This window comes from Rattus norvegicus, chromosome 8 (assembly GCF_021556685.1).
Source record: "Rattus norvegicus strain SHRSP/BbbUtx chromosome 8, alternate assembly SHRSP_T2T, whole genome shotgun sequence".
NCBI lineage: Eukaryota > Metazoa > Chordata > Mammalia > Rodentia > Muridae > Rattus > Rattus norvegicus.
The window spans coordinates 5,411,319-5,483,407 of record NC_141541.1 but is presented as its reverse complement, the minus strand read 5'-3'; positions in this window follow the sequence as shown (position 1 = coordinate 5,483,407).

The window sequence follows — 72,089 nt, the reverse complement described above, 5'->3', positions numbered from 1 at the left end:
CAAATTTTGATAAATCTTTAAAAGTACACATCGTACAAGAGCAGGCTACTGGGAACTAACTGAATTCACAGAGAAACAGTGTTTCAGTTCGTTAAAACGTTGCTCTATCTTGAATAACAAGCTTATTACATGCGAATCCTATTGGGAACCTACTGAATTCACCATGATACTTAGATTCCGTTCCACAAAATGTTGCTCTATATTGAAAAGCAGACTCATACAAGCATGTCCCATTGGGAACTCACTGAATTCGCCTAGAAATTTTGATTCCATTCGTGAAAATTTTTCTATATCCCGAACAGTCCACTCATTACTACTGCGGCCTACTGGGAACTAACCGAATTCACCATGTTACTCAGATTCGGCTCACCAAATTTTGATAAATCTTTAAAAGTACACATCGTACAAGAGCAGGCTACTGGGAACTAACTGAATTCACAGAGAAACAGTGTTTCAGTTCGTTAAAACGTTGCTCTATCTTGAATAACAAGCTTATTACATGCGAATCCTATTGGGAACCTACTGAATTCACCATGATACTTAGATTCCGTTCCACAAAATGTTGCTCTATATTGAAAAGCAGACTCATACAAGCATGTCCCATTGGGAACTCACTGAATTCGCCTAGAAATTTTGATTCCATTCGTGAAAATTTTTCTATATCCCGAACAGTCCACTCATTACTACTGCGGCCTACTGGGAACTAACCGAATTCACCATGTTACTCAGATTCGGCTCACCAAATTTTGATAAATCTTTAAAAGTACACATCGTACAAGAGCAGGCTACTGGGAACTAACTGAATTCACAGAGAAACAGTGTTTCAGTTCGTTAAAACGTTGCTCTATCTTGAATAACAAGCTTATTACATGCGAATCCTATTGGGAACCTACTGAATTCACCATGATACTTAGATTCCGTTCCACAAAATGTTGCTCTATATTGAAAAGCAGACTCATACAAGCATGTCCCATTGGGAACTCACTGAATTCGCCTAGAAATTTTGATTCCATTCGTGAAAATTTTTCTCTATCCCGAACAGTCCACTCATTACTACTGCGGCCTACTGGGAACTAACCGAATTCACCATGTTACTCAGATTCGGCTCACCAAATTTTGATAAATCTTTAAAAGTACACATCGTACAAGAGCAGGCTACTGGGAACTAACTGAATTCACAGAGAAACAGTGTTTCAGTTCGTTAAAACGTTGCTCTATCTTGAATAACAAGCTTATTACATGCGAATCCTATTGGGAACCTACTGAATTCACCATGATACTTAGATTCCGTTCCACAAAATGTTGCTCTATATTGAAAAGCAGACTCATACAAGCATGTCCCATTGGGAACTCACTGAATTCGCCTAGAAATTTTGATTCCATTCGTGAAAATTTTTCTATATCCCGAACAGTCCACTCATTACTACTGCGGCCTACTGGGAACTAACCGAATTCACCATGTTACTCAGATTCGGCTCACCAAATTTTGATAAATCTTTAAAAGTACACATCGTACAAGAGCAGGCTACTGGGAACTAACTGAATTCACAGAGAAACAGTGTTTCAGTTCGTTAAAACGTTGCTCTATCTTGAATAACAAGCTTATTACATGCGAATCCTATTGGGAACCTACTGAATTCACCATGATACTTAGATTCCGTTCCACAAAATGTTGCTCTATATTGAAAAGCAGACTCATACAAGCATGTCCCATTGGGAACTCACTGAATTCGCCTAGAAATTTTGATTCCATTCGTGAAAATTTTTCTATATCCCGAACAGTCCACTCATTACTACTGCGGCCTACTGGGAACTAACCGAATTCACCATGTTACTCAGATTCGGCTCACCAAATTTTGATAAATCTTTAAAAGTACACATCGTACAAGAGCAGGCTACTGGGAACTAACTGAATTCACAGAGAAACAGTGTTTCAGTTCGTTAAAACGTTGCTCTATCTTGAATAACAAGCTTATTACATGCGAATCCTATTGGGAACCTACTGAATTCACCATGATACTTAGATTCCGTTCCACAAAATGTTGCTCTATATTGAAAAGCAGACTCATACAAGCATGTCCCATTGGGAACTCACTGAATTCGCCTAGAAATTTTGATTCCATTCGTGAAAATTTTTCTCTATCCCGAACAGTCCACTCATTACTACTGCGGCCTACTGGGAACTAACCGAATTCACCATGTTACTCAGATTCGGCTCACCAAATTTTGATAAATCTTTAAAAGTACACATCGTACAAGAGCAGGCTACTGGGAACTAACTGAATTCACAGAGAAACAGTGTTTCAGTTCGTTAAAACGTTGCTCTATCTTGAATAACAAGCTTATTACATGCGAATCCTATTGGGAACCTACTGAATTCACCATGATACTTAGATTCCGTTCCACAAAATGTTGCTCTATATTGAAAAGCAGACTCATACAAGCATGTCCCATTGGGAACTCACTGAATTCGCCTAGAAATTTTGATTCCATTCGTGAAAATTTTTCTCTATCCCGAACAGTCCACTCATTACTACTGCGGCCTACTGGGAACTAACCGAATTCACCATGTTACTCAGATTCGGCTCACCAAATTTTGATAAATCTTTAAAAGTACACATCGTACAAGAGCAGGCTACTGGGAACTAACTGAATTCACAGAGAAACAGTGTTTCAGTTCGTTAAAACGTTGCTCTATCTTGAATAACTGGCTTATTACATGCGAATCCTATTGGGAACCTACTGAATTCACCATGATACTTAGATTCCGTTCCACAAAATGTTGCTCTATATTGAAAAGCAGACTCATACAAGCATGTCCCATTGGGAACTCACTGAATTCGCCTAGAAATTTTGATTCCATTCGTGAAAATTTTTCTCTATCCCGAACAGTCCACTCATTACTACTGCGGCCTACTGGGAACTAACCGAATTCACCATGTTACTCAGATTCGGCTCACCAAATTTTGATAAATCTTTAAAAGTACACATCGTACAAGAGCAGGCTAATGGGAACTAACTGAATTCACAGAGAAACAGTGTTTCAGTTCGTTAAAACGTTGCTCTATCTTGAATAACAAGCTTATTACATGCGAATCCTATTGGGAACCTACTGAATTCACCATGATACTTAGATTCCGTTCCACAAAATGTTGCTCTATATTGAAAAGCAGACTCATACAAGCATGTCCCATTGGGAACTCACTGAATTCGCCTAGAAATTTTGATTCCATTCGTGAAAATTTTTCTATATCCCGAACAGTCCACTCATTACTACTGCGGCCTACTGGGAACTAACCGAATTCACCATGTTACTCAGATTCGGCTCACCAAATTTTGATAAATCTTTAAAAGTACACATCGTACAAGAGCAGGCTACTGGGAACTAACTGAATTCACGGAGAAACAGTGTTTCAGTTCGTTAAAACGTTGCTCTATCTTGAATAACAAGCTTATTACATGCGAATCCTATTGGGAACCTACTGAATTCACCATGATACTTAGATTCCGTTCCACAAAATGTTGCTCTATATTGAAAAGCAGACTCATACAAGCATGTCCCATTGGGAACTCACTGAATTCGCCTAGAAATTTTGATTCCATTCGTGAAAATTTTTCTATATCCCGAACAGTCCACTCATTACTACTGCGGCCTACTGGGAACTAACCGAATTCACCATGTTACTCAGATTCGGCTCACCAAATTTTGATAAATCTTTAAAAGTACACATCGTACAAGAGCAGGCTACTGGGAACTAACTGAATTCACAGAGAAACAGTGTTTCAGTTCGTTAAAACGTTGCTCTATCTTGAATAACAAGCTTACTACATGCGAATCCTATTGGGAACCTACTGAATTCACCATGATACTTAGATTCCGTTCCACAAAATGTTGCTCTATATTGAAAAGCAGACTCATACAAGCATGTCCCATTGGGAACTCACTGAATTCGCCTAGAAATTTTGATTCCATTCGTGAAAATTTTTCTATATCCCGAACAGTCCACTCATTACTACTGCGGCCTACTGGGAACTAACCGAATTCACCATGTTACTCAGATTCGGCTCACCAAATTTTGATAAATCTTTAAAAGTACACATCGTACAAGAGCAGGCTACTGGGAACTAACTGAATTCACAGAGAAACAGTGTTTCAGTTCGTTAAAACGTTGCTCTATCTTGAATAACTGGCTTATTACATGCGAATCCTATTGGGAACCTACTGAATTCACCATGATACTTAGATTCCGTTCCACAAAATGTTGCTCTATATTGAAAAGCAGACTCATACAAGCATGTCCCATTGGGAACTCACTGAATTCGCCTAGAAATTTTGATTCCATTCGTGAAAATTTTTCTATATCCCGAACAGTCCACTCATTACTACTGCGGCCTACTGGGAACTAACCGAATTCACCATGTTACTCAGATTCGGCTCACCAAATTTTGATAAATCTTTAAAAGTACACATCGTACAAGAGCAGGCTACTGGGAACTAACTGAATTCACAGAGAAACAGTGTTTCAGTTCGTTAAAACGTTGCTCTATCTTGAATAACAAGCTTATTACATGCGAATCCTATTGGGAACCTACTGAATTCACCATGATACTTAGATTCCGTTCCACAAAATGTTGCTCTATATTGAAAAGCAGACTCATACAAGCATGTCCCATTGGGAACTCACTGAATTCGCCTAGAAATTTTGATTCCATTCGTGAAAATTTTTCTCTATCCCGAACAGTCCACTCATTACTACTGCGGTCTACTGGGAACTAACCGAATTCACCATGTTACTCAGATTCGGCTCACCAAATTTTGATAAATCTTTAAAAGTACACATCGTACAAGAGCAGGCTACTGGGAACTAACTGAATTCACGGAGAAACAGTGTTTCAGTTCGTTAAAACGTTGCTCTATCTTGAATAACAAGCTTATTACATGCGAATCCTATTGGGAACCTACTGAATTCACCATGATACTTAGATTCCGTTCCACAAAATGTTGCTCTATATTGAAAAGCAGACTCATACAAGCATGTCCCATTGGGAACTCACTGAATTCGCCTAGAAATTTTGATTCCATTCGTGAAAATTTTTCTATATCCCGAACAGTCCACTCATTACTACTGCGGCCTACTGGGAACTAACCGAATTCACCATGTTACTCAGATTCGGCTCACCAAATTTTGATAAATCTTTAAAAGTACACATCGTACAAGAGCAGGCTACTGGGAACTAACTGAATTCACAGAGAAACAGTGTTTCAGTTCGTTAAAACGTTGCTCTATCTTGAATAACAAGCTTATTACATGCGAATCCTATTGGGAACCTACTGAATTCACCATGATACTTAGATTCCGTTCCACAAAATGTTGCTCTATATTGAAAAGCAGACTCATACAAGCATGTCCCATTGGGAACTCACTGAATTCGCCTAGAAATTTTGATTCCATTCGTGAAAATTTTTCTCTATCCCGAACAGTCCACTCATTACTACTGCGGCCTACTGGGAACTAACCGAATTCACCATGTTACTCAGATTCGGCTCACCAAATTTTGATAAATCTTTAAAAGTACACATCGTACAAGAGCAGGCTACTGGGAACTAACTGAATTCACAGAGAAACAGTGTTTCAGTTCGTTAAAACGTTGCTCTATCTTGAATAACAAGCTTATTACATGCGAATCCTATTGGGAACCTACTGAATTCACCATGATACTTAGATTCCGTTCCACAAAATGTTGCTCTATATTGAAAAGCAGACTCATACAAGCATGTCCCATTGGGAACTCACTGAATTCGCCTAGAAATTTTGATTCCATTCGTGAAAATTTTTCTCTATCCCGAACAGTCCACTCATTACTACCGCGGCCTACTGGGAACTAACCGAATTCACCATGTTACTCAGATTCGGCTCACCAAATTTTGATAAATCTTTAAAAGTACACATCGTACAAGAGCAGGCTACTGGGAACTAACTGAATTCACAGAGAAACAGTGTTTCAGTTCGTTAAAACGTTGCTCTATCTTGAATAACAAGCTTATTACATGCGAATCCTATTGGGAACCTACTGAATTCACCATGATACTTAGATTCCGTTCCACAAAATGTTGCTCTATATTGAAAAGCAGACTCATACAAGCATGTCCCATTGGGAACTCACTGAATTCGCCTAGAAATTTTGATTCCATTCGTGAAAATTTTTCTCTATCCCGAACAGTCCACTCATTACTACTGCGGCCTACTGGGAACTAACCGAATTCACCATGTTACTCAGATTCGGCTCACCAAATTTTGATAAATCTTTAAAAGTACACATCGTACAAGAGCAGGCTACTGGGAACTAACTGAATTCACAGAGAAACAGTGTTTCAGTTCGTTAAAACGTTGCTCTATCTTGAATAACTGGCTTATTACATGCGAATCCTATTGGGAACCTACTGAATTCACCATGATACTTAGATTCCGTTCCACAAAATGTTGCTCTATATTGAAAAGCAGACTCATACAAGCATGTCCCATTGGGAACTCACTGAATTCGCCTAGAAATTTTGATTCCATTCGTGAAAATTTTTCTCTATCCCGAACAGTCCACTCATTACTACTGCGGCCTACTGGGAACTAACCGAATTCACCATGTTACTCAGATTCGGCTCACCAAATTTTGATAAATCTTTAAAAGTACACATCGTACAAGAGCAGGCTACTGGGAACTAACTGAATTCACAGAGAAACAGTGTTTCAGTTCGTTAAAACGTTGCTCTATCTTGAATAACTGGCTTATTACATGCGAATCCTATTGGGAACCTACTGAATTCACCATGATACTTAGATTCCGTTCCACAAAATGTTGCTCTATATTGAAAAGCAGACTCATACAAGCATGTCCCATTGGGAACTCACTGAATTCGCCTAGAAATTTTGATTCCATTCGTGAAAATTTTTCTCTATCCCGAACAGTCCACTCATTACTACTGCGGCCTACTGGGAACTAACCGAATTCACCATGTTACTCAGATTCGGCTCACCAAATTTTGATAAATCTTTAAAAGTACACATCGTACAAGAGCAGGCTACTGGGAACTAACTGAATTCACAGAGAAACAGTGTTTCAGTTCGTTAAAACGTTGCTCTATCTTGAATAACAAGCTTATTACATGCGAATCCTATTGGGAACCTACTGAATTCACCATGATACTTAGATTCCGTTCCACAAAATGTTGATCTATATTGAAAAGCAGACTCATACAAGCATGTCCCATTGGGAACTCACTGAATTCGCCTAGAAATTTTGATTCCATTCGTGAAAATTTTTCTATATCCCGAACAGTCCACTCATTACTACTGCGGCCTACTGGGAACTAACCGAATTCACCATGTTACTCAGATTCGGCTCACCAAATTTTGATAAATCTTTAAAAGTACACATCGTACAAGAGCAGGCTACTGGGAACTAACTGAATTCACAGAGAAACAGTGTTTCAGTTCGTTAAAACGTTGCTCTATCTTGAATAACAAGCTTATTACATGCGAATCCTATTGGGAACCTACTGAATTCACCATGATACTTAGATTCCGTTCCACAAAATGTTGCTCTATATTGAAAAGCAGACTCATACAAGCATGTCCCATTGGGAACTCACTGAATTCGCCTAGAAATTTTGATTCCATTCGTGAAAATTTTTCTATATCCCGAACAGTCCACTCATTACTACTGCGGCCTACTGGGAACTAACCGAATTCACCATGTTACTCAGATTCGGCTCACCAAATTTTGATAAATCTTTAAAAGTACACATCGTACAAGAGCAGGCTACTGGGAACTAACTGAATTCACAGAGAAACAGTGTTTCAGTTCGTTAAAACGTTGCTCTATCTTGAATAACAAGCTTATTACATGCGAATCCTATTGGGAACCTACTGAATTCACCATGATACTTAGATTCCGTTCCACAAAATGTTGCTCTATATTGAAAAGCAGACTCATACAAGCATGTCCCATTGGGAACTCACTGAATTCGCCTAGAAATTTTGATTCCATTCGTGAAAATTTTTCTATATCCCGAACAGTCCACTCATTACTACTGCGGCCTACTGGGAACTAACCGAATTCACCATGTTACTCAGATTCGGCTCACCAAATTTTGATAAATCTTTAAAAGTACACATCGTACAAGAGCAGGCTACTGGGAACTAACTGAATTCACAGAGAAACAGTGTTTCAGTTCGTTAAAACGTTGCTCTATCTTGAATAACAAGCTTATTACATGCGAATCCTATTGGGAACCTACTGAATTCACCATGATACTTAGATTCCGTTCCACAAAATGTTGCTCTATATTGAAAAGCAGACTCATACAAGCATGTCCCATTGGGAACTCACTGAATTCGCCTAGAAATTTTGATTCCATTCGTGAAAATTTTTCTCTATCCCGAACAGTCCACTCATTACTACTGCGGCCTACTGGGAACTAACCGAATTCACCATGTTACTCAGATTCGGCTCACCAAATTTTGATAAATCTTTAAAAGTACACATCGTACAAGAGCAGGCTACTGGGAACTAACTGAATTCACAGAGAAACAGTGTTTCAGTTCGTTAAAACGTTGCTCTATCTTGAATAACAAGCTTATTACATGCGAATCCTATTGGGAACCTACTGAATTCACCATGATACTTAGATTCCGTTCCACAAAATGTTGCTCTATATTGAAAAGCAGACTCATACAAGCATGTCCCATTGGGAACTCACTGAATTCGCCTAGAAATTTTGATTCCATTCGTGAAAATTTTTCTATATCCCGAACAGTCCACTCATTACTACCGCGGCCTACTGGGAACTAACCGAATTCACCATGTTACTCAGATTCGGCTCACCAAATTTTGATAAATCTTTAAAAGTACACATCGTACAAGAGCAGGCTACTGGGAACTAACTGAATTCACAGAGAAACAGTGTTTCAGTTCGTTAAAACGTTGCTCTATCTTGAATAACAAGCTTATTACTTGCGAATCCTATAGGGAACCTACTGAATTCACCATGATACTTAGATTCCGTTCCACAAAATGTTGCTCTATATTGAAAAGCAGACTCATACAAGCATGTCCCATTGGGAACTCACTGAATTCGCCTAGAAATTTTGATTCCATTCGTGAAAATTTTTCTATATCCCGAACAGTCCACTCATTACTACTGCGGCCTACTGGGAACTAACCGAATTCACCATGTTACTCATATTCGGCTCACCAAATTTTGATAAATCTTTAAAAGTACACATCGTACAAGAGCAGGCTACTGGGAACTAACTGAATTCACAGAGAAACAGTGTTTCAGTTCGTTAAAACGTTGCTCTATCTTGAATAACAAGCTTATTACATGCGAATCCTATTGGGAACCTACTGAATTCACCATGATACTTAGATTCCGTTCCACAAAATGTTGCTCTATATTGAAAAGCAGACTCATACAAGCATGTCCCATTGGGAACTCACTGAATTCGCCTAGAAATTTTGATTCCATTCGTGAAAATTTTTCTATATCCCGAACAGTCCACTCATTACTACTGCGGCCTACTGGGAACTAACCGAATTCACCATGTTACTCAGATTCGGCTCACCAAATTTTGATAAATCTTTAAAAGTACACATCGTACAAGAGCAGGCTACTGGGAGATAACTGAATTCACAGAGAAACAGTGTTTCAGTTCGTTAAACGTTGCTCTATCTTGAATAACTGGCTTATTACATGCGAATCCTATTGGGAACCTACTGAATTCACCATGATACTTAGATTCCGTTCCACAAAATGTTGCTCTATATTGAAAAGCAGACTCATACAAGCATGTCCCATTGGGAACTCACTGAATTCGCCTAGAAATTTTGATTCCATTCGTGAAAATTTTTCTATATCCCGAACAGTCCACTCATTACTACTGCGGCCTACTGGGAACTAACCGAATTCACCATGTTACTCAGATTCGGCTCACCAAATTTTGATAAATCTTTAAAAGTACACATCGTACAAGAGCAGGCTACTGGGAGCTAACTGAATTCACAGAGAAACAGTGTTTCAGTTCGTTAAAACGTTGCTCTATCTTGAATAACAAGCTTATTACATGCGAATCCTATTGGGAACCTACTGAATTCACCATGATACTTAGATTCCATTCCACAAAATGTTGCTCTATATTGAAAAGCAGACTCATACAAGCATGTCCCATTGGGAACTCACTGAATTCGCCTAGAAATTTTGATTCCATTCGTGAAAATTTTTCTATATCCCGAACAGTCCACTCATTACTACTGCGGCCTACTGGGAACTAACCGAATTCACCATGTTACTCAGATTCGGCTCACCAAATTTTGATAAATCTTTAAAAGTACACATCGTACAAGAGCAGGCTACTGGGAACTAACTGAATTCACAGAGAAACAGTGTTTCAGTTCGTTAAAACGTTGCTCTATCTTGAATAACAAGCTTATTACATGCGAATCCTATTGGGAACCTACTGAATTCACCATGATACTTAGATTCCGTTCCACAAAATGTTGCTCTATATTGAAAAGCAGACTCATACAAGCATGTCCCATTGGGAACTCACTGAATTCGCCTAGAAATTTTGATTCCATTCGTGAAAATTTTTCTCTATCCCGAACAGTCCACTCATTACTACTGCGGCCTACTGGGAACTAACCGAATTCACCATGTTACTCAGATTCGGCTCACCAAATTTTGATAAATCTTTAAAAGTACACATCGTACAAGAGCAGGCTACTGGGAACTAACTGAATTCACAGAGAAACAGTGTTTCAGTTCGTTAAAACGTTGCTCTATCTTGAATAACAAGCTTATTACATGCGAATCCTATTGGGAACCTACTGAATTCACCATGATACTTAGATTCCGTTCCACAAAATGTTGCTCTATATTGAAAAGCAGACTCATACAAGCATGTCCCATTGGGAACTCACTGAATTCTCCTAGAAATTTTGATTCCATTCGTGAAAATTTTTCTATATCCCGAACAGTCCACTCATTACTACTGCGGCCTACTGGGAACTAACCGAATTCACCATGTTACTCAGATTCGGCTCACCAAATTTTGATAAATCTTTAAAAGTACACATCGTACAAGAGCAGGCTACTGGGAACTAACTGAATTCACAGAGAAACAGTGTTTCAGTTCGTTAAAACGTTGCTCTATCTTGAATAACAAGCTTATTACATGCGAATCCTATTGGGAACCTACTGAATTCACCATGATACTTAGATTCCGTTCCACAAAATGTTGCTCTATATTGAAAAGCAGACTCATACAAGCATGTCCCATTGGGAACTCACTGAATTCGCCTAGAAATTTTGATTCCATTCGTGAAAATTTTTCTCTATCCCGAACAGTCCACTCATTACTACTGCGGCCTACTGGGAACTAACCGAATTCACCATGTTACTCAGATTCGGCTCACCAAATTTTGATAAATCTTTAAAAGTACACATCGTACAAGAGCAGGCTACTGGGAACTAACTGAATTCACAGAGAAACAGTGTTTCAGTTCGTTAAAACGTTGCTCTATCTTGAATAACAAGCTTATTACATGCGAATCCTATTGGGAACCTACTGAATTCACCATGATACTTAGATTCCGTTCCACAAAATGTTGCTCTATATTGAAAAGCAGACTCATACAAGCATGTCCCATTGGGAACTCACTGAATTCGCCTAGAAATTTTGATTCCATTCGTGAAAATTTTTCTATATCCCGAACAGTCCACTCATTACTACTGCGGCCTACTGGGAACTAACCGAATTCACCATGTTACTCAGATTCGGCTCACCAAATTTTGATAAATCTTTAAAAGTACACATCGTACAAGAGCAGGCTACTGGGAACTAACTGAATTCACAGAGAAACAGTGTTTCAGTTCGTTAAAACGTTGCTCTATCTTGAATAACAAGCTTATTACATGCGAATCCTATTGGGAACCTACTGAATTCACCATGATACTTAGATTCCGTTCCACAAAATGTTGCTCTATATTGAAAAGCAGACTCATACAAGCATGTCCCATTGGGAACTCACTGAATTCGCCTAGAAATTTTGATTCCATTCGTGAAAATTTTTCTCTATCCCGAACAGTCCACTCATTACTACTGCGGCCTACTGGGAACTAACCGAATTCACCATGTTACTCAGATTCGGCTCACCAAATTTTGATAAATCTTTAAAAGTACACATCGTACAAGAGCAGGCTACTGGGAACTAACTGAATTCACAGAGAAACAGTGTTTCAGTTCGTTAAAACGTTGCTCTATCTTGAATAACAAGCTTATTACATGCGAATCCTATTGGGAACCTACTGAATTCACCATGATACTTAGATTCCGTTCCACAAAATGTTGCTCTATATTGAAAAGCAGACTCATACAAGCATGTCCCATTGGGAACTCACTGAATTCGCCTAGAAATTTTGATTCCATTCGTGAAAATTTTTCTCTATCCCGAACAGTCCACTCATTACTAGTGCGGCCTACTGGGAACTAACCGAATTCACCATGTTACTCAGATTCGGCTCACCAAATTTTGATAAATCTTTAAAAGTACACATCGTACAAGAGCAGGCTACTGGGAACTAACTGAATTCACAGAGAAACAGTGTTACAGTTCGTTAAAACGTTGCTCTATCTTGAATAACAAGCTTATTACATGCGAATCCTATTGGGAACCTACTGAATTCACCATGATACTTAGATTCCGTTCCACAAAATGTTGCTCTATATTGAAAAGCAGACTCATACAAGCATGTCCCATTGGGAACTCACTGAATTCGCCTAGAAATTTTGATTCCATTCGTGAAAATTTTTCTATATCCCGAACAGTCCACTCATTACTACTGCGGCCTACTGGGAACTAACCGAATTCACCATGTTACTCAGATTCGGCTCACCAAATTTTGATAAATCTTTAAAAGTACACATCGTACAAGAGCAGGCTACTGGGAGATAACTGAATTCACAGAGAAACAGTGTTTCAGTTCGTTAAAACGTTGCTCTATCTTGAATAACTGGCTTATTACATGCGAATCCTATTGGGAACCTACTGAATTCACCATGATACTTAGATTCCGTTCCACAAAATGTTGCTCTATATTGAAAAGCAGACTCATACAAGCATGTCCCATTGGGAACTCACTGAATTCGCCTAGAAATTTTGATTCCATTCGTGAAAATTTTTCTATATCCCGAACAGTCCACTCATTACTACTGCGGCCTACTGGGAACTAACCGAATTCACCATGTTACTCAGATTCGGCTCACCAAATTTTGATAAATCTTTAAAAGTACACATCGTACAAGAGCAGGCTACTGGGAGCTAACTGAATTCACAGAGAAACAGTGTTTCAGTTCGTTAAAACGTTGCTCTATCTTGAATAACAAGCTTATTACATGCGAATCCTATTGGGAACCTACTGAATTCACCATGATACTTAGATTCCGTTCCACAAAATGTTGCTCTATATTGAAAAGCAGACTCATACAAGCATGTCCCATTGGGAACTCACTGAATTCGCCTAGAAATTTTGATTCCATTCGTGAAAATTTTTCTATATCCCGAACAGTCCACTCATTACTAGTGCGGCCTACTGGGAACTAACCGAATTCACCATGTTACTCAGATTCGGCTCACCAAATTTTGATAAATCTTTAAAAGTACACATCGTACAAGAGCAGGCTACTGGGAACTAACTGAATTCACAGAGAAACAGTGTTTCAGTTCGTTAAAACGTTGCTCTATCTTGAATAACAAGCTTATTACATGCGAATCCTATTGGGAACCTACTGAATTCACCATGATACTTAGATTCCGTTCCACAAAATGTTGCTCTATATTGAAAAGCAGACTCATACAAGCATGTCCCATTGGGAACTCACTGAATTCGCCTAGAAATTTTGATTCCATTCGTGAAAATTTTTCTATATCCCGAACAGTCCACTCATTACTACTGCGGCCTACTGGGAACTAACCGAATTCACCATGTTACTCAGATTCGGCTCACCAAATTTTGATAAATCTTTAAAAGTACACATCGTACAAGAGCAGGCTACTGGGAACTAACTGAATTCACAGAGAAACAGTGTTTCAGTTCGTTAAAACGTTGCTCTATCTTGAATAACAAGCTTATTACATGCGAATCCTATTGGGAACCTACTGAATTCACCATGATACTTAGATTCCGTTCCACAAAATGTTGCTCTATATTGAAAAGCAGACTCATACAAGCATGTCCCATTGGGAACTCACTGAATTCTCCTAGAAATTTTGATTCCATTCGTGAAAATTTTTCTATATCCCGAACAGTCCACTCATTACTACTGCGGCCTACTGGGAACTAACCGAATTCACCATGTTACTCAGATTCGGCTCACCAAATTTTGATAAATCTTTAAAAGTACACATCGTACAAGAGCAGGCTACTGGGAACTAACTGAATTCACAGAGAAACAGTGTTTCAGTTCGTTAAAACGTTGCTCTATCTTGAATAACAAGCTTATTACATGCGAATCCTATTGGGAACCTACTGAATTCACCATGATACTTAGATTCCGTTCCACAAAATGTTGCTCTATATTGAAAAGCAGACTCATACAAGCATGTCCCATTGGGAACTCACTGAATTCGCCTAGAAATTTTGATTCCATTCGTGAAAATTTTTCTCTATCCCGAACAGTCCACTCATTACTACTGCGGCCTACTGGGAACTAACCGAATTCACCATGTTACTCAGATTCGGCTCACCAAATTTTGATAAATCTTTAAAAGTACACATCGTACAAGAGCAGGCTACTGGGAACTAACTGAATTCACAGAGAAACAGTGTTTCAGTTCGTTAAAACGTTGCTCTATCTTGAATAACAAGCTTATTACATGCGAATCCTATTGGGAACCTACTGAATTCACCATGATACTTAGATTCCGTTCCACAAAATGTTGCTCTATATTGAAAAGCAGACTCATACAAGCATGTCCCATTGGGAACTCACTGAATTCGCCTAGAAATTTTGATTCCATTCGTGAAAATTTTTCTCTATCCCGAACAGTCCACTCATTACTAGTGCGGCCTACTGGGAACTAACCGAATTCACCATGTTACTCAGATTCGGCTCACCAAATTTTGATAAATCTTTAAAAGTACACATCGTACAAGAGCAGGCTACTGGGAACTAACTGAATTCACAGAGAAACAGTGTTACAGTTCGTTAAAACGTTGCTCTATCTTGAATAACAAGCTTATTACATGCGAATCCTATTGGGAACCTACTGAATTCACCATGATACTTAGATTCCGTTCCACAAAATGTTGCTCTATATTGAAAAGCAGACTCATACAAGCATGTCCCATTGGGAACTCACTGAATTCGCCTAGAAATTTTGATTCCATTCGTGAAAATTTTTCTATATCCCGAACAGTCCACTCATTACTACTGCGGCCTACTGGGAACTAACCGAATTCACCATGTTACTCAGATTCGGCTCACCAAATTTTGATAAATCTTTAAAAGTACACATCGTACAAGAGCAGGCTACTGGGAGATAACTGAATTCACAGAGAAACAGTGTTTCAGTTCGTTAAAACGTTGCTCTATCTTGAATAACTGGCTTATTACATGCGAATCCTATTGGGAACCTACTGAATTCACCATGATACTTAGATTCCGTTCCACAAAATGTTGCTCTATATTGAAAAGCAGACTCATACAAGCATGTCCCATTGGGAACTCACTGAATTCGCCTAGAAATTTTGATTCCATTCGTGAAAATTTTTCTATATCCCGAACAGTCCACTCATTACTACTGCGGCCTACTGGGAACTAACCGAATTCACCATGTTACTCAGATTCGGCTCACCAAATTTTGATAAATCTTTAAAAGTACACATCGTACAAGAGCAGGCTACTGGGAGCTAACTGAATTCACAGAGAAACAGTGTTTCAGTTCGTTAAAACGTTGCTCTATCTTGAATAACAAGCTTATTACATGCGAATCCTATTGGGAACCTACTGAATTCACCATGATACTTAGATTCCGTTCCACAAAATGTTGCTCTATATTGAAAAGCAGACTCATACAAGCATGTCCCATTGGGAACTCACTGAATTCGCCTAGAAATTTTGATTCCATTCGTGAAAATTTTTCTATATCCCGAACAGTCCACTCATTACTAGTGCGGCCTACTGGGAACTAACCGAATTCACCATGTTACTCAGATTCGGCTCACCAAATTTTGATAAATCTTTAAAAGTACACATCGTACAAGAGCAGGCTACTGGGAACTAACTGAATTCACAGAGAAACAGTGTTTCAGTTCGTTAAAACGTTGCTCTATCTTGAATAACAAGCTTATTACATGCGAATCCTATTGGGAACCTACTGAATTCACCATGATACTTAGATTCCGTTCCACAAAATGTTGCTCTATATTGAAAAGCAGACTCATACAAGCATGTCCCATTGGGAACTCACTGAATTCGCCTAGAAATTTTGATTCCATTCGTGAAAATTTTTCTATATCCCGAACAGTCCACTCATTACTACTGCGGCCTACTGGGAACTAACCGAATTCACCATGTTACTCAGATTCGGCTCACCAAATTTTGATAAATCTTTAAAAGTACACATCGTACAAGAGCAGGCTACTGGGAACTAACTGAATTCACAGAGAAACAGTGTTTCAGTTCGTTAAAACGTTGCTCTATCTTGAATAACAAGCTTATTACATGCGAATCCTATTGGGAACCTACTGAATTCACCATGATACTTAGATTCCGTTCCACAAAATGTTGCTCTATATTGAAAAGCAGACTCATACAAGCATGTCCCATTGGGAACTCACTGAATTCTCCTAGAAATTTTGATTCCATTCGTGAAAATTTTTCTATATCCCGAACAGTCCACTCATTACTACTGCGGCCTACTGGGAACTAACCGAATTCACCATGTTACTCAGATTCGGCTCACCAAATTTTGATAAATCTTTAAAAGTACACATCGTACAAGAGCAGGCTACTGGGAACTAACTGAATTCACAGAGAAACAGTGTTTCAGTTCGTTAAAACGTTGCTCTATCTTGAATAACAAGCTTATTACATGCGAATCCTATTGGGAACCTACTGAATTCACCATGATACTTAGATTCCGTTCCACAAAATGTTGCTCTATATTGAAAAGCAGACTCATACAAGCATGTCCCATTGGGAACTCACTGAATTCGCCTAGAAATTTTGATTCCATTCGTGAAAATTTTTCTCTATCCCGAACAGTCCACTCATTACTACTGCGGCCTACTGGGAACTAACCGAATTCACCATGTTACTCAGATTCGGCTCACCAAATTTTGATAAATCTTTAAAAGTACACATCGTACAAGAGCAGGCTACTGGGAACTAACTGAATTCACAGAGAAACAGTGTTTCAGTTCGTTAAAACGTTGCTCTATCTTGAATAACAAGCTTATTACATGCGAATCCTATTGGGAACCTACTGAATTCACCATGATACTTAGATTCCGTTCCACAAAATGTTGCTCTATATTGAAAAGCAGACTCATACAAGCATGTCCCATTGGGAACTCACTGAATTCGCCTAGAAATTTTGATTCCATTCGTGAAAATTTTTCTCTATCCCGAACAGTCCACTCATTACTACTGCGGCCTACTGGGAACTAACCGAATTCACCATGTTACTCAGATTCGGCTCACCAAATTTTGATAAATCTTTAAAAGTACACATCGTACAAGAGCAGGCTACTGGGAACTAACTGAATTCACAGAGAAACAGTGTTTCAGTTCGTTAAAACGTTGCTCTATCTTGAATAACAAGCTTATTACATGCGAATCCTATTGGGAACCTACTGAATTCACCATGATACTTAGATTCCGTTCCACAAAATGTTGCTCTATATTGAAAAGCAGACTCATACAAGCATGTCCCATTGGGAACTCACTGAATTCGCCTAGAAATTTTGATTCCATTCGTGAAAATTTTTCTATATCCCGAACAGTCCACTCATTACTACTGCGGCCTACTGGGAACTAACCGAATTCACCATGTTACTCAGATTCGGCTCACCAAATTTTGATAAATCTTTAAAAGTACACATCGTACAAGAGCAGGCTACTGGGAACTAACCGAATTCACAGAGAAACAGTGTTTCAGTTCGTTAAAACGTTGCTCTATCTTGAATAACAAGCTTATTACATGCGAATCCTATTGGGAACCTACTGAATTCACCATGATACTTAGATTCCGTTCCACAAAATGTTGCTCTATATTGAAAAGCAGACTCATACAAGCATGTCCCATTGGGAACTCACTGAATTCGCCTAGAAATTTTGATTCCATTCGTGAAAATTTTTCTCTATCCCGAACAGTCCACTCATTACTACTGCGGCCTACTGGGAACTAACCGAATTCACCATGTTACTCAGATTCGGCTCACCAAATTTTGATAAATCTTTAAAAGTACACATCGTACAAGAGCAGGCTACTGGGAACTAACTGAATTCACAGAGAAACAGTGTTTCAGTTCGTTAAAACGTTGCTCTATCTTGAATAACAAGCTTATTACATGCGAATCCTATTGGGAACCTACTGAATTCACCATGATACTTAGATTCCGTTCCACAAAATGTTGCTCTATATTGAAAAGCAGACTCATACAAGCATGTCCCATTGGGAACTCACTGAATTCGCCTAGAAATTTTGATTCCATTCGTGAAAATTTTTCTATATCCCGAACAGTCCACTCATTACTACTGCGGCCTACTGGGAACTAACCGAATTCACCATGCTACTCAGATTCGGCTCACCAAATTTTGATAAATCTTTAAAAGTACACATCGTACAAGAGCAGGCTACTGGGAACTAACTGAATTCACAGAGAAACAGTGTTTCAGTTCGTTAAAACGTTGCTCTATCTTGAATAACAAGCTTATTACATGCTAATCCTATTGGGAACCTACTGAATTCACCATGATACTTAGATTCCGTTCCACAAAATGTTGCTCTATATTGAAAAGCAGACTCATACAAGCATGTCCCATTGGGAACTCACTGAATTCGCCTAGAAATTTTGATTCCATTCGTGAAAATTTTTCTATATCCCGAACAGTCCACTCATTACTACTGCGGCCTACTGGGAACTAACCGAATTCACCATGTTACTCAGATTCGGCTCACCAAATTTTGATAAATCTTTAAAAGTACACATCGTACAAGAGCAGGCTACTGGGAACTAACTGAATTCACAGAGAAACAGTGTTTCAGTTCGTTAAAACGTTGCTCTATCTTGAATAACAAGCTTATTACATGCGAATCCTATTGGGAACCTACTGAATTCACCATGATACTTAGATTCCGTTCCACAAAATGTTGCTCTATATTGAAAAGCAGACTCATACAAGCATGTCCCATTGGGAACTCACTGAATTCGCCTAGAAATTTTGATTCCATTCGTGAAAATTTTTCTATATCCCGAACAGTCCACTCATTACTACTGCGGCCTACTGGGAACTAACCGAATTCACCATGTTACTCAGATTCGGCTCACCAAATTTTGATAAATCTTTAAAAGTACACATCGTACAAGAGCAGGCTACTGGGAACTAACCGAATTCACAGAGAAACAGTGTTTCAGTTCGTTAAAACGTTGCTCTATCTTGAATAACAAGCTTATTACATGCGAATCCTATTGGGAACCTACTGAATTCACCATGATACTTAGATTCCGTTCCACAAAATGTTGCTCTATATTGAAAAGCAGACTCATACAAGCATGTCCCATTGGGAACTCACTGAATTCGCCTAGAAATTTTGATTCCATTCGTGAAAATTTTTCTCTATCCCGAACAGTCCACTCATTACTACTGCGGCCTACTGGGAACTAACCGAATTCACCATGTTACTCAGATTCGGCTCACCAAATTTTGATAAATCTTTAAAAGTACACATCGTACAAGAGCAGGCTACTGGGAACTAACTGAATTCACAGAGAAACAGTGTTACAGTTCGTTAAAACGTTGCTCTATCTTGAATAACAAGCTTATTACATGCGAATCCTATTGGGAACCTACTGAATTCACCATGATACTTAGATTCCGTTCCACAAAATGTTGCTCTATATTGAAAAGCAGACTCATACAAGCATGTCCCATTGGGAACTCACTGAATTCGCCTAGAAATTTTGATTCCATTCGTGAAAATTTTTCTATATCCCGAACAGTCCACTCATTACTACTGCGGCCTACTGGGAACTAACCGAATTCACCATGTTACTCAGATTCGGCTCACCAAATTTTGATAAATCTTTAAAAGTACACATCGTACAAGAGCAGGCTACTGGGAGATAACTGAATTCACAGAGAAACAGTGTTTCAGTTCGTTAAAACGTTGCTCTATCTTGAATAACTGGCTTATTACATGCGAATCCTATTGGGAACCTACTGAATTCACCATGATACTTAGATTCCGTTCCACAAAATGTTGCTCTATATTGAAAAGCAGACTCATACAAGCATGTCCCATTGGGAACTCACTGAATTCGCCTAGAAATTTTGATTCCATTCGTGAAAATTTTTCTATATCCCGAACAGTCCACTCATTACTACTGCGGCCTACTGGGAACTAACCGAATTCACCATGTTACTCAGATTCGGCTCACCAAATTTTGATAAATCTTTAAAAGTACACATCGTACAAGAGCAGGCTACTGGGAGCTAACTGAATTCACAGAGAAACAGTGTTTCAGTTCGTTAAAACGTTGCTCTATCTTGAATAACAAGCTTATTACATGCGAATCCTATTGGGAACCTACTGAATTCACCATGATACTTAGATTCCGTTCCACAAAATGTTGCTCTATATTGAAAAGCAGACTCATACAAGCATGTCCCATTGGGAACTCACTGAATTCGCCTAGAAATTTTGATTCCATTCGTGAAAATTTTTCTCTATCCCGAACAGTCCACTCATTACTACTGCGGCCTACTGGGAACTAACCGAATTCACCATGTTACTCAGATTCGGCTCACCAAATTTTGATAAATCTTTAAAAGTACACATCGTACAAGAGCAGGCTACTGGGAACTAACTGAATTCACAGAGAAACAGTGTTTCAGTTCGTTAAAACGTTGCTCTATCTTGAATAACAAGCTTATTACATGCGAATCCTATTGGGAACCTACTGAATTCACCATGATACTTAGATTCCGTTCCACAAAATGTTGCTCTATATTGAAAAGCAGACTCATACAAGCATGTCCCATTGGGAACTCACTGAATTCGCCTAGAAATTTTGATTCCATTCGTGAAAATTTTTCTCTATCCCGAACAGTCCACTCATTACTACTGCGGCCTACTGGGAACTAACCGAATTCACCATGTTACTCAGATTCGGCTCACCAAATTTTGATAAATCTTTAAAAGTACACATCGTACAAGAGCAGGCTACTGGGAACTAACTGAATTCACAGAGAAACAGTGTTTCAGTTCGTTAAAACGTTGCTCTATCTTGAATAACAAGCTTATTACATGCGAATCCTATTGGGAACCTACTGAATTCACCATGATACTTAGATTCCGTTCCACAAAATGTTGCTCTATATTGAAAAGCAGACTCATACAAGCATGTCCCATTGGGAACTCACTGAATTCTCCTAGAAATTTTGATTCCATTCGTGAAAATTTTTCTATATCCCGAACAGTCCACTCATTACTACTGCGGCCTACTGGGAACTAACCGAATTCACCATGTTACTCAGATTCGGCTCACCAAATTTTGATAAATCTTTAAAAGTACACATCGTACAAGAGCAGGCTACTGGGAACTAACTGAATTCACAGAGAAACAGTGTTTCAGTTCGTTAAAACGTTGCTCTATCTTGAATAACAAGCTTATTACATGCGAATCCTATTGGGAACCTACTGAATTCACCATGATACTTAGATTCCGTTCCACAAAATGTTGCTCTATATTGAAAAGCAGACTCATACAAGCATGTCCCATTGGGAACTCACTGAATTCGCCTAGAAATTTTGATTCCATTCGTGAAAATTTTTCTCTATCCCGAACAGTCCACTCATTACTACTGCGGCCTACTGGGAACTAACCGAATTCACCATGTTACTCAGATTCGGCTCACCAAATTTTGATAAATCTTTAAAAGTACACATCGTACAAGAGCAGGCTACTGGGAACTAACTGAATTCACAGAGAAACAGTGTTTCAGTTCGTTAAAACGTTGCTCTATCTTGAATAACAAGCTTATTACATGCGAATCCTATTGGGAACCTACTGAATTCACCATGATACTTAGATTCCGTTCCACAAAATGTTGCTCTATATTGAAAAGCAGACTCATACAAGCATGTCCCATTGGGAACTCACTGAATTCGCCTAGAAATTTTGATTCCATTCGTGAAAATTTTTCTATATCCCGAACAGTCCACTCATTACTACTGCGGCCTACTGGGAACTAACCGAATTCACCATGTTACTCAGATTCGGCTCACCAAATTTTGATAAATCTTTAAAAGTACACATCGTACAAGAGCAGGCTACTGGGAACTAACTGAATTCACAGAGAAACAGTGTTTCAGTTCGTTAAAACGTTGCTCTATCTTGAATAACAAGCTTATTACATGCGAATCCTATTGGGAACCTACTGAATTCACCATGATACTTAGATTCCGTTCCACAAAATGTTGCTCTATATTGAAAAGCAGACTCATACAAGCATGTCCCATTGGGAACTCACTGAATTCGCCTAGAAATTTTGATTCCATTCGTGAAAATTTTTCTCTATCCCGAACAGTCCACTCATTACTACTGCGGCCTACTGGGAACTAACCGAATTCACCATGTTACTCAGATTCGGCTCACCAAATTTTGATAAATCTTTAAAAGTACACATCGTACAAGAGCAGGCTACTGGGAACTAACTGAATTCACAGAGAAACAGTGTTACAGTTCGTTAAAACGTTGCTCTATCTTGAATAACAAGCTTATTACATGCGAATCCTATTGGGAACCTACTGAATTCACCATGATACTTAGATTCCGTTCCACAAAATGTTGCTCTATATTGAAAAGCAGACTCATACAAGCATGTCCCATTGGGAACTCACTGAATTCGCCTAGAAATTTTGATTCCATTCGTGAAAATTTTTCTATATCCCGAACAGTCCACTCATTACTACTGCGGCCTACTGGGAACTAACCGAATTCACCATGTTACTCAGATTCGGCTCACCAAATTTTGATAAATCTTTAAAAGTACACATCGTACAAGAGCAGGCTACTGGGAGATAACTGAATTCACAGAGAAACAGTGTTTCAGTTCGTTAAAACGTTGCTCTATCTTGAATAACTGGCTTATTACATGCGAATCCTTTTGGGAACCTACTGAATTCACCATGATACTTAGATTCCGTTCCACAAAATGTTGCTCTATATTGAAAAGCAGACTCATACAAGCATGTCCCATTGGGAACTCACTGAATTCGCCTAGAAATTTTGATTCCATTCGTGAAAATTTTTCTATATCCCGAACAGTCCACTCATTACTACTGCGGCCTACTGGGAACTAACCGAATTCACCATGTTACTCAGATTCGGCTCACCAAATTTTGATAAATCTTTAAAAGTACACATCGTACAAGAGCAGGCTACTGGGAGCTAACTGAATTCACAGAGAAACAGTGTTTCAGTTCGTTAAAACGTTGCTCTATCTTGAATAACAAGCTTATTACATGCGAATCCTATTGGGAACCTACTGAATTCACCATGATACTTAGATTCCGTTCCACAAAATGTTGCTCTATATTGAAAAGCAGACTCATACAAGCATGTCCCATTGGGAACTCACTGAATTCGCCTAGAAATTTTGATTCCATTCGTGAAAATTTTTCTATATCCCGAACAGTCCACTCATTACTACTGCGGCCTACTGGGAACTAACCGAATTCACCATGTTACTCAGATTCGGCTCACCAAATTTTGATAAATCTTTAAAAGTACACATCGTACAAGAGCAGGCTACTGGGAACTAACTGAATTCACAGAGAAACAGTGTTTCAGTTCGTTAAAACGTTGCTCTATCTTGAATAACAAGCTTATTACATGCGAATCCTATTGGGAACCTACTGAATTCACCATGATACTTAGATTCCGTTCCACAAAATGTTGCTCTATATTGAAAAGCAGACTCATACAAGCATGTCCCATTGGGAACTCACTGAATTCGCCTAGAAATTTTGATTCCATTCGTGAAAATTTTTCTATATCCCGAACAGTCCACTCATTACTACTGCGGCCTACTGGGAACTAACCGAATTCACCATGTTACTCAGATTCGGCTCACCAAATTTTGATAAATCTTTAAAAGTACACATCGTACAAGAGCAGGCTACTGGGAACTAACTGAATTCACAGAGAAACAGTGTTTCAGTTCGTTAAAACGTTGCTCTATCTTGAATAACAAGCTTATTACATGCGAATCCTATTGGGAACCTACTGAATTCACCATGATACTTAGATTCCGTTCCACAAAATGTTGCTCTATATTGAAAAGCAGACTCATACAAGCATGTCCCATTGGGAACTCACTGAATTCTCCTAGAAATTTTGATTCCATTCGTGAAAATTTTTCTATATCCCGAACAGTCCACTCATTACTACTGCGGCCTACTGGGAACTAACCGAATTCACCATGTTACTCAGATTCGGCTCACCAAATTTTGATAAATCTTTAAAAGTACACATCGTACAAGAGCAGGCTACTGGGAACTAACTGAATTCACAGAGAAACAGTGTTTCAGTTCGTTAAAACGTTGCTCTATCTTGAATAACAAGCTTATTACATGCGAATCCTATTGGGAACCTACTGAATTCACCATGATACTTAGATTCCGTTCCACAAAATGTTGCTCTATATTGAAAAGCAGACTCATACAAGCATGTCCCATTGGGAACTCACTGAATTCGCCTAGAAATTTTGATTCCATTCGTGAAAATTTTTCTCTATCCCGAACAGTCCACTCATTACTACTGCGGCCTACTGGGAACTAACCGAATTCACCATGTTACTCAGATTCGGCTCACCAAATTTTGATAAATCTTTAAAAGTACACATCGTACAAGAGCAGGCTACTGGGAACTAACTGAATTCACAGAGAAACAGTGTTTCAGTTCGTTAAAACGTTGCTCTATCTTGAATAACAAGCTTATTACATGCGAATCCTATTGGGAACCTACTGAATTCACCATGATACTTAGATTCCGTTCCACAAAATGTTGCTCTATATTGAAAAGCAGACTCATACAAGCATGTCCCATTGGGAACTCACTGAATTCGCCTAGAAATTTTGATTCCATTCGTGAAAATTTTTCTCTATCCCGAACAGTCCACTCATTACTACTGCGGCCTACTGGGAACTAACCGAATTCACCATGTTACTCAGATTCGGCTCACCAAATTTTGATAAATCTTTAAAAGTACACATCGTACAAGAGCAGGCTACTGGGAACTAACTGAATTCACAGAGAAACAGTGTTTCAGTTCGTTAAAACGTTGCTCTATCTTGAATAACAAGCTTATTACATGCGAATCCTATTGGGAACCTACTGAATTCACCATGATACTTAGATTCCGTTCCACAAAATGTTGCTCTATATTGAAAAGCAGACTCATACAAGCATGTCCCATTGGGAACTCACTGAATTCGCCTAGAAATTTTGATTCCATTCGTGAAAATTTTTCTATATCCCGAACAGTCCACTCATTACTACTGCGGCCTACTGGGAACTAACCGAATTCACCATGTTACTCAGATTCGGCTCACCAAATTTTGATAAATCTTTAAAAGTACACATCGTACAAGAGCAGGCTACTGGGAACTAACTGAATTCACAGAGAAACAGTGTTTCAGTTCGTTAAAACGTTGCTCTATCTTGAATAACAAGCTTATTACATGCGAATCCTATTGGGAACCTACTGAATTCACCATGATACTTAGATTCCGTTCCACAAAATGTTGCTCTATATTGAAAAGCAGACTCATACAAGCATGTCCCATTGGGAACTCACTGAATTCGCCTAGAAATTTTGATTCCATTCGTGAAAATTTTTCTCTATCCCGAACAGTCCACTCATTACTACTGCGGCCTACTGGGAACTAACCGAATTCACCATGTTACTCAGATTCGGCTCACCAAATTTTGATAAATCTTTAAAAGTACACATCGTACAAGAGCAGGCTACTGGGAACTAACTGAATTCACAGAGAAACAGTGTTTCAGTTCGTTAAAACGTTGCTCTATCTTGAATAACAAGCTTATTACATGCGAATCCTATTGGGAACCTACTGAATTCACCATGATACTTAGATTCCGTTCCACAAAATGTTGCTCTATATTGAAAAGCAGACTCATACAAGCATGTCCCATTGGGAACTCACTGAATTCGCCTAGAAATTTTGATTCCATTCGTGAAAATTTTTCTATATCCCGAACAGTCCACTCATTACTACTGCGGCCTACTGGGAACTAACCGAATTCACCATGTTACTCAGATTCGGCTCACCAAATTTTGATAAATCTTTAAAAGTACACATCGTACAAGAGCAGGCTACTGGGAACTAACTGAATTCACAGAGAAACAGTGTTTCAGTTCGTTAAAACGTTGCTCTATCTTGAATAACAAGCTTATTACATGCGAATCCTATTGGGAACCTACTGAATTCACCATGATACTTAGATTCCGTTCCACAAAATGTTGCTCTATATTGAAAAGCAGACTCATACAAGCATGTCCCATTGGGAACTCACTGAATTCGCCTAGAAATTTTGATTCCATTCGTGAAAATTTTTCTATATCCCGAACAGTCCACTCATTACTACTGCGGCCTACTGGGAACTAACCGAATTCACCATGTTACTCAGATTCGGCTCACCAAATTTTGATAAATCTTTAAAAGTACACATCGTACAAGAGCAGGCTACTGGGAACTAACTGAATTCACGGAGAAACAGTGTTTCAGTTCGTTAAAACGTTGCTCTATCTTGAATAACAAGCTTATTACATGCGAATCCTATTGGGAACCTACTGAATTCACCATGATACTTAGATTCCGTTCCACAAAATGTTGCTCTATATTGAAAAGCAGACTCATACAAGCATGTCCCATTGGGAACTCACTGAATTCGCCTAGAAATTTTGATTCCATTCGTGAAAATTTTTCTATATCCCGAACAGTCCACTCATTACTACTGCGGCCTACTGGGAACTAACCGAATTCACCATGTTACTCAGATTCGGCTCACCAAATTTTGATAAATCTTTAAAAGTACACATCGTACAAGAGCAGGCTACTGGGAGCTAACTGAATTCACAGAGAAACAGTGTTTCAGTTCGTTAAAACGTTGCTCTATCTTGAATAACAAGCTTATTACATGCGAATCCTATTGGGAACCTACTGAATTCACCATGATACTTAGATTCCGTTCCACAAAATGTTGCTCTATATTGAAAAGCAGACTCATACAAGCATGTCCCATTGGGAACTCACTGAATTCGCCTAGATATTTTGATTCCATTCGTGAAAATTTTTCTATATCCCGAACAGTCCACTCATTACTACTGCGGCCTACTGGGAACTAACCGAATTCACCATGTTACTCAGATTCGGCTCACCAAATTTTGATAAATCTTTAAAAGTACACATCGTACAAGAGCAGGCTACTGGGAACTAACTGAATTCACAGAGAAACAGTGTTTCAGTTCGTTAAAACGTTGCTCTATCTTGAATAACAAGCTTATTACATGCGAATCCTATTGGGAACCTACTGAATTCACCATGATACTTAGATTCCGTTCCACAAAATGTTGCTCTATATTGAAAAGCAGACTCATACAAGCATGTCCCATTGGGAACTCACTGAATTCGCCTAGAAATTTTGATTCCATTCGTGAAAATTTTTCTCTATCCCGAACAGTCCACTCATTACTACTGCGGCCTACTGGGAACTAACCGAATTCACCATGTTACTCAGATTCGGCTCACCAAATTTTGATAAATCTTTAAAAGTACACATCGTACAAGAGCAGGCTACTGGGAACTAACTGAATTCACAGAGAAACAGTGTTTCAGTTCGTTAAAACGTTGCTCTATCTTGAATAACAAGCTTATTACATGCGAATCCTATTGGGAACCTACTGAATTCACCATGATACTTAGATTCCGTTCCACAAAATGTTGCTCTATATTGAAAAGCAGACTCATACAAGCATGTCCCATTGGGAACTCACTGAATTCGCCTAGAAATTTTGATTCCATTCGTGAAAATTTTTCTCTATCCCGAACAGTCCACTCATTACTACTGCGGCCTACTGGGAACTAACCGAATTCACCATGTTACTCAGATTCGGCTCACCAAATTTTGATAAATCTTTAAAAGTACACATCGTACAAGAGCAGGCTACTGGGAACTAACTGAATTCACAGAGAAACAGTGTTTCAGTTCGTTAAAACGTTGCTCTATCTTGAATAACAAGCTTATTACATGCGAATCCTATTGGGAACCTACTGAATTCACCATGATACTTAGATTCCGTTCCACAAAATGTTGCTCTATATTGAAAAGCAGACTCATACAAGCATGTCCCATTGGGAACTCACTGAATTCGCCTAGAAATTTTGATTCCATTCGTGAAAATTTTTCTATATCCCGAACAGTCCACTCATTACTACTGCGGCCTACTGGGAACTAACCGAATTCACCATGTTACTCAGATTCGGCTCACCAAATTTTGATAAATCTTTAAAAGTACACATCGTACAAGAGCAGGCTACTGGGAACTAACTGAATTCACAGAGAAACAGTGTTTCAGTTCGTTAAAACGTTGCTCTATCTTGAATAACAAGCTTATTACATGCGAATCCTATTGGGAACCTACTGAATTCACCATGATACTTAGATTCCGTTCCACAAAATGTTGCTCTATATTGAAAAGCAGACTCATACAAGCATGTCCCATTGGGAACTCACTGAATTCGCCTAGAAATTTTGATTCCATTCGTGAAAATTTTTCTCTATCCCGAACAGTCCACTCATTACTACTGCGGCCTACTGGGAACTAACCGAATTCACCATGTTACTCAGATTCGGCTCACCAAATTTTGATAAATCTTTAAAAGTACACATCGTACAAGAGCAGGCTACTGGGAACTAACTGAATTCACAGAGAAACAGTGTTTCAGTTCGTTAAAACGTTGCTCTATCTTGAATAACAAGCTTATTACATGCGAATCCTATTGGGAACCTACTGAATTCACCATGATACTTAGATTCCGTTCCACAAAATGTTGCTCTATATTGAAAAGCAGACTCATACAAGCATGTCCCATTGGGAACTCACTGAATTCGCCTAGAAATTTTGATTCCATTCGTGAAAATTTTTCTATATCCCGAACAGTCCACTCATTACTACTGCGGCCTACTGGGAACTAACCGAATTCACCATGTTACTCAGATTCGGCTCACCAAATTTTGATAAATCTTTAAAAGTACACATCGTACAAGAGCAGGCTACTGGGAACTAACTGAATTCACAGAGAAACAGTGTTTCAGTTCGTTAAAACGTTGCTCTATCTTGAATAACAAGCTTATTACATGCGAATCCTATTGGGAACCTACTGAATTCACCATGATACTTAGATTCCGTTCCACAAAATGTTGCTCTATATTGAAAAGCAGACTCATACAAGCATGTCCCATTGGGAACTCACTGAATTCGCCTAGAAATTTTGATTCCATTCGTGAAAATTTTTCTATATCCCGAACAGTCCACTCATTACTACTGCGGCCTACTGGGAACTAACCGAATTCACCATGTTACTCAGATTCGGCTCACCAAATTTTGATAAATCTTTAAAAGTACACATCGTACAAGAGCAGGCTACTGGGAACTAACTGAATTCACAGAGAAACAGTGTTTCAGTTCGTTAAAACGTTGCTCTATCTTGAATAACAAGCTTATTACATGCGAATCCTATTGGGAACCTACTGAATTCACCATGATACTTAGATTCCGTTCCACAAAATGTTGCTCTATATTGAAAAGCAGACTCATACAAGCATGTCCCATTGGGAACTCACTGAATTCGCCTAGAAATTTTGATTCCATTCGTGAAAATTTTTCTATATCCCGAACAGTCCACTCATTACTACTGCGGCCTACTGGGAACTAACCGAATTCACCATGTTACTCAGATTCGGCTCACCAAATTTTGATAAATCTTTAAAAGTACACATCGTACAAGAGCAGGCTACTGGGAACTAACTGAATTCACGGAGAAACAGTGTTTCAGTTCGTTAAAACGTTGCTCTATCTTGAATAACAAGCTTATTACATGCGAATCCTATTGGGAACCTACTGAATTCACCATGATACTTAGATTCCGTTCCACAAAATGTTGCTCTATATTGAAAAGCAGACTCATACAAGCATGTCCCATTGGGAACTCACTGAATTCGCCTAGAAATTTTGATTCCATTCGTGAAAATTTTTCTATATCCCGAACAGTCCACTCATTACTACTGCGGCCTACTGGGAACTAACCGAATTCACCATGTTACTCAGATTCGGCTCACCAAATTTTGATAAATCTTTAAAAGTACACATCGTACAAGAGCAGGCTACTGGGAACTAACTGAATTCACAGAGAAACAGTGTTTCAGTTCGTTAAAACGTTGCTCTATCTTGAATAACAAGCTTATTACATGCGAATCCTATTGGGAACCTACTGAATTCACCATGATACTTAGATTCCGTTCCACAAAATGTTGCTCTATATTGAAAAGCAGACTCATACAAGCATGTCCCATTGGGAACTCACTGAATTCGCCTAGAAATTTTGATTCCATTCGTGAAAATTTTTCTCTATCCCGAACAGTCCACTCATTACTACTGCGGCCTACTGGGAACTAACCGAATTCACCATGTTACTCAGATTCGGCTCACCAAATTTTGATAAATCTTTAAAAGTACACATCGTACAAGAGCAGGCTACTGGGAACTAACTGAATTCACAGAGAAACAGTGTTTCAGTTCGTTAAAACGTTGCTCTATCTTGAATAACAAGCTTATTACATGCGAATCCTATTGGGAACCTACTGAATTCACCATGATACTTAGATTCCGTTCCACAAAATGTTGCTCTATATTGAAAAGCAGACTCATACAAGCATGTCCCATTGGGAACTCACTGAATTCGCCTAGAAATTTTGATTCCATTCGTGAAAATTTTTCTATATCCCGAACAGTCCACTCATTACTACTGCGGCCTACTGGGAACTAACCGAATTCACCATGTTACTCAGATTCGGCTCACCAAATTTTGATAAATCTTTAAAAGTACACATCGTACAAGAGCAGGCTACTGGGAACTAACTGAATTCACAGAGAAACAGTGTTTCAGTTCGTTAAAACGTTGCTCTATCTTGAATAACAAGCTTATTACATGCGAATCCTATTGGGAACCTACTGAATTCACCATGATACTTAGATTCCGTTCCACAAAATGTTGCTCTATATTGAAAAGCAGACTCATACAAGCATGTCCCATTGGGAACTCACTGAATTCGCCTAGAAATTTTGATTCCATTCGTGAAAATTTTTCTATATCCCGAACAGTCCACTCATTACTACTGCGGCCTAGTGGGAGCTAACCGAATTCACCATGTTACTCAGATTCGGCTCACCAAATTTTGATAAATCTTTAAAAGTACACATCGTACAAGAGCAGGCTACTGGGAACTAACTGAATTCACAGAGAAACAGTGTTTCAGTTCGTTAAAACGTTGCTCTATCTTGAATAACAAGCTTATTACATGCGAATCCTATTGGGAACCTACTGAATTCACCATGATACTTAGATTCCGTTCCACAAAATGTTGCTCTATATTGAAAAGCAGACTCATACAAGCATGTCCCATTGGGAACTCACTGAATTCGCCTAGAAATTTTGATTCCATTCGTGAAAATTTTTCTATATCCCGAACAGTCCACTCATTACTACTGCGGCCTACTGGGAACTAACCGAATTCACCATGTTACTCAGATTCGGCTCACCAAATTTTGATAAATCTTTAAAAGTACACATCGTACAAGAGCAGGCTACTGGGAACTAACTGAATTCACGGAGAAACAGTGTTTCAGTTCGTTAAAACGTTGCTCTATCTTGAATAACAAGCTTATTACATGCGAATCCTATTGGGAACCTACTGAATTCACCATGATACTTAGATTCCGTTCCACAAAATGTTGCTCTATATTGAAAAGCAGACTCATACAAGCATGTCCCATTGGGAACTCACTGAATTCGCCTAGAAATTTTGATTCCATTCGTGAAAATTTTTCTATATCCCGAACAGTCCACTCATTACTACTGCGGCCTACTGGGAACTAACCGAATTCACCATGTTACTCAGATTCGGCTCACCAAATTTTGATAAATCTTTAAAAGTACACATCGTACAAGAGCAGGCTACTGGGAACTAACTGAATTCACAGAGAAACAGTGTTTCAGTTCGTTAAAACGTTGCTCTATCTTGAATAACAAGCTTATTACATGCGAATCCTATTGGGAACCTACTGAATTCACCATGATACTTAGATTCCGTTCCACAAAATGTTGCTCTATATTGAAAAGCAGACTCATACAAGCATGTCCCATTGGGAACTCACTGAATTCGCCTAGAAATTTTGATTCCATTCGTGAAAATTTTTCTCTATCCCGAACAGTCCACTCATTACTACTGCGGCCTACTGGGAACTAACCGAATTCACCATGTTACTCAGATTCGGCTCACCAAATTTTGATAAATCTTTAAAAGTACACATCGTACAAGAGCAGGCTACTGGGAACTAACTGAATTCACAGAGAAACAGTGTTTCAGTTCGTTAAAACGTTGCTCTATCTTGAATAACAAGCTTATTACATGCGAATCCTATTGGGAACCTACTGAATTCACCATGATACTTAGATTCCGTTCCACAAAATGTTGCTCTATATTGAAAAGCAGACTCATACAAGCATGTCCCATTGGGAACTCACTGAATTCGCCTAGAAATTTTGATTCCATTCGTGAAAATTTTTCTATATCCCGAACAGTCCACTCATTACTACTGCGGCCTACTGGGAACTAACCGAATTCACCATGTTACTCAGATTCGGCTCACCAAATTTTGATAAATCTTTAAAAGTACACATCGTACAAGAGCAGGCTACTGGGAACTAACTGAATTCACAGAGAAACAGTGTTTCAGTTCGTTAAAACGTTGCTCTATCTTGAATAACAAGCTTATTACATGCGAATCCTATTGGGAACCTACTGAATTCACCATGATACTTAGATTCCGTTCCACAAAATGTTGCTCTATATTGAAAAGCAGACTCATACAAGCATGTCCCATTGGGAACTCACTGAATTCGCCTAGAAATTTTGATTCCATTCGTGAAAATTTTTCTATATCCCGAACAGTCCACTCATTACTACTGCGGCCTAGTGGGAGCTAACCGAATTCACCATGTTACTCAGATTCGGCTCACCAAATTTTGATAAATCTTTAAAAGTACACATCGTACAAGAGCAGGCTACTGGGAACTAACTGAATTCACAGAGAAACAGTGTTTCAGTTCGTTAAAACGTTGCTCTATCTTGAATAACAAGCTTATTACATGCGAATCCTATTGGGAACCTACTGAATTCACCATGATACTTAGATTCCGTTCCACAAAATGTTGCTCTATATTGAAAAGCAGACTCATACAAGCATGTCCCATTGGGAACTCACTGAATTCGCCTAGAAATTTTGATTCCATTCGTGAAAATTTTTCTCTATCCCGAACAGTCCACTCATTACTACTGCGGCCTACTGGGAACTAACCGAATTCACCATGTTACTCAGATTCGGCTCACCAAATTTTGATAAATCTTTAAAAGTACACATCGTACAAGAGCAGGCTACTGGGAACTAACTGAATTCACAGAGAAACAGTGTTTCTGTTCGTTAAAACGTTGCTCTATCTTGAATAACAAGCTTATTACATGCGAATCCTATTGGGAACCTACTGAATTCACCATGATACTTAGATTCCGTTCCACAAAATGTTGCTCTATATTGAAAAGCAGACTCATACAAGCATGTCCCATTGGGAACTCACTGAATTCGCCTAGAAATTTTGATTCCATTCGTGAAAATTTTTCTCTATTCCGAACTGTCCACTCATTACTACTGCGGCCTACTGGGAACTAACCGAATTCACCATGTTACTCAGATTCGGCTCACCAAATTTTGATAAATCTTTAAAAGTACACATCGTACAAGAGCAGGCTACTGGGAACTAACTGAATTCACAGAGAAACAGTGTTTCAGTTCGTTAAAACGTTGCTCTATCTTGAATAACAAGCTTATTACATGCGAATCATATTGGGAACCTACTGAATTCACCATGATACTTAGATTCCGTTCCACAAAATGTTGCTCTATATTGAAAAGCAGACTCATACAAGCATGTCCCATTGGGAACTCACTGAATTCGCCTAGAAATTTTGATTCCATTCGTGAAAATTTTTCTCTATCCCGAACAGTCCACTCATTACTACTGCGGCCTACTGGGAACTAACCGAATTCACCATGTTACTCACATTCGGCTCACCAAATTTTGATAAATCTTTAAAAGTACACATCGTACAAGAGCAGGCTACTGGGAACTAACTGAATTCACAGAGAAACAGTGTTTCAGTTCGTTAAAACGTTGCTCTATCTTGAATAACAAGCTTATTACATGCGAATCCTATTGGGAACCTACTGAATTCACCATGATACTTAGATTCCGTTCCACAAAATGTTGCTCTATATTGAAAAGCAGACTCATACAAGCATGTCCCATTGGGAACTCACTGAATTCGCCTAGAAATTTTGATTCCATTCATGAAAATTTTTCTCTATCCCGAACAGTCCACTCATTACTACTGCGGCCTACTGGGAACTAACCGAATTCACCATGTTACTCAGATTCGGCTCACCAAATTTTGATAAATCTTTAAAAGTACACATCGTACAAGAGCAGGCTACTGGGAGCTAACTGAATTCACAGAGAAACAGTGTTTCAGTTCGTTAAAACGTTGCTCTATCTTGAATAACTGGCTTATTACATGCGAATCCTATTGGGAACCTACTGAATTCACCATGATACTTAGATTCCGTTCCACAAAATGTTGCTCTATATTGAAAAGCAGACTCATACAAGCATGTCCCATTGCGAACTCACTGAATTCGCCTAGAAATTTTGATTCCATTCGTGAAAATTTTTCTATATCCCGAACAGTCCACTCATTACTACTGCGGCCTACTGGGAGCTAACCGAATTCACCATGTTACTCAGATTCGGCTCACCAAATTTTGATAAATCTTTAAAAGTACACATCGTACAAGAGCAGGCTACTGGGAACTAACTGAATTCACAGAGAAACAGTGTTTCAGTTCGTTAAAACGTTGCTCTATCTTGAATAACAAGCTTATTACATGCGAATCCTATTGGGAACCTACTGAATTCACCATGATACTTAGATTCCGTTCCACAAAATGTTGCTCTATATTGAAAAGCAGACTCATACAAGCATGTCCCATTGGGAACTCACTGAATTCGCCTAGAAATTTTGATTCCATTCGTGAAAATTTTTCTCTATCCCGAACAGTCCACTCATTACTACTGCGGCCTACTGGGAACTAACCGAATTCACCATGTTACTCAGATTCGGCTCACCAAATTTTGATAAATCTTTAAAAGTACACATCGTACAAGAGCAGGCTACTGGGAACTAACTGAATTCACAGAGAAACAGTGTTTCAGTTCGTTAAAACGTTGCTCTATCTTGAATAACAAGCTTATTACATGCGAATCCTATTGGGAACCTACTGAATTCACCATGATACTTAGATTCCGTTCCACAAAATGTTGCTCTATATTGAAAAGCAGACTCATACAAGCATGTCCCATTGGGAACTCACTGAATTCGCCTAGAAATTTTGATTCCATTCGTGAAAATTTTTCTCTATCCCGAACAGTCCACTCATTACTACTGCGGCCTACTGGGAACTAACCGAATTCACCATGTTACTCAGATTCGGCTCACCAAATTTTGATAAATCTTTAAAAGTACACATCGTACAAGAGCAGGCTACTGGGAACTAACTGAATTCACAGAGAAACAGTGTTTCAGTTCGTTAAAACGTTGCTCTATCTTGAATAACAAGCTTATTACATGCGAATCCTATTGGGAACCTACTGAATTCACCATGATACTTAGATTCCGTTCCACAAAATGTTGCTCTATATTGAAAAGCAGACTCATACAAGCATGTCCCATTGGGAACTCACTGAATTCGCCTAGAAATTTTGATTCCATTCGTGAAAATTTTTCTATATCCCGAACAGTCCACTCATTACTACTGCGGCCTACTGGGAACTAACCGAATTCACCATGTTACTCAGATTCGGCTCACCAAATTTTGATAAATCTTTAAAAGTACACATCGTACAAGAGCAGGCTACTGGGAACTAACTGAATTCACGGAGAAACAGTGTTTCAGTTCGTTAAAACGTTGCTCTATCTTGAATAACAAGCTTATTACATGCGAATCCTATTGGGAACCTACTGAATTCACCATGATACTTAGATTCCGTTCCACAAAATGTTGCTCTATATTGAAAAGCAGACTCATACAAGCATGTCCCATTGGGAACTCACTGAATTCGCCTAGAAATTTTGATTCCATTCGTGAAAATTTTTCTATATCCCGAACAGTCCACTCATTACTACTGCGGCCTACTGGGAACTAACCGAATTCACCATGTTACTCAGATTCGGCTCACCAAATTTTGATAAATCTTTAAAAGTACACATCGTACAAGAGCAGGCTACTGGGAACTAACTGAATTCACAGAGAAACAGTGTTTCAGTTCGTTAAAACGTTGCTCTATCTTGAATAACAAGCTTATTACATGCGAATCCTATTGGGAACCTACTGAATTCACCATGATACTTAGATTCCGTTCCACAAAATGTTGCTCTATATTGAAAAGCAGACTCATACAAGCATGTCCCATTGGGAACTCACTGAATTCGCCTAGAAATTTTGATTCCATTCGTGAAAATTTTTCTATATCCCGAACAGTCCACTCATTACTACTGCGGCCTACTGGGAACTAACCGAATTCACCATGTTACTCAGATTCGGCTCACCAAATTTTGATAAATCTTTAAAAGTACACATCGTACAAGAGCAGGCTACTGGGAACTAACTGAATTCACAGAGAAACAGTGTTTCAGTTCGTTAAAACGTTGCTCTATCTTGAATAACAAGCTTATTACATGCGAATCCTATTGGGAACCTACTGAATTCACCATGATACTTAGATTCCGTTCCACAAAATGTTGCTCTATATTGAAAAGCAGACTCATACAAGCATGTCCCATTGGGAACTCACTGAATTCGCCTAGAAATTTTGATTCCATTCGTGAAAATTTTTCTCTATCCCGAACAGTCCACTCATTACTACTGCGGCCTACTGGGAACTAACCGAATTCACCATGTTACTCACATTCGGCTCACCAAATTTTGATAAATCTTTAAAAGTACACATCGTACAAGAGCAGGCTACTGGGAACTAACTGAATTCACCGAGAAACAGTGTTTCAGTTCGTTAAAACGTTGCTCTATCTTGAATAACAAGCTTATTACATGCGAATCCTATTGGGAACCTACTGAATTCACCATGATACTTAGATTCCGTTCCACAAAATGTTGCTCTATATTGAAAAGCAGACTCATACAAGCATGTCCCATTGGGAACTCACTGAATTCGCCTAGAAATTTTGATTCCATTCGTGAAAATTTTTCTCTATCCCGAACAGTCCACTCATTACTACTGCGGCCTACTGGGAACTAACCGAATTCACCATGTTACTCAGATTCGGCTCACCAAATTTTGATAAATCTTTAAAAGTACACATCGTACAAGAGCAGGCTACTGGGAACTAACTGAATTCACCGAGAAACAGTGTTTCAGTTCGTTAAAACGTTGCTCTATCTTGAATAACTGGCTTATTACATGCGAATCCTATTGGGAACCTACTGAATTCACCATGATACTTAGATTCCGTTCCACAAAATGTTGCTCTATATTGAAAAGCAGACTCATACAAGCATGTCCCATTGGGAACTCACTGAATTCGCCTAGAAATTTTGATTCCATTCGTGAAAATTTTTCTATATCCCGAACAGTCCACTCATTACTACTGCGGCCTACTGGGAGCTAACCGAATTCACCATGTTACTCAGATTCGGCTCACCAAATTTTGATAAATCTTTAAAAGTACACATCGTACAAGAGCAGGCTACTGGGAACTAACTGAATTCACAGAGAAACAGTGTTTCAGTTCGTTAAAACGTTGCTCTATCTTGAATAAGAAGCTTATTACATGCGAATCCTATTGGGAACCTACTGAATTCACCATGATACTTAGATTCCGTTCCACAAAATGTTGCTCTATATTGAAAAGCAGACTCATACAAGCATGTCCCATTGGGAACTCACTGAATTCGCCTAGAGATTTTGATTCCATTCGTGAAAATTTTTCTATATCCCGAACAGTCCACTCATTACTACTGCGGCCTACTGGGAGCTAACCGAATTCACCATGTTACTCAGATTCGGCTCACCAAATTTTGATAAATCTTTAAAAGTACACATCGTACAAGAGCAGGCTACTGGGAACTAACTGAATTCACAGAGAAACAGTGTTTCAGTTCGTTAAAACGTTGCTCTATCTTGAATAAGAAGCTTATTACATGCGAATCCTATTGGGAACCTACTGAATTCACCATGATACTTAGATTCCGTTCCACAAAATGTTGCTCTATATTGAAAAGCAGACTCATACAAGCATGTCCCATTGGGAACTCACTGAATTCGCCTAGAGATTTTGATTCCATTCGTGAAAATTTTTCTCTATCCCGAACAGTCCACTCATTACTACTGCGGCCTACTGGGAACTAACCGAATTCACCATGTTACTCACATTCGGCTCACCAAATTTTGATAAATCTTTAAAAGTACACATCGTACAAGAGCAGGCTACTGGGAACTAACTGAATTCACAGAGAAACAGTGTTTCAGTTCGTTAAAACGTTGCTCTATCTTGAATAACAAGCTTATTACATGCGAATCCTATTGGGAACCTACTGAATTCACCATGATACTTAGATTCCGTTCCACAAAATGTTGCTCTATATTGAAAAGCAGACTCATACAAGCATGTCCCATTGGGAACTCACTGAATTCGCCTAGAAATTTTGATTCCATTCGTGAAAATTTTTCTCTATCCCGAACAGTCCACTCATTACTACTGCGGCCTACTGGGAACTAACCGAATTCACCATGTTACTCAGATTCGGCTCACCAAATTTTGATAAATCTTTAAAAGTACACATCGTACAAGAGCAGGCTACTGGGAACTAACTGAATTCACAGAGAAACAGTGTTTCAGTTCGTTAAAACGTTGCTCTGTCTTGAATAACAAGCTTATTACATGCGAATCCTATTGGGAACCTACTGAATTCACCATGATACTTAGATTCCGTTCCACAAAATGTTGCTCTATATTGAAAAGCAGACTCATACAAGCATGTCCCATTGGGAACTCACTGAATTCGCCTAGAAATTTTGATTCCATTCGTGAAAATTTTTCTCTATCCCGAACAGTCCACTCATTACTACTGCGGCCTACTGGGAACTAACCGAATTCACCATGTTACTCAGATTCGGCTCACCAAATTTTGATAAATCTTTAAAAGTACACATCGTACAAGAGCAGGCTACTGGGAACTAACTGAATTCACAGAGAAACAGTGTTTCAGTTCGTTAAAACGTTGCTCTATCTTGAATAACAAGCTTATTACATGCGAATCCTATTGGGAACCTACTGAATTCACCATGATACTTAGATTCCGTTCCACAAAATGTTGCTCTATATTGAAAAGCAGACTCATACAAGCATGTCCCATTGGGAACTCACTGAATTCGCCTAGAAATTTTGATTCCATTCGTGAAAATTTTTCTCTATCCCGAACAGTCCACTCATTACTACTGCGGCCTACTGGGAACTAACCGAATTCACCATGTTACTCAGATTCGGCTCACCAAATTTTGATAAATCTTTAAAAGTACACATCGTACAAGAGCAGGCTACTTGGAGCTAACTGAATTCACAGAGAAACAGTGTTTCAGTTCGTTAAAACGTTGCTCTATCTTGAATAACAAGCTTATTACATGCGAATCCTATTGGGAACCTACTGAATTCACCATGATACTTAGATTCCGTTCCACAAAATGTTGCTCTATATTGAAAAGCAGACTCATACAAGCATGTCCCATTGGGAACTCACTGAATTCGCCTAGAAATTTTGATTCCATTCGTGAAAATTTTTCTCTATCCCGAACAGTCCACTCATTACTACTGCGGCCTACTGGGAACTAACCGAATTCACCATGTTACTCAGATTCGGCTCACCAAATTTTGATAAATCTTTAAAAGTACACATCGTACAAGAGCAGGCTACTGGGAACTAACTGAATTCACAGAGAAACAGTGTTTCAGTTCGTTAAAACGTTGCTCTATCTTGAATAACAAGCTTATTACATGCGAATCCTATTGGGAACCTACTGAATTCACCATGATACTTAGATTCCGTTCCACAAAATGTTGCTCTATATTGAAAAGCAGACTCATACAAGCATGTCCCATTGGGAACTCACTGAATTCGCCTAGAAATTTTGATTCCATTCGTGAAAATTTTTCTCTATCCCGAACAGTCCACTCATTACTACTGCGGCCTACTGGGAACTAACCGAATTCACCATGTTACTCACATTCGGCTCACCAAATTTTGATAAATCTTTAAAAGTACACATCGTACAAGAGCAGGCTACTGGGAACTAACTGAATTCACAGAGAAACAGTGTTTCAGTTCGTTAAAACGTTGCTCTATCTTGAATAACTGGCTTATTACATGCGAATCCTATTGGGAACCTACTGAATTCACCATGATACTTAGATTCCGTTCCACAAAATGTTGCTCTATATTGAAAAGCAGACTCATACAAGCATGTCCCATTGGGAACTCACTGAATTCGCCTAGAAATTTTGATTCCATTCGTGAAAATTTTTCTATATCCCGAACAGTCCACTCATTACTACTGCGGCCTACTGGGAGCTAACCGAATTCACCATGTTACTCAGATTCGGCTCACCAAATTTTGATAAATCTTTAAAAGTACACATCGTACAAGAGCAGGCTACTGGGAACTAACTGAATTCACAGAGAAACAGTGTTTCAGTTCGTTAAAACGTTGCTCTATCTTGAATAACAAGCTTATTACACGCGAATCCTATTGGGAACCTACTGAATTCACCATGATACTTAGATTCCGTTCCACAAAATGTTGCTCTATATTGAAAAGCAGACTCATACAAGCATGTCCCATTGGGAACTCACTGAATTCGCCTAGAGATTTTGATTCCATTCGTGAAAATTTTTCTCTATCCCGAACAGTCCACTCATTACTACTGCGGCCTACTGGGAACTAACCGAATTCACCATGTTACTCAGATTCGGCTCACCAAATTTTGATAAATCTTTAAAAGTACACATCGTACAAGAGCAGGCTACTGGGAACTAACTGAATTCACAGAGAAACAGTGTTTCAGTTCGTTAAAACGTTGCTCTATCTTGAATAACAAGCTTATTACATGCGAATCCTACTGGGAACCTACTGAATTCACCATGATACTTAGATTCCGTTCCACAAAATGTTGCTCTATATTGAAAAGCAGACTCATACAAGCATGTCCCATTGGGAACTCACTGAATTCGCCTAGAAATTTTGATTCCATTCGTGAAAATTTTTCTCTATCCCGAACAGTCCACTCATTACTACTGCGGCCTACTGGGAACTAACCGAATTCACCATGTTACTCAGATTCGGCTCACCAAATTTTGATAAATCTTTAAAAGTACACATCGTACAAGAGCAGGCTACTGGGAACTAACTGAATTCACAGAGAAACAGTGTTTCAGTTCGTTAAAACGTTGCTCTATCTTGAATAACAAGCTTATTACATGCGAATCCTATTGGGAACCTACTGAATTCACCATGATACTTAGATTCCGTTCCACAAAATGTTGCTCTATATTGAAAAGCAGACTCATACAAGCATGTCCCATTGGGAACTCACTGAATTCGCCTAGAAATTTTGATTCCATTCGTGAAAATTTTTCTCTATCCCGAACAGTCCACTCATTACTACTGCGGCCTACTGGGAACTAACCGAATTCACCATGTTACTCAGATTCGGCTCACCAAATTTTGATAAATCTTTAAAAGTACACATCGTACAAGAGCAGGCTACTGGGAACTAACTGAATTCACGGAGAAACAGTGTTTCAGTTCGTTAAAACGTTGCTCTATCTTGAATAACAAGCTTATTACATGCGAATCCTATTGGGAACCTACTGAATTCACCATGATACTTAGATTCCGTTCCACAAAATGTTGCTCTATATTGAAAAGCAGACTCATACAAGCATGTCCCATTGGGAACTCACTGAATTCGCCTAGAAATTTTGATTCCATTCGTGAAAATTTTTCTCTATCCCGAACAGTCCACTCATTACTACTGCGGCCTACTGGGAACTAACCGAATTCACCATGTTACTCAGATTCGGCTCACTAAATTTTGATAAATCTTTAAAAGTACACATCGTACAAGAGCAGGCTACTGGGAACTAACTGAATTCACAGAGAAACAGTGTTTCAGTTCGTTAAAACGTTGCTCTATCTTGAATAACAAGCTTATTACATGCGAATCCTATTGGGAACCTACTGAATTCACCATGATACTTAGATTCCGTTCCACAAAATGTTGCTCTATATTGAAAAGCAGACTCATACAAGCATGTCCCATTGGGAACTCACTGAATTCGCCTAGAAATTTTGATTCCATTCGTGAAAATTTTTCTCTATCCCGAACAGTCCACTCATTACTACTGCGGCCTACTGGGAACTAACCGAATTCACCATGTTACTCAGATTCGGCTCACCAAATTTTGATAAATCTTTAAAAGTACACATCGTACAAGAGCAGGCTACTGGGAACTAACTGAATTCACAGAGAAACAGTGTTTCAGTTCGTTAAAACGTTGCTCTATCTTGAATAACAAGCTTATTACATGCGAATCCTATTGGGAACCTACTGAATTCACCATGATACTTAGATTCCGTTCCACAAAATGTTGCTCTATATTGAAAAGCAGACTCATACAAGCATGTCCCATTGGGAACTCACTGAATTCGCCTAGAAATTTTGATTCCATTCGTGAAAATTTTTCTCTATCCCGAACAGTCCACTCATTACTACTGCGGCCTACTGGGAACTAACCGAATTCACCATGTTACTCACATTCGGCTCACCAAATTTTGATAAATCTTTAAAAGTACACATCGTACAAGAGCAGGCTACTGGGAACTAACTGAATTCACAGAGAAACAGTGTTTCAGTTCGTTAAAACGTTGCTCTATCTTGAATAACAAGCTTATTACATGCGAATCCTATTGGGAACCTACTGAATTCACCATGATACTTAGATTCCGTTCCACAAAATGTTGCTCTATATTGAAAAGCAGACTCATACAAGCATGTCCCATTGGGAACTCACTGAATTCGCCTAGAAATTTTGATTCCATTCGTGAAAATTTTTCTCTATCCCGAACAGTCCACTCATTACTACTGCGGCCTACTGGGAACTAACCGAATTCACCATGTTACTCAGATTCGGCTCACCAAATTTTGATAAATCTTTAAAAGTACACATCGTACAAGAGCAGGCTACTGGGAACTAACTGAATTCACAGAGAAACAGTGTTTCAGTTCGTTAAAACGTTGCTCTATCTTGAATAACTGGCTTATTACATGCGAATCCTATTGGGAACCTACTGAATTCACCATGATACTTAGATTCCGTTCCACAAAATGTTGCTCTATATTGAAAAGCAGACTCATACAAGCATGTCCCATTGGGAACTCACTGAATTCGCCTAGAAATTTTGATTCCATTCGTGAAAATTTTTCTATATCCCGAACAGTCCACTCATTACTACTGCGGCCTACTGGGAGCTAACCGAATTCACCATGTTACTCAGATTCGGCTCACCAAATTTTGATAAATCTTTAAAAGTACACATCGTACAAGAGCAGGCTACTGGGAACTAACTGAATTCACAGAGAAACAGTGTTTCAGTTCGTTAAAACGTTGCTCTATCTTGAATAACAAGCTTATTACATGCGAATCCTATTGGGAACCTACTGAATTCACCATGATACTTAGATTCCGTTCCACAAAATGTTGCTCTATATTGAAAAGCAGACTCATACAAGCATGTCCCATTGGGAACTCACTGAATTCGCCTAGAGATTTTGATTCCATTCGTGAAAATTTTTCTCTATCCCGAACAGTCCACTCATTACTACTGCGGCCTACTGGGAACTAACCGAATTCACCATGTTACTCAGATTCGGCTCACCAAATTTTGATAAATCTTTAAAAGTACACATCGTACAAGAGCAGGCTACTGGGAACTAACTGAATTCACAGAGAAACAGTGTTTCAGTTCGTTAAAACGTTGCTCTATCTTGAATAACAAGCTTATTACATGCGAATCCTATTGGGAACCTACTGAATTCACCATGATACTTAGATTCCGTTCCACAAAATGTTGCTCTATATTGAAAAGCAGACTCATACAAGCATGTCCCATTGGGAACTCACTGAATTCGCCTAGAAATTTTGATTCCATTCGTGAAAATTTTTCTATATCCCGAACAGTCCACTCATTACTACTGCGGCCTACTGGGAACTAACCGAATTCACCATGTTACTCAGATTCGGCTCACCAAATTTTGATAAATCTTTAAAAGTACACATCGTACAAGAGCAGGCTACTGGGAACTAACTGAATTCACAGAGAAACAGTGTTTCAGTTCGTTAAAACGTTGCTCTATCTTGAATAACAAGCTTATTACATGCGAATCCTATTGGGAACCTACTGAATTCACCATGATACTTAGATTCCGTTCCACAAAATGTTGCTCTATATTGAAAAGCAGACTCATACAAGCATGTCCCATTGGGAACTCACTGAATTCGCCTAGAAATTTTGATTCCATTCGTGAAAATTTTTCTCTATCCCGAACAGTCCACTCATTACTACTGCGGCCTACTGGGAACTAACCGAATTCACCATGTTACTCAGATTCGGCTCACCAAATTTTGATAAATCTTTAAAAGTACACATCGTACAAGAGCAGGCTACTGGGAACTAACTGAATTCACAGAGAAACAGTGTTTCAGTTCGTTAAAACGTTGCTCTATCTTGAATAACAAGCTTATTACATGCGAATCCTATTGGGAACCTACTGAATTCACCATGATACTTAGATTCCGTTCCACAAAATGTTGCTCTATATTGAAAAGCAGACTCATACAAGCATGTCCCATTGGGAACTCACTGAATTCGCCTAGAAATTTTGATTCCATTCGTGAAAATTTTTCTATATCCCGAACAGTCCACTCATTACTACTGCGGCCTACTGGGAACTAACCGAATTCACCATGTTACTCAGATTCGGCTCACCAAATTTTGATAAATCTTTAAAAGTACACATCGTACAAGAGCAGGCTACTGGGAACTAACTGAATTCACGGAGAAACAGTGTTTCAGTTCGTTAAAACGTTGCTCTATCTTGAATAACAAGCTTATTACATGCGAATCCTATTGGGAACCTACTGAATTCACCATGATACTTAGATTCCGTTCCACAAAATGTTGCTCTATATTGAAAAGCAGACTCATACAAGCATGTCCCATTGGGAACTCACTGAATTCGCCTAGAAATTTTGATTCCATTCGTGAAAATTTTTCTATATCCCGAACAGTCCACTCATTACTACTGCGGCCTACTGGGAACTAACCGAATTCACCATGTTACTCAGATTCGGCTCACCAAATTTTGATAAATCTTTAAAAGTACACATCGTACAAGAGCAGGCTACTGGGAACTAACTGAATTCACAGAGAAACAGTGTTTCAGTTCGTTAAAACGTTGCTCTATCTTGAATAACAAGCTTATTACATGCGAATCCTATTGGGAACCTACTGAATTCACCATGATACTTAGATTCCGTTCCACAAAATGTTGCTCTATATTGAAAAGCAGACTCATACAAGCATGTCCCATTGGGAACTCACTGAATTCGCCTAGAAATTTTGATTCCATTCGTGAAAATTTTTCTCTATCCCGAACAGTCCACTCATTACTACTGCGGCCTACTGGGAACTAACCGAATTCACCATGTTACTCAGATTCGGCTCACCAAATTTTGATAAATCTTTAAAAGTAGACATCGTACAAGAGCAGGCTACTGGGAACTAACTGAATTCACAGAGAAACAGTGTTTCAGTTCGTTAAAACGTTGCTCTATCTTGAATAACAAGCTTATTACATGCGAATCCTATTGGGAACCTACTGAATTCACCATGATACTTAGATTCCGTTCCACAAAATGTTGCTCTATATTGAAAAGCAGACTCATACAAGCATGTCCCATTGGGAACTCACTGAATTCGCCTAGAAATTTTGATTCCATTCGTGAAAATTTTTCTATATCCCGAACAGTCCACTCATTACTACTGCGGCCTACTGGGAACTAACCGAATTCACCATGTTACTCAGATTCGGCTCACCAAATTTTGATAAATCTTTAAAAGTACACATCGTACAAGAGCAGGCTACTGGGAACTAACTGAATTCACGGAGAAACAGTGTTTCAGTTCGTTAAAACGTTGCTCTATCTTGAATAACAAGCTTATTACATGCGAATCCTATTGGGAACCTACTGAATTCACCATGATACTTAGATTCCGTTCCACAAAATGTTGCTCTATATTGAAAAGCAGACTCATACAAGCATGTCCCATTGGGAACTCACTGAATTCGCCTAGAAATTTTGATTCCATTCGTGAAAATTTTTCTCTATCCCGAACAGTCCACTCATTACTACTGCGGCCTACTGGGAACTAACCGAATTCACCATGTTACTCAGATTCGGCTCACCAAATTTTGATAAATCTTTAAAAGTACACATCGTACAAGAGCAGGCTACTGGGAACTAACTGAATTCACAGAGAAACAGTGTTTCAGTTCGTTAAAACGTTGCTCTATCTTGAATAACAAGCTTATTACATGCGAATCCTATTGGGAACCTACTGAATTCACCATGATACTTAGATTCCGTTCCACAAAATGTTGCTCTATATTGAAAAGCAGACTCATACAAGCATGTCCCATTGGGAACTCACTGAATTCGCCTAGAAATTTTGATTCCATTCGTGAAAATTTTTCTATATCCCGAACAGTCCACTCATTACTACTGCGGCCTACTGGGAACTAACCGAATTCACCATGTTACTCAGATTCGGCTCACCAAATTTTGATAAATCTTTAAAAGTACACATCGTACAAGAGCAGGCTACTGGGAACTAACTGAATTCACAGAGAAACAGTGTTTCAGTTCGTTAAAACGTTGCTCTATCTTGAATAACAAGCTTATTACATGCGAATCCTATTGGGAACCTACTGAATTCACCATGATACTTAGATTCCGTTCCACAAAATGTTGCTCTATATTGAAAAGCAGACTCATACAAGCATGTCCCATTGGGAACTCACTGAATTCGCCTAGAAATTTTGATTCCATTCGTGAAAATTTTTCTATATCCCGAACAGTCCACTCATTACTACTGCGGCCTACTGGGAACTAACCGAATTCACCATGTTACTCAGATTCGGCTCACCAAATTTTGATAAATCTTTAAAAGTACACATCGTACAAGAGCAGGCTACTGGGAACTAACTGAATTCACAGAGAAACAGTGTTTCAGTTCGTTAAAACGTTGCTCTATCTTGAATAACAAGCTTATTACATGCGAATCCTATTGGGAACCTACTGAATTCACCATGATACTTAGATTCCGTTCCACAAAATGTTGCTCTATATTGAAAAGCAGACTCATACAAGCATGTCCCATTGGGAACTCACTGAATTCGCCTAGAAATTTTGATTCCATTCGTGAAAATTTTTCTATATCCCGAACAGTCCACTCATTACTACTGCGGCCTACTGGGAACTAACCGAATTCACCATGTTACTCACATTCGGCTCACCAAATTTTGATAAATCTTTAAAAGTACACATCGTACAAGAGCAGGCTACTGGGAACTAACTGAATTCACAGAGAAACAGTGTTTCAGTTCGTTAAAACGTTGCTCTATCTTGAATAACAAGCTTATTACATGCGAATCCTATTGGGAACCTACTGAATTCACCATGATACTTAGATTCCGTTCCACAAAATGTTGCTCTATATTGAAAAGCAGACTCATACAAGCATGTCCCATTGGGAACTCACTGAATTCGCCTAGAAATTTTGATTCCATTCGTGAAAATTTTTCTATATCCCGAACAGTCCACTCATTACTACCGCGGCCTACTGGGAACTAACCGAATTCACCATGTTACTCAGATTCGGCTCACCAAAATTGATAAATCTTTAAAAGTACACATCGTACAAGAGCAGGCTACTGGGAACTAACTGAATTCACAGAGAAACAGTGTTTCAGTTCGTTAAAACGTTGCTCTATCTTGAATAACAAGCTTATTACATGCGAATCCTATTGGGAACCTACTGAATTCACCATGATACTTAGATTCCGTTCCACAAAATGTTGCTCTATATTGAAAAGCAGACTCATACAAGCATGTCCCATTGGGAACTCACTGAATTCGCCTAGAAATTTTGATTCCATTCGTGAAAATTTTTCTCTATCCCGAACAGTCCACTCATTACTACTGCGGCCTACTGGGAACTAACCGAATTCACCATGTTACTCACATTCGGCTCACCAAATTTTGATAAATCTTTAAAAGTACACATCGTACAAGAGCAGGCTACTGGGAACTAACTGAATTCACAGAGAAACAGTGTTTCAGTTCGTTAAAACGTTGCTCTATCTTGAATAACAAGCTTATTACATGCGAATCCTATTGGGAACCTACTGAATTCACCATGATACTTAGATTCCGTTCCACAAAATGTTGCTCTATATTGAAAAGCAGACTCATACAAGCATGTCCCATTGGGAACTCACTGAATTCGCCTAGAAATTTTGATTCCATTCGTGAAAATTTTTCTCTATCCCGAACAGTCCACTCATTACTACTGCGGCCTACTGGGAACTAACCGAATTCACCATGTTACTCAGATTCGGCTCACCAAATTTTGATAAATCTTTAAAAGTACACATCGTACAAGAGCAGGCTACTGGGAACTAACTGAATTCACAGAGAAACAGTGTTTCAGTTCGTTAAAACGTTGCTCTATCTTGAATAACAAGCTTATTACATGCGAATCCTATTGGGAACCTACTGAATTCACCATGATACTTAGATTCCGTTCCACAAAATGTTGCTCTATATTGAAAAGCAGACTCATACAAGCATGTCCCATTGGGAACTCACTGAATTCGCCTAGAAATTTTGATTCCATTCGTGAAAATTTTTCTCTATCCCGAACAGTCCACTCATTACTACTGCGGCCTACTGGGAACTAACCGAATTCACCATGTTACTCAGATTCGGCTCACCAAATTTTGATAAATCTTTAAAAGTACACATCGTACAAGAGCAGGCTACTGGGAACTAACTGAATTCACAGAGAAACAGTGTTTCAGTTCGTTAAAACGTTGCTCTATCTTGAATAACAAGCTTATTACATGCGAATCCTATTGGGAACCTACTGAATTCACCATGATACTTAGATTCCGTTCCACAAAATGTTGCTCTATATTGAAAAGCAGACTCATACAAGCATGTCCCATTGGGAACTCACTGAATTCGCCTAGAAATTTTGATTCCATTCGTGAAAATTTTTCTCTATCCCGAACAGTCCACTCATTACTACTGCGGCCTACTGGGAACTAACCGAATTCACCATGTTACTCAGATTCGGCTCACCAAATTTTGATAAATCTTTAAAAGTACACATCGTACAAGAGCAGGCTACTGGGAACTAACTGAATTCACAGAGAAACAGTGTTTCAGTTCGTTAAAACGTTGCTCTATCTTGAATAACAAGCTTATTACATGCGAATCCTATTGGGAACCTACTGAATTCACCATGATACTTAGATTCCGTTCCACAAAATGTTGCTCTATATTGAAAAGCAGACTCATACAAGCATGTCCCATTGGGAACTCACTGAATTCGCCTAGAAATTTTGATTCCATTCGTGAAAATTTTTCTCTATCCCGAACAGTCCACTCATTACTACTGCGGCCTGGGAACTAACCGAATTCACCATGTTACTCAGATTCGGCTCACCAAATTTTGATAAATCTTTAAAAGTACACATCGTACAAGAGCAGGCTACTGGGAGCTAACTGAATTCACAGAGAAACAGTGTTTCAGTTCGTTAAAACGTTGCTCTATCTTGAATAACAAGCTTATTACATGCGAATCCTATTGGGAACCTACTGAATTCACCATGATACTTAGATTCCGTTCCACAAAATGTTGCTCTATATTGAAAAGCAGACTCATACAAGCATGTCCCATTGGGAACTCACTGAATTCGCCTAGAAATTTTGATTCCATTCGTGAAAATTTTTCTCTATCCCGAACAGTCCACTCATTACTACTGCGGCCTACTGGGAACTAACCGAATTCACCATGTTACTCAGATTCGGCTCACCAAATTTTGATAAATCTTTAAAAGTACACATCGTACAAGAGCAGGCTACTGGGAACTAACTGAATTCACAGAGAAACAGTGTTTCAGTTCGTTAAAACGTTGCTCTATCTTGAATAACAAGCTTATTACATGCGAATCCTATTGGGAACCTACTGAATTCACCATGATACTTAGATTCCGTTCCACAAAATGTTGCTCTATATTGAAAAGCAGACTCATACAAGCATGTCCCATTGGGAACTCACTGAATTCGCCTAGAAATTTTGATTCCATTCGTGAAAATTTTTCTCTATCCCGAACAGTCCACTCATTACTACTGCGGCCTACTGGGAACTAACCGAATTCACCATGTTACTCAGATTCGGCTCACCAAATTTTGATAAATCTTTAAAAGTACACATCGTACAAGAGCAGGCTACTGGGAACTAACTGAATTCACAGAGAAACAGTGTTTCAGTTCGTTAAAACGTTGCTCTATCTTGAATAACTGGCTTATTACATGCGAATCCTATTGGGAACCTACTGAATTCACCATGATACTTAGATTCCGTTCCACAAAATGTTGCTCTATATTGAAAAGCAGACTCATACAAGCATGTCCCATTGGGAACTCACTGAATTCGCCTAGAAATTTTGATTCCATTCGTGAAAATTTTTCTATATCCCGAACAGTCCACTCATTACTACTGCGGCCTACTGGGAGCTAACCGAATTCACCATGTTACTCAGATTCGGCTCACCAAATTTTGATAAATCTTTAAAAGTACACATCGTACAAGAGCAGGCTACTGGGAACTAACTGAATTCACAGAGAAACAGTGTTTCAGTTCGTTAAAACGTTGCTCTATCTTGAATAACAAGCTTATTACATGCGAATCCTATTGGGAACCTACTGAATTCACCATGATACTTAGATTCCGTTCCACAAAATGTTGCTCTATATTGAAAAGCAGACTCATACAAGCATGTCCCATTGGGAACTCACTGAATTCGCCTAGAGATTTTGATTCCATTCGTGAAAATTTTTCTCTATCCCGAACAGTCCACTCATTACTACTGCGGCCTACTGGGAACTAACCGAATTCACCATGTTACTCAGATTCGGCTCACCATAATTTGATAAATCTTTAAAAGTACACATCGTACAAGAGCAGGCTACTGGGAACTAACTGAATTCACAGAGAAACAGTGTTTCAGTTCGTTAAAACGTTGCTCTATCTTGAATAACAAGCTTATTACATGCGAATCCTATTGGGAACCTACTGAATTCACCATGATACTTAGATTCCGTTCCACAAAATGTTGCTCTATATTGAAAAGCAGACTCATACAAGCATGTCCCATTGGGAACTCACTGAATTCGCCTAGAAATTTTGATTCCATTCGTGAAAATTTTTCTCTATCCCGAACAGTCCACTCATTACTACTGCGGCCTACTGGGAACTAACCGAATTCACCATGTTACTCAGATTCGGCTCACCAAATTTTGATAAATCTTTAAAAGTACACATCGTACAAGAGCAGGCTACTGGGAACTAACTGAATTCACAGAGAAACAGTGTTTCAGTTCGTTAAAACGTTGCTCTATCTTGAATAACAAGCTTATTACATGCGAATCCTATTGGGAACCTACTGAATTCACCATGATACTTAGATTCCGTTCCACAAAATGTTGCTCTATATTGAAAAGCAGACTCATACAAGCATGTCCCATTGGGAACTCACTGAATTCGCCTAGAAATTTTGATTCCATTCGTGAAAATTTTTCTCTATCCCGAACAGTCCACTCATTACTACTGCGGCCTACTGGGAACTAACCGAATTCACCATGTTACTCAGATTCGGCTCACCAAATTTTGATAAATCTTTAAAAGTACACATCGTACAAGAGCAGGCTACTGGGAACTAACTGAATTCACGGAGAAACAGTGTTTCAGTTCGTTAAAACGTTGCTCTATCTTGAATAACAAGCTTATTACATGCGAATCCTATTGGGAACCTACTGAATTCACCATGATACTTAGATTCCGTTCCACAAAATGTTGCTCTATATTGAAAAGCAGACTCATACAAGCATGTCCCATTGGGAACTCACTGAATTCGCCTAGAAATTTTGATTCCATTCGTGAAAATTTTTCTCTATCCCGAACAGTCCACTCATTGCTACTGCGGCCTACTGGGAACTAACGGAATTCACCATGTTACTCAGATTCGGCTCACCAAATTTTGATAAATCTTTAAAAGTACACATCGTACAAGAGCAGGCTACTGGGAACTAACTGAATTCACAGAGAAACAGTGTTTCAGTTCGTTAAAACGTTGCTCTATCTTGAATAACAAGCTTATTACATGCGAATCCTATTGGGAACCTACTGAATTCACCATGATACTTAGATTCCGTTCCACAAAATGTTGCTCTATATTGAAAAGCAGACTCATACAAGCATGTCCCATTGGGAACTCACTGAATTCGCCTAGAAATTTTGATTCCATTCGTGAAAATTTTTCTATATCCCGAACAGTCCACTCATTACTACTGCGGCCTACTGGGAACTAACCGAATTCACCATGTTACTCAGATTCGGCTCACCAAATTTTGATAAATCTTTAAAAGTACACATCGTACAAGAGCAGGCTACTGGGAACTAACTGAATTCACAGAGAAACAGTGTTTCAGTTCGTTAAAACGTTGCTCTATCTTGAATAACAAGCTTATTACATGCGAATCCTATTGGGAACCTACTGAATTCACCATGATACTTAGATTCCGTTCCACAAAATGTTGCTCTATATTGAAAAGCAGACTCATACAAGCATGTCCCATTGGGAACTCACTGAATTCGCCTAGAAATTTTGATTCCATTCGTGAAAATTTTTCTCTATCCCGAACAGTCCACTCATTACTACTGCGGCCTACTGGGAACTAACCGAATTCACCATGTTACTCAGATTCGGCTCACCAAATTTTGATAAATCTTTAAAAGTACACATCGTACAAGAGCAGGCTACTGGGAACTAACTGAATTCACAGAGAAACAGTGTTTCAGTTCGTTAAAACGTTGCTCTATCTTGAATAACAAGCTTATTACATGCGAATCCTATTGGGAACCTACTGAATTCACCATGATACTTAGATTCCGTTCCACAAAATGTTGCTCTATATTGAAAAGCAGACTCATACAAGCATGTCCCATTGGGAACTCACTGAATTCGCCTAGAAATTTTGATTCCATTCGTGAAAATTTTTCTCTATCCCGAACAGTCCACTCATTACTACTGCGGCCTACTGGGAACTAACCGAATTCACCATGTTACTCAGATTCGGCTCACCAAATTTTGATAAATCTTTAAAAGTACACATCGTACAAGAGCAGGCTACTGGGAACTAACTGAATTCACAGAGAAACAGTGTTTCAGTTCGTTAAAACGTTGCTCTATCTTGAATAACTGGCTTATTACATGCGAATCCTATTGGGAACCTACTGAATTCACCATGATACTTAGATTCCGTTCCACAAAATGTTGCTCTATATTGAAAAGCAGACTCATACAAGCATGTCCCATTGGGAACTCACTGAATTCGCCTAGAAATTTTGATTCCATTCGTGAAAATTTTTCTATATCCCGAACAGTCCACTCATTACTACTGCGGCCTACTGGGAGCTAACCGAATTCACCATGTTACTCAGATTCGGCTCACCAAATTTTGATAAATCTTTAAAAGTACACATCGTACAAGAGCAGGCTACTGGGAACTAACTGAATTCACAGAGAAACAGTGTTTCAGTTCGTTAAAACGTTGCTCTATCTTGAATAACAAGCTTATTACATGCGAATCCTATTGGGAACCTACTGAATTCACCATGATACTTAGATTCCGTTCCACAAAATGTTGCTCTATATTGAAAAGCAGACTCATACAAGCATGTCCCATTGGGAACTCACTGAATTCGCCTAGAAATTTTGATTCCATTCGTGAAAATTTTTCTCTATCCCGAACAGTCCACTCATTACTACTGCGGCCTACTGGGAACTAACCGAATTCACCATGTTACTCAGATTCGGCTCACCAAATTTTGATAAATCTTTAAAAGTACACATCGTACAAGAGCAGGCTACTGGGAACTAACTGAATTCACAGAGAAACAGTGTTTCAGTTCGTTAAAACGTTGCTCTATCTTGAATAACAAGCTTATTACATGCGAATCCTATTGGGAACCTACTGAATTCACCATGATACTTAGATTCCGTTCCACAAAATGTTGCTCTATATTGAAAAGCAGACTCATACAAGCATGTCCCATTGGGAACTCACTGAATTCGCCTAGAAATTTTGATTCCATTCGTGAAAATTTTTCTCTATCCCGAACAGTCCACTCATTACTACTGCGGCCTACTGGGAACTAACCGAATTCACCATGTTACTCAGATTCGGCTCACCAAATTTTGATAAATCTTTAAAAGTACACATCGTACAAGAGCAGGCTACTGGGAACTAACTGAATTCACAGAGAAACAGTGTTTCAGTTCGTTAAAACGTTGCTCTATCTTGAATAACAAGCTTATTACATGCGAATCCTATTGGGAACCTACTGAATTCACCATGATACTTAGATTCCGTTCCACAAAATGTTGCTCTATATTGAAAAGCAGACTCATACAAGCATGTCCCATTGGGAACTCACTGAATTCGCCTAGAAATTTTGATTCCATTCGTGAAAATTTTTCTCTATCCCGAACAGTCCACTCATTACTACTGCGGCCTACTGGGAACTAACCGAATTCACCATGTTACTCAGATTCGGCTCACCAAATTTTGATAAATCTTTAAAAGTACACATCGTACAAGAGCAGGCTACTGGGAACTAACTGAATTCACAGAGAAACAGTGTTTCAGTTCGTTAAAACGTTGCTCTATCTTGAATAACAAGCTAATTACATGCGAATCCTATTGGGAACCTACTGAATTCACCATGATACTTAGATTCCGTTCCACAAAATGTTGCTCTATATTGAAAAGCAGACTCATACAAGCATGTCCCATTGGGAACTCACTGAATTCGCCTAGAAATTTTGATTCCATTCGTGAAAATTTTTCTCTATCCCGAACAGTCCACTCATTACTACTGCGGCCTACTGGGAACTAACCGAATTCACCATGTTACTCAGATTCGGCTCACCAAATTTTGATAAATCTTTAAAAGTACACATCGTACAAGAGCAGGCTACTGGGAACTAACTGAATTCACGGAGAAACAGTGTTTCAGTTCGTTAAAACGTTGCTCTATCTTGAATAACAAGCTTATTACATGCGAATCCTATTGGGAACCTACTGAATTCACCATGATACTTAGATTCCGTTCCACAAAATGTTGCTCTATATTGAAAAGCAGACTCATACAAGCATGTCCCATTGGGAACTCACTGAATTCGCCTAGAAATTTTGATTCCATTCGTGAAAATTTTTCTATATCCCGAACAGTCCACTCATTACTACTGCGGCCTACTGGGAACTAACCGAATTCACCATGTTACTCAGATTCGGCTCACCAAATTTTGATAAATCTTTAAAAGTACACATCGTACAAGAGCAGGCTACTGGGAACTAACTGAATTCACAGAGAAACAGTGTTTCAGTTCGTTAAAACGTTGCTCTATCTTGAATAACAAGCTTATTACATGCGAATCCTATTGGGAACCTACTGAATTCACCATGATACTTAGATTCCGTTCCACAAAATGTTGCTCTATATTGAAAAGCAGACTCATACAAGCATGTCCCATTGGGAACTCACTGAATTCGCCTAGAAATTTTGATTCCATTCGTGAAAATTTTTCTCTATCCCGAACAGTCCACTCATTACTACTGCGGCCTACTGGGAACTAACCGAATTCACCATGTTACTCAGATTCGGCTCACCAAATTTTGATAAATCTTTAAAAGTACACATCGTACAAGAGCAGGCTACTGGGAACTAACTGAATTCACAGAGAAACAGTGTTTCAGTTCGTTAAAACGTTGCTCTATCTTGAATAACAAGCTTATTACATGCGAATCCTATTGGGAACCTACTGAATTCACCATGATACTTAGATTCCGTTCCACAAAATGTTGCTCTATATTGAAAAGCAGACTCATACAAGCATGTCCCATTGGGAACTCACTGAATTCGCCTAGAAATTTTGATTCCATTCGTGAAAATTTTTCTATATCCCGAACAGTCCACTCATTACTACTGCGGCCTACTGGGAACTAACCGAATTCACCATGTTACTCAGATTCGGCTCACCAAATTTTGATAAATCTTTAAAAGTACACATCGTACAAGAGCAGGCTACTGGGAACTAACTGAATTCACGGAGAAACAGTGTTTCAGTTCGTTAAAACGTTGCTCTATCTTGAATAACAAGCTTATTACATGCGAATCCTATTGGGAACCTACTGAATTCACCATGATACTTAGATTCCGTTCCACAAAATGTTGCTCTATATTGAAAAGCAGACTCATACAAGCATGTCCCATTGGGAACTCACTGAATTCGCCTAGAAATTTTGATTCCATTCGTGAAAATTTTTCTATATCCCGAACAGTCCACTCATTACTACTGCGGCCTACTGGGAACTAACCGAATTCACCATGTTACTCAGATTCGGCTCACCAAATTTTGATAAATCTTTAAAAGTACACATCGTACAAGAGCAGGCTACTGGGAACTAACTGAATTCACAGAGAAACAGTGTTTCAGTTCGTTAAAACGTTGCTCTATCTTGAATAACAAGCTTATTACATGCGAATCCTATTGGGAACCTACTGAATTCACCATGATACTTAGATTCCGTTCCACAAAATGTTGCTCTATATTGAAAAGCAGACTCATACAAGCATGTCCCATTGGGAACTCACTGAATTCGCCTAGAAATTTTGATTCCATTCGTGAAAATTTTTCTCTATCCCGAACAGTCCACTCATTACTACTGCGGCCTACTGGGAACTAACCGAATTCACCATGTTACTCAGATTCGGCTCACCAAATTTTGATAAATCTTTAAAAGTACACATCGTACAAGAGCAGGCTACTGGGAACTAACTGAATTCACAGAGAAACAGTGTTTCAGTTCGTTAAAACGTTGCTCTATCTTGAATAACAAGCTTATTACATGCGAATCCTATTGGGAACCTACTGAATTCACCATGATACTTAGATTCCGTTCCACAAAATGTTGCTCTATATTGAAAAGCAGACTCATACAAGCATGTCCCATTGGGAACTCACTGAATTCGCCTAGAAATTTTGATTCCATTCGTGAAAATTTTTCTCTATCCCGAACAGTCCACTCATTACTACTGCGGCCTACTGGGAACTAACCGAATTCACCATGTTACTCAGATTCGGCTCACCAAATTTTGATAAATCTTTAAAAGTACACATCGTACAAGAGCAGGCTACTGGGAACTAACTGAATTCACAGAGAAACAGTGTTTCAGTTCGTTAAAACGTTGCTCTATCTTGAATAACAAGCTTATTACATGCGAATCCTATTGGGAACCTACTGAATTCACCATGATACTTAGATTCCGTTCCACAAAATGTTGCTCTATATTGAAAAGCAGACTCATACAAGCATGTCCCATTGGGAACTCACTGAATTCGCCTAGAAATTTTGATTCCATTCGTGAAAATTTTTCTCTATCCCGAACAGTCCACTCATTACTACTGCGGCCTACTGGGAACTAACCGAATTCACCATGTTACTCAGATTCGGCTCACCAAATTTTGATAAATCTTTAAAAGTACACATCGTACAAGAGCAGGCTACTGGGAACTAACTGAATTCACAGAGAAACAGTGTTTCAGTTCGTTAAAACGTTGCTCTATCTTGAATAACAAGCTTATTACATGCGAATCCTATTGGGAACCTACTGAATTCACCATGATACTTAGATTCCGTTCCACAAAATGTTGCTCTATATTGAAAAGCAGACTCATACAAGCATGTCCCATTGGGAACTCACTGAATTCGCCTAGAAATTTTGATTCCATTCGTGAAAATTTTTCTCTATCCCGAACAGTCCACTCATTACTACTGCGGCCTACTGGGAACTAACCGAATTCACCATGTTACTCAGATTCGGCTCACCAAATTTTGATAAATCTTTAAAAGTACACATCGTACAAGAGCAGGCTACTGGGAACTAACTGAATTCACAGAGAAACAGTGTTTCAGTTCGTTAAAACGTTGCTCTATCTTGAATAACAAGCTTATTACATGCGAATCCTATTGGGAACCTACTGAATTCACCATGATACTTAGATTCCGTTCCACAAAATGTTGCTCTATATTGAAAAGCAGACTCATACAAGCATGTCCCATTGGGAACTCACTGAATTCGCCTAGAAATTTTGATTCCATTCGTGAAAATTTTTCTCTATCCCGAACAGTCCACTCATTACTACTGCGGCCTACTGGGAACTAACCGAATTCACCATGTTACTCACATTCGGCTCACCAAATTTTGATAAATCTTTAAAAGTACACATCGTACAAGAGCAGGCTACTGGGAACTAACTGAATTCACAGAGAAACAGTGTTTCAGTTCGTTAAAACGTTGCTCTATCTTGAATAACAAGCTTATTACATGCGAATCCTATTGGGAACCTACTGAATTCACCATGATACTTAGATTCCGTTCCACAAAATGTTGCTCTATATTGAAAAGCAGACTCATACAAGCATGTCCCATTGGGAACTCACTGAATTCGCCTAGAAATTTTGATTCCATTCGTGAAAATTTTTCTCTATCCCGAACAGTCCACTCATTACTACTGCGGCCTACTGGGAACTAACCGAATTCACCATGTTACTCAGATTCGGCTCACCAAATTTTGATAAATCTTTAAAAGTACACATCGTACAAGAGCAGGCTACTGGGAACTAACTGAATTCACAGAGAAACAGTGTTTCAGTTCGTTAAAACGTTGCTCTATCTTGAATAACTGGCTTATTACATGCGAATCCTATTGGGAACCTACTGAATTCACCATGATACTTAGATTCCGTTCCACAAAATGTTGCTCTATATTGAAAAGCAGACTCATACAAGCATGTCCCATTGGGAACTCACTGAATTCGCCTAGAAATTTTGATTCCATTCGTGAAAATTTTTCTATATCCCGAACAGTCCACTCATTACTACTGCGGCCTACTGGGAGCTAACCGAATTCACCATGTTACTCAGATTCGGCTCACCAAATTTTCATAAATCTTTAAAAGTACACATCGTACAAGAGCAGGCTACTGGGAACTAACTGAATTCACAGAGAAACAGTGTTTCAGTTCGTTAAAACGTTGCTCTATCTTGAATAACAAGCTTATTACATGCGAATCCTATTGGGAACCTACTGAATTCACCATGATACTTAGATTCCGTTCCACAAAATGTTGCTCTATATTGAAAAGCAGACTCATACAAGCATGTCCCATTGGGAACTCACTGAATTCGCCTAGAGATTTTGATTCCATTCGTGAAAATTTTTCTCTATCCCGAACAGTCCACTCATTACTACTGCGGCCTACTGGGAACTAACCGAATTCACCATGTTACTCAGATTCGGCTCACCAAATTTTGATAAATCTTTAAAAGTACACATCGTACAAGAGCAGGCTACTGGGAACTAACTGAATTCACAGAGAAACAGTGTTTCAGTTCGTTAAAACGTTGCTCTATCTTGAATAACAAGCTTATTACATGCGAATCCTATTGGGAACCTACTGAATTCACCATGATACTTAGATTCCGTTCCACAAAATGTTGCTCTATATTGAAAAGCAGACTCATACAAGCATGTCCCATTGGGAACTCACCTAATTCGCCTAGAAATTTTGATTCCATTCGTGAAAATTTTTCTCTATCCCGAACAGTCCACTCATTACTACTGCGGCCTACTGGGAACTAACCGAATTCACCATGTTACTCAGATTAGGCTCACCAAATTTTGATAAATCTTTAAAAGTACACATCGTACAAGAGCAGGCTACTGGGAACTAACTGAATTCACAGAGAAACAGTGTTTCAGTTCGTTAAAACGTTGCTCTATCTTGAATAACAAGCTTATTACATGCGAATCCTATTTGGAACCTACTGAATTCACCATGATACTTAGATTCCGTTCCACAAAATGTTGCTCTATATTGAAAAGCAGACTCATACAAGCATGTCCCATTGGGAACTCACTGAATTCGCCTAGAAATTTTGATTCCATTCGTGAAAATTTTTCTCTATCCCGAACAGTCCACTCATTACTACTGCGGCCTACTGGGAACTAACCGAATTCACCATGTTACTCAGATTCGGCTCACCAAATTTTGATAAATCTTTAAAAGTACACATCGTACAAGAGCAGGCTACTGGGAACTAACTGAATTCACAGAGAAACAGTGTTTCAGTTCGTTAAAACGTTGCTCTATCTTGAATAACAAGCTTATTACATGCGAATCCTATTGGGAACCTACTGAATTCACCATGATACTTAGATTCCGTTCCACAAAATGTTGCTCTATATTGAAAAGCAGACTCATACAAGCATGTCCCATTGGGAACTCACCTAATTCGCCTAGAAATTTTGATTCCATTCGTGAAAATTTTTCTCTATCCCGAACAGTCCACTCATTACTACTGCGGCCTACTGGGAACTAACCGAATTCACCATGTTACTCAGATTAGGCTCACCAAATTTTGATAAATCTTTAAAAGTACACATCGTACAAGAGCAGGCTACTGGGAACTAACTGAATTCACAGAGAAACAGTGTTTCAGTTCGTTAAAACGTTGCTCTATCTTGAATAACAAGCTTATTACATGCGAATCCTATTGGGAACCTACTGAATTCACCATGATACTTAGATTCCGTTCCACAAAATGTTGCTCTATATTGAAAAGCAGACTCATACAAGCATGTCCCATTGGGAACTCACTGAATTCGCCTAGAAATTTTGATTCCATTCGTGAAAATTTTTCTCTATCCCGAACAGTCCACTCATTACTACTGCGGCCTACTGGGAACTAACCGAATTCACCATGTTACTCAGATTCGGCTCACCAAATTTTCATAAATCTTTAAAAGTACACATCGTACAAGAGCAGGCTACTGGGAACTAACTGAATTCACAGAGAAACAGTGTTTCAGTTCGTTAAAACGTTGCTCTATCTTGAATAACAAGCTTATTACATGCGAATCCTATTGGGAACCTACTGAATTCACCATGATACTTAGATTCCGTTCCACAAAATGTTGCTCTATATTGAAAAGCAGACTCATACAAGCATGTCCCATTGGGAACTCACTGAATTCGCCTAGAAATTTTGATTCCATTCGTGAAAATTTTTCTATATCCCGAACAGTCCACTCATTACTACTGCGGCCTACTGGGAACTAACCGAATTCACCATGTTACTCAGATTCGGCTCACCAAATTTTGATAAATCTTTAAAAGTACACATCGTACAAGAGCAGGCTACTGGGAACTAACTGAATTCACGGAGAAACAGTGTTTCAGTTCGTTAAAACGTTGCTCTATCTTGAATAACAAGCTTATTACATGCGAATCCTATTGGGAACCTACTGAATTCACCATGATACTTAGATTCCGTTCCACAAAATGTTGCTCTATATTGAAAAGCAGACTCATACAAGCATGTCCCATTGGGAACTCACTGAATTCGCCTAGAAATTTTGATTCCATTCGTGAAAATTTTTCTATATCCCGAACAGTCCACTCATTACTACTGCGGCCTACTGGGAACTAACCGAATTCACCATGTTACTCAGATTCGGCTCACCAAATTTTGATAAATCTTTAAAAGTACACATCGTACAAGAGCAGGCTACTGGGAACTAACTGAATTCACAGAGAAACAGTGTTTCAGTTCGTTAAAACGTTGCTCTATCTTGAATAACAAGCTTATTACATGCGAATCCTATTGGGAACCTACTGAATTCACCATGATACTTAGATTCCGTTCCACAAAATGTTGCTCTATATTGAAAAGCAGACTCATACAAGCATGTCCCATTGGGAACTCACTGAATTCGCCTAGAAATTTTGATTCCATTCGTGAAAATTTTTCTATATCCCGAACAGTCCACTCATTACTACTGCGGCCTACTGGGAACTAACCGAATTCACCATGTTACTCAGATTCGGCTCACCAAATTTTGATAAATCTTTAAAAGTACACATCGTACAAGAGCAGGCTACTGGGAACTAACTGAATTCACAGAGAAACAGTGTTTCAGTTCGTTAAAACGTTGCTCTATCTTGAATAACAAGCTTATTACATGCGAATCCTATTGGGAACCTACTGAATTCACCATGATACTTAGATTCCGTTCCACAAAATGTTGCTCTATATTGAAAAGCAGACTCATACAAGCATGTCCCATTGGGAACTCACTGAATTCGCCTAGAAATTTTGATTCCATTCGTGAAAATTTTTCTCTATCCCGAACAGTCCACTCATTACTACTGCGGCCTACTGGGAACTAACCGAATTCACCATGTTACTCAGATTCGGCTCACCAAATTTTGATAAATCTTTAAAAGTACACATCGTACAAGAGCAGGCTACTGGGAACTAACTGAATTCACGGAGAAACAGTGTTTCAGTTCGTTAAAACGTTGCTCTATCTTGAATAACAAGCTTATTACATGCGAATCCTATTGGGAACCTACTGAATTCACCATGATACTTAGATTCCGTTCCACAAAATGTTGCTCTATATTGAAAAGCAGACTCATACAAGCATGTCCCATTGGGAACTCACTGAATTCGCCTAGAAATTTTGATTCCATTCGTGAAAATTTTTCTCTATCCCGAACAGTCCACTCATTACTACTGCGGCCTACTGGGAACTAACCGAATTCACCATGTTACTCAGATTCGGCTCACCAAATTTTGATAAATCTTTAAAAGTACACATCGTACAAGAGCAGGCTACTGGGAGCTAACTGAATTCACAGAGAAACAGTGTTTCAGTTCGTTAAAACGTTGCTCTATCTTGAATAACAAGCTTATTACATGCGAATCCTATTGGGAACCTACTGAATTCACCATGATACTTAGATTCCGTTCCACAAAATGTTGCTCTATATTGAAAAGCAGACTCATACAAGCATGTCCCATTGGGAACTCACTGAATTCGCCTAGAAATTTTGATTCCATTCGTGAAAATTTTTCTATATCCCGAACAGTCCACTCATTACTACTGCGGCCTACTGGGAACTAACCGAATTCACCATGTTACTCACATTCGGCTCACCAAATTTTGATAAATCTTTAAAAGTACACATCGTACAAGAGCAGGCTACTGGGAACTAACTGAATTCACAGAGAAACAGTGTTTCAGTTCGTTAAAACGTTGCTCTATCTTGAATAACAAGCTTATTACATGCGAATCCTATTGGGAACCTACTGAATTCACCATGATACTTAGATTCCGTTCCACAAAATGTTGCTCTATATTGAAAAGCAGACTCATACAAGCATGTCCCATTGGGAACTCACTGAATTCGCCTAGAAATTTTGATTCCATTCGTGAAAATTTTTCTCTATCCCGAACAGTCCACTCATTACTACTGCGGCCTACTGGGAACTAACCGAATTCACCATGTTACTCAGATTCGGCTCACCAAATTTTGATAAATCTTTAAAAGTACACATCGTACAAGAGCAGGCTACTGGGAACTAACTGAATTCACAGAGAAACAGTGTTTCAGTTCGTTAAAACGTTGCTCTATCTTGAATAACAAGCTTATTACATGCGAATCCTATTGGGAACCTACTGAATTCACCATGATACTTAGATTCCGTTCCACAAAATGTTGCTCTATATTGAAAAGCAGACTCATACAAGCATGTCCCATTGGGAACTCACTGAATTCGCCTAGAAATTTTGATTCCATTCGTGAAAATTTTTCTCTATCCCGAACAGTCCACTCATTACTACTGCGGCCTACTGGGAACTAACCGAATTCACCATGTTACTCAGATTCGGCTCACCAAATTTTGATAAATCTTTAAAAGTACACATCGTACAAGAGCAGGCTACTGGGAACTAACTGAATTCACAGAGAAACAGTGTTTCAGTTCGTTAAAACGTTGCTCTATCTTGAATAACTGGCTTATTACATGCGAATCCTATTGGGAACCTACTGAATTCACCATGATACTTAGATTCCGTTCCACAAAATGTTGCTCTATATTGAAAAGCAGACTCATACAAGCATGTCCCATTGGGAACTCACTGAATTCGCCTAGAAATTTTGATTCCATTCGTGAAAATTTTTCTCTATCCCGAACAGTCCACTCATTACTACTGCGGCCTACTGGGAACTAACCGAATTCACCATGTTACTCAGATTCGGCTCACCAAATTTTGATAAATCTTTAAAAGTACACATCGTACAAGAGCAGGCTACTGGGAACTAACTGAATTCACAGAGAAACAGTGTTTCAGTTCGTTAAAACGTTGCTCTATCTTGAATAACAAGCTTATTACATGCGAATCCTATTGGGAACCTACTGAATTCACCATGATACTTAGATTCCGTTCCACAAAATGTTGCTCTATATTGAAAAGCAGACTCATACAAGCATGTCCCATTGGGAACTCACTGAATTTGCCTAGAAATTTTGATTCCATTCGTGAAAATTTTTCTCTATCCCGAACAGTCCACTCATTACTACTGCGGCCTACTGGGAACTAACCGAATTCACCATGTTACTCACATTCGGCTCACCAAATTTTGATAAATCTTTAAAAGTACACATCGTACAAGAGCAGGCTACTGGGAACTAACTGAATTCACAGAGAAACAGTGTTTCAGTTCGTTAAAACGTTGCTCTATCTTGAATAACAAGCTTATTACATGCGAATCCTATTGGGAACCTACTGAATTCACCATGATACTTAGATTCCGTTCCACAAAATGTTGCTCTATATTGAAAAGCAGACTCATACAAGCATGTCCCATTGGGAACTCACTGAATTCGCCTAGAAATTTTGATTCCATTCGTGAAAATTTTTCTCTATCCCGAACAGTCCACTCATTACTACTGCGGCCTACTGGGAACTAACCGAATTCACCATGTTACTCAGATTCGGCTCACCAAATTTTGATAAATCTTTAAAAGTACACATCGTACAAGAGCAGGCTACTGGGAACTAACTGAATTCACAGAGAAACAGTGTTTCAGTTCGTTAAAACGTTGCTCTATCTTGAATAACTGGCTTATTACATGCGAATCCTATTGGGAACCTAGTGAATTCACCATGATACTTAGATTCCGTTCCACAAAATGTTGCTCTATATTGAAAAGCAGACTCATACAAGCATGTCCCATTGGGAACTCACTGAATTCGCCTAGAAATTTTGATTCCATTCGTGAAAATTTTTCTCTATCCCGAACAGTCCACTCATTACTACTGCGGCCTACTGGGAACTAACCGAATTCACCATGTTACTCAGATTCGGCTCACCAAATTTTGATAAATCTTTAAAAGTACACATCGTACAAGAGCAGGCTACTGGGAACTAACTGAATTCACAGAGAAACAGTGTTTCAGTTCGTTAAAACGTTGCTCTATCTTGAATAACAAGCTTATTACATGCGAATCCTATTGGGAACCTACTGAATTCACCATGATACTTAGATTCAGTTCCACAAAATGTTGCTCTATATTGAAAAGCAGACTCATACAAGCATGTCCCATTGGGAACTCACTGAATTCGCCTAGAAATTTTGATTCCATTCGTGAAAATTTTTCTATATCCCGAACAGTCCACTCATTAATACTGCGGCCTACTGGGAACTAACCGAATTCACCATGTTACTCAGATTCGGCTCACCAAATTTTGATAAATCTTTAAAAGTACACATCGTACAAGAGCAGGCTACTGGGAACTAACTGAATTCACAGAGAAACAGTGTTTCAGTTCGTTAAAACGTTGCTCTATCTTGAATAACAAGCTTATTACATGCGAATCCTATTGGGAACCTACTGAATTCACCATGATACTTAGATTCCGTTCCACAAAATGTTGCTCTATATTGAAAAGCAGACTCATACAAGCATGTCCCATTGGGAACTCACTGAATTCGCCTAGAAATTTTGATTCCATTCGTGAAAATTTTTCTCTATCCCGAACAGTCCACTCATTACTACTGCGGCCTACTGGGAACTAACCGAATTCACCATGTTACTCACATTCGGCTCACCAAATTTTGATAAATCTTTAAAAGTACACATCGTACAAGAGCAGGCTACTGGGAACTAACTGAATTCACAGAGAAACAGTGTTTCAGTTCGTTAAAACGTTGCTCTATCTTGAATAACAAGCTTATTACATGCGAATCCTATTGGGAACCTACTGAATTCACCATGATACTTAGATTCCGTTCCACAAAATGTTGCTCTATATTGAAAAGCAGACTCATACAAGCATGTCCCATTGGGAACTCACTGAATTCGCCTAGAAATTTTGATTCCATTCGTGAAAATTTTTCTCTATCCCGAACAGTCCACTCATTACTACTGCGGCCTACTGGGAACTAACCGAATTCACCATGTTACTCAGATTCGGCTCACCAAATTTTGATAAATCTTTAAAAGTATACATCGTACAAGAGCAGGCTACTGGGAACTAACTGAATTCACAGAGAAACAGTGTTTCAGTTCGTTAAAACGTTGCTCTATCTTGAATAACTGGCTTATTACATGCGAATCCTATTGGGAACCTACTGAATTCACCATGATACTTAGATTCCGTTCCACAAAATGTTGCTCTATATTGAAAAGCAGAATCATACAAGCATGTCCCATTGGGAACTCACTGAATTCGCCTAGAAATTTTGATTCCATTCGTGAAAATTTTTCTCTATCCCGAACAGTCCACTCATTACTACTGCGGCCTACTGGGAACTAACCGAATTCACCATGTTACTCAGATTCGGCTCACCAAATTTTGATAAATCTTTAAAAGTACACATCGTACAAGAGCAGGCTACTGGGAACTAACTGAATTCACAGAGAAACAGTGTTTCAGTTCGTTAAAACGTTGCTCTATCTTAAATAACAAGCTTATTACATGCGAATCCTATTGGGAACCTACTGAATTCACCATGATACTTAGATTCCGTTCCACAAAATGTTGCTCTATATTGAAAAGCAGACTCATACAAGCATGTCCCATTGGGAACTCACTGAATTCGCCTAGAAATTTTGATTCCATTCGTGAAAATTTTTCTATATCCCGAACAGTCCACTCATTACTACTGCGGCCTACTGGGAACTAACCGAATTCACCATGTTACTCAGATTCGGCTCACCAAATTTTGATAAATCTTTAAAAGTACACATCGTACAAGAGCAGGCTACTGGGAACTAACTGAATTCACAGAGAAACAGTGTTTCAGTTCGTTAAAACGTTGCTCTATCTTGAATAACAAGCTTATTACATGCGAATCCTATTGGGAACCTACTGAATTCACCATGATACTTAGATTCCGTTCCACAAAATGTTGCTCTATATTGAAAAGCAGACTCATACAAGCATGTCCCATTGGGAACTCACTGAATTCGCCTAGAAATTTTGATTCCATTCGTGAAAATTTTTCTCTATCCCGAACAGTCCACTCATTACTACTGCGGCCTACTGGGAACTAACCGAATTCACCATGTTACTCAGATTCGGCTCACCAAATTTTGATAAATCTTTAAAAGTACACATCGTACAAGAGCAGGCTACTGGGAACTAACTGAATTCACAGAGACACAGTGTTTCAGTTCGTTAAAACGTTGCTCTATCTTGAATAACAAGCTTATTACATGCGAATCCTATTGGGAACCTACTGAATTCACCATGATACTTAGATTCCGTTCCACAAAATGTTGCTCTATATTGAAAAGCAGACTCATACAAGCATGTCCCATTGGGAACTCACCTAATTCGCCTAGAAATTTTGATTCCATTCGTGAAAATTTTTCTATATCCCGAACAGTCCACTCATTACTACTGCGGCCTACTGGGAACTAACCGAATTCACCATGTTACTCAGATTCGGCTCACCAAATTTTGATAAATCTTTAAAAGTACACATCGTACAAGAGCAGGCTACTGGGAACTAACTGAATTCACAGAGAAACAGTGTTTCAGTTCGTTAAAACGTTGCTCTATCTTGAATAACAAGCTTATTACATGCGAATCCTATTGGGAACCTACTGAATTCACCATGATACTTAGATTCCGTTCCACAAAATGTTGCTCTATATTGAAAAGCAGACTCATACAAGCATGTCCCATTGGGAACTCACTGAATTCGCCTAGAAATTTTGATTCCATTCGTGAAAATTTTTCTCTATCCCGAACAGTCCACTCATTACTAGTGCGGCCTACTGGGAACTAACCGAATTCACCATGTTACTCAGATTCGGCTCACCAAATTTTGATAAATCTTTAAAAGTACACATCGTACAAGAGCAGGCTACTGGGAACTAACTGAATTCACAGAGAAACAGTGTTTCAGTTCGTTAAAACGTTGCTCTATCTTGAATAACAAGCTTATTACATGCGAATCCTATTGGGAACCTACTGAATTCACCATGATACTTAGATTCCGTTCCACAAAATGTTGCTCTATATTGAAAAGCAGACTCATACAAGCATGTCCCATTGGGAACTCACTGAATTCGCCTAGAAATTTTGATTCCATTCGTGAAAATTTTTCTCTATCCCGAACAGTCCACTCATTACTACTGCGGCCTACTGGGAACTAACCGAATTCACCATGTTACTCAGATTCGGCTCACCAAATTTTGATAAATCTTTAAAAGTACACATCGTACAAGAGCAGGCTACTGGGAACTAACTGAATTCACAGAGAAACAGTGTTTCAGTTCGTTAAAACGTTGCTCTATCTTGAATAACAAGCTTATTACATGCGAATCCTATTGGGAACCTACTGAATTCACCATGATACTTAGATTCCGTTCCACAAAATGTTGCTCTATATTGAAAAGAAGACTCATACAAGCATGTCCCATTGGGAACTCACTGAATTCGCCTAGAAATTTTGATTCCATTCGTGAAAATTTTTCTCTATCCCGAACAGTCCACTCATTACTACCGCGGCCTACTGGGAACTAACCGATTTCACCATGTTACTCAGATTCGGCTCACCAAATTTTGATAAATCTTTAAAAGTACACATCGTACAAGAGCAGGCTACTGGGAACTAACTGAATTCACAGAGAAACAGTGTTTCAGTTCGTTAAAACGTTGCTCTATCTTGAATAACAAGCTTATTACATGCGAATCCTATTGGGAACCTACTGAATTCACCATGATACTTAGATTCCGTTCCACAAAATGGTGCTCTATATTGAAAAGCAGACTCATACAAGCATGTCCCATTGGGAACTCACTGAATTCGCCTAGAAATTTTGATTCCATTCGTGAAAATTTTTCTATATCCCGAACAGTCCACTCATTACTACTGCGGCCTACTGGGAACTAACCGAATTCACCATGTTACTCACATTCGGCTCACCAAATTTTGATAAATCTTTAAAAGTACACATCGTACAAGACCAGGCTACTGGGAACTAACTGAATTCACAGAGAAACAGTGTTTCAGTTCGTTAAAACGTTGCTCTATCTTGAATAACAAGCTTATTACATGCGAATCCTATTGGGAACCTACTGAATTCACCATGATACTTAGATTCCGTTCCACAAAATGTTGCTCTATATTGAAAAGCAGACTCATACAAGCATGTCCCATTGGGAACTCACTGAATTCGCCTAGAAATTTTGATTCCATTCGTGAAAATTTTTCTCTATCCCGAACAGTCCACTCATTACTACTGCGGCCTACTGGGAACTAACCGAATTCACCATGTTACTCAGATTCGGCAAACCAAATTTTGATAAATCTTTAAAAGTACACATCGTACAAGAGCAGGCTACTGGGAACTAACTGAATTCACAGAGAAACAGTGTTTCAGTTCGTTAAAACGTTGCTCTATCTTGAATAACAAGCTTATTACATGCGAATCCTATTGGGAACCTACTGAATTCACCATGATACTTAGATTCCGTTCCACAAAATGTTGCTCTATATTGAAAAGCAGACTCATACAAGCATGTCCCATTGGGAACTCACTGAATTCGCCTAGAAATTTTGATTCCATTCGTGAAAATTTTTCTCTATCCCGAACAGTCCACTCATTACTAGTGCGGCCTACTGGGAACTAACCGAATTCACCATGTTACTCAGATTCGGCTCACCAAATTTTGATAAATCTTTAAAAGTACACATCGTACAAGAGCAGGCTACTGGGAACTAACTGAATTCACAGAGAAACAGTGTTTCAGTTCGTTAAAACGTTGCTCTATCTTGAATAACAAGCTTATTACATGCGAATCCTATTGGGAACCTACTGAATTCACCATGATACTTAGATTCCGTTCCACAAAATGTTGCTCTATATTGAAAAGCAGACTCATACAAGCATGTCCCATTGGGAACTCACTGAATTCGCCTAGAAATTTTGATTCCATTCGTGAAAATTTTTCTCTATCCCGAACAGTCCCCTCATTACTACTGCGGCCTACTGGGAACTAACCGAATTCACCATGTTACTCATATTCGGCTCACCAAATTTTGATAAATCTTTAAAAGTACACATCGTACAAGAGCAGGCTACTGGGAACTAACTGAATTCACAGAGAAACAGTGTTTCAGTTCGTTAAAACGTTGCTCTATCTTGAATAACAAGCTTATTACATGCGAATCCTATTGGGAACCTACTGAATTCACCATGATACTTAGATTCCGTTCCACAAAATGTTGCTCTATATTGAAAAGCAGACTCATACAAGCATGTCCCATTGGGAACTCACTGAATTCGCCTAGAAATTTTGATTCCATTCGTGAAAATTTTTCTGTATCCCGAACAGTCCACTCATTAC